General features: G+C 38.7%; 1 protein-coding gene across 3 annotated transcripts; it reads right to left on the bottom strand.

Annotated features, from left to right (window-relative positions):
* Positions 1 to 31,735: 31,735 nt before the first annotated feature.
* On the bottom strand, positions 31,736 to 40,172 carry LOC132634468 (probable glucuronoxylan glucuronosyltransferase F8H). 3 transcript variants are annotated; one of them, XM_060350669.1, is made up of 16 exons: positions 40,074 to 40,172; positions 39,935 to 39,979; positions 38,791 to 39,273; positions 38,454 to 38,547; positions 37,213 to 37,399; positions 36,870 to 37,125; positions 36,226 to 36,441; positions 36,061 to 36,147; positions 35,843 to 35,977; positions 35,156 to 35,275; positions 34,756 to 35,003; positions 34,484 to 34,564; positions 34,042 to 34,273; positions 33,100 to 33,198; positions 32,823 to 33,008; positions 31,736 to 32,276 (listed from the first exon to the last, which is right to left on the bottom strand). In XM_060350669.1, the coding sequence occupies exons 3-16, from the start codon at positions 39,166 to 39,168 to the stop codon at positions 32,175 to 32,177; spliced, it is 2,421 nt and encodes an 806-aa protein (XP_060206652.1). In that variant the 5' UTR covers positions 39,169 to 39,273; positions 39,935 to 39,979; positions 40,074 to 40,172; the 3' UTR covers positions 31,736 to 32,174. The 3 variants fall into 3 exon arrangements, with proteins under 3 accessions (XP_060206652.1, XP_060206650.1, XP_060206653.1); XM_060350667.1 differs by having other exon boundaries at positions 39,935 to 40,133; XM_060350670.1 differs by lacking the exons at positions 39,935 to 39,979; positions 40,074 to 40,172 and having other exon boundaries at positions 38,450 to 38,547; positions 38,791 to 38,931.
* Positions 40,173 to 72,089: the final 31,917 nt, after the last annotated feature.

Here is a 72,089-nt window from a genome sequence, read left to right as displayed (position 1 = left end):
AGGGCAAGGCTCAAATTTGATCGTTTATAGCTCCAGCTCGACAGCGAGGTAAGTTACAGCTTACCTTTCGGTTAGAATTCAGTTAGCGAAGAATCTGTAGAAGTTAGTCATTGTCGGAGAAAGCATGTTAAGCCTTCAGGTATGAAGTTGGGATGGACATTCTTAGGATTGGTATTGTTGAATGATTTGTGGGCTTGTTGCCTCTTGTAGTTTATGGACTTGATGCCATGTGTGTGGTATTGGACTTGTACTTAGTTGCCATATTGTGATTATAATACGGTTGTCTCTCACTAATCTTGACATTATCATGGATAGAGAAAAGGACTTGACTTGATATTGATATTGTGATATGTGTCTATGTGTGGCATGATTGGGATTGATATGACCCACTTGATATTGTAATTTGCATTGCATTCATCCTCATTTCCAGGACACATTAATATTACCTGTGATTGGTGCTGATAATGATAAGTGAGAATGAAACATCCGTGATTATTGGACATACTTGATATGGTAGCCATCTCTGGGCTGTGTGCGGAATGGCTAGTGGTAAAATCCAATTAGGTTGGTTCCATAAGGTGTTATGTGGGCCTGTCACCATATTTTCTATGTTTGTGACTTGTATTTATATTCATCTCTCTCTTGATATCTCACTTATCACTGGAAATGGAAGGTTATTTTAATTGGCTTGCAATTGTGAAGTGTACTTTATGACTGGAAAGGATGGGATCCTTGATATGATTTACTATTGATGTTGATATCATGCACGACATACATTTTTATTCCATATGATGATTTGTTATGAACTGTGATTGGAAATGATGATAAGTGAGAATGTGTAGCCTCCAAGGTCTTTGTCAGAGAGCGTAAAAGAGAGATGAGTGTCCAATGCCCGAGGTCTTTGCGAGGATCGTGAGAGTGCCTGATGCCCGAGGTCTTTGCCGGGATCGTAAGAGTGGTACATGGACTTTGCGGGTCCTCCATGAGCCATGACTATCTAGACATGGAGGTTTTCGTCCGTAGCATGTGTGTACGATATGAGACAATTGGCCAGTGCATTGCATTGCATCGCACTTGCATTCATATTACATCTATTCATATCTCTGAGTCTGGTTGTTGTATTACATGGTGCGTTTCAGCCTTGATTCCTTGGTAGTTGATTCATTTGAGATGTTGCATGTTGGTTAATCATTTACCTAGACACTTGATGGATTCGAGGACTAGAGGTTTCCGCCTAGATTATGACTGTAGACTACCGAGATCTAGTGTGGTTCATATTACTGCGAGTCTTACGTGGATGTACTTAGTGATTGCACATTTGACTGCTTATATGCCTATCTTTCAATTTCTTTCTTTTATACATGCTAGCTAATTATTGTCAACCTATGATGCCTATCAGTACGTGTTTTTAGTACTGATGCTACCTTGCTGCATTCTTTTCTGAGAGCAAAGTTTGCTACAGATTCCACTTCAGGCCCTCGTGGGTGAGTTGCCAAGGCAGTCAGTTGGAGTTTCTAGGGTGAGCCATGTTCCGATCCGCTGCCTGGAGACTCTTCTATCCTACTGTCTTTATTCACATCTTGAGACAGACTTATATTAGCAGCTCTTATACTATCCAGACTAGATTCCTTGGGTAGTTGTTATATTTCCCATTACTATCTATTTATGCTTTTAGACTTCTATTGCTCTTATTATTTATTTATGTTGTTGGATGAATCTTTAAGGGACGGGTTCGCCTACCAGGTGGGAAAAGGGTAGGTGCCCGCACGATCACTGATTTGGGTCGTGACAACTATTCTCCCAAGAACTCATCAATTCACAACTATAAATGATTAGGAAGTAGAAGCATTACCTTTTTTATGTTAAATCCTCTTAAATTCGAGTTCTAGGGTTTCTTAATGATGTTTCAATCACAACTCTATCGATTAGAAGGGTTTACTCAAGTAGAAAGGGATTAGAGACTTGAAATCAACCTAGAATCATTATAGAGCTTACCTTGGAGGGTTCTTGAGGCTTGGGACTGATCTTTCTAGCCTTAGGATGATTTCTCGTGAACAGGGGTGTTAGGGAATGAACCCCATGCTTAAATATAAGTTAAAACCCGAAATCTGACCCACACGCGTTGGGCCTGCGTCACACGCCCCATGCGGGGCCTCACTCAAACTTCGGTCAGAGAGAAGTTTGACCCGCTCTGGGCTCGTGATGCGTGGCCAACGCTCAGGCACCCTTTGTGCGTCGCATGGCCAACGCTAGTGGCATGCCACTCTGAGCGTTTTTGTGACGCTCATAACTTCTTGCTATGATCTTCGTTCGGTCTGGTCTTTATATGGATGGAAAAGTATTTCTACGTACTACAACTTTCATTAAGGAACCTTTTTCAAGTTCTCAACTAATCAAGGGGTTACGGGTGCCCGAAGTAGGCCTGTCGACCATTTTCGTAGAACTTCCAAACCTTCAAATTTTCTACTAAAACTTTAATGATACACGTCCAACCTTAGTTCTAAGTTACGGGGTGTAACATGTAGTCCTTGTTATACCCCATTTTAACCCGGGAGTTGAAGCGGGGTACAACATATTGGTGATTCCTATATTGCTTTGTTTTAAGGAGTCGCCACCTAATTGATTTTACGGTGAATTAGGACACCTAGATATTAACTAAGGTAAAGCTAAAGCTAAACCTTTGTTAATGGTTTGCTTAACCAGTGTGATTCTAGATAAGGGTTCTATATTATCCTAAAGGGAAGGGGTTAGGCATCCTTTAGAATCCGTTAACTTACGGTTATTCGACCAAACTTGGGTTAATTAATCAATGTTGGATATAGTATTTCAATTTTAAGAAAATAGCTTGTGCTGATAAGACTTGCAAAATATAGCCATTTATGCAAAAAAGGATTTTAAATGTCATTTTATAAAAAGGACTTCAAGTAATAAGGTTGTTAAAATGGGACTAGTAATTCCACATAAGAGGAGATTTTAGAATACTATTTGAAATAGAAGTTTATAAATGTCGCTAAGATTTAAAATAAAATACTAATAAAACTTATGGAAAAGAAGATAATAATTTGTATAAAAGAAGACTTCAAATGCCATAAAATTTAGAAATGTTGTTAAGATTAAAAAAGGTGCCGTTTAGAATGAAATTTGTAGAAAATATAATAATTCGCATAAAAGGAAACTGCAAATGCCATATAAAATAAACTTATAAATGTTGCAAAAATTTTAAATAATGATGCTAATTAAAATAAAAACTCGCATGAAATGTAAAAGCAAAAAGAAAACGCGGGTTTGCGTAATGCCTTAACAAATAATTAAAACAAACTAAACGATGATGTATTGATTGGCTTCGTATTTTAGAAGTACAAAATATTCTTTTTAGTTTCTATTTGCCTGTTAATGATGTTTCAAAATTCTCAAGATAATAATATGTGAATCCTTTAATATATGGTCACGTCACTTTTTTTTTTTGCAAAATTGATTATTTCAAACAAAAACATGAAAAGAAGAGGATAATTTATGAAATTGATTGCTGGTTCTTTCTTAAGTTGACTACCCATAACTAAAACTAGTCCACTAATTCATCTAAAGTTCATCTAAATTAAGAAAATAACACAAAAAAAAGTTAGTCATACGATACAAATTAAATACACAAATATAAACAGATGAATATATAATTTAAATGGGCTCGACCCATTTTGAGATTGTTGTTCGCTGTTGGCTACTGCTGGGCTTCGGCCCAGCAGATACTTTTATTACTGGGCTGCTGCTGCGGCTGTTTGAACTGGGCCTGGCCCAGAATAATGATTTTTATTTTTTTTTATTTTTTTTGCTGTAGGTAGGGAGCTGGACAGAGAAGGAATCCAGTTGGGTTTTTAGCCCGACATCGAAAGCGGAGAGAGAGAGACGAGTCTTTGGACTCGTATGCGAGGTTCATGCGAAAAAAGAATGAAAGAAAGATTAGTATACGATCAATGGGTTAAACATAGAATATGAATTCAAACAACGTCATAAATTATGTATATATCACGTATGCTTAAGGATAATCCATGCCTACACAGATTAACCACCACACATATACAAATAGGCAATCCTCATGACATAGACAGAAACTTCAAACAACTGCACATCATGTATTTTAATCAAACGTAAGGACAACTACCAGTTTATATTTCAATTTTTGTTACTTACATAGGCGAACAAACAGAACCCATAGCATTTTTTATGTCATAGAGAGGGGGACAGCGGGCAGTGACAGGTAGTCCAGCCCGAACACTCATGATATAATTCAAACGTAGAATCTAGCAAACATGTTATTTAGGCAGATATTTTAAGGAATTAGTCTATGACACATATACTTAAGATGGTCATTAATAGATTTGATAATTTCAAGTCACAAAGAGGCAATAATCTCAGCTGAATTGAGCAGAAACAGCCATGCTGTAAAATTAATAGCAAAAGCAGTAAATGGTCATGATGAGTTCAGGATCCCCTTTTGACATCTTTGCACATATTATATATAGGCAGTATTATGTTCAGGAATGGGATGAAAAAAAATGATAAATATGTTAGCTTATATGAGGGTCACAATAGGATTATATGAGTGGGTCTGGACTGGATCATGTTTCATACGACAAGATCAACAATTTGAATTTTCAGGCAAAGGCAGCAGCAATCACAGTATGGGGAAAACCGGCCAAACAAATGACCACAAGAACTAAACAAGGGGTGACTGCTGGATATACACCATGCTGGGATCCTATTTTTATAATTAATTCTGGATGAACAAATATAAATAGAAAGAGCCAGATGCAAAGGATCAAGGATGATAACACAAACAAAACAAACAAGAACCTCAGGTCACTCTTAGCCCAATTGAGACTTAATTATGCCCTAGCTGCTACAAACATACTCATGCATCACATCAGTTTATCAAGCAATGTTTTGGGAAGCAAGAGTTTACACATTTGAACAGGATTTAACCTCAACAAAAATAAGAACATGATTTTAACAGGTTTAGATTTTCAATGGTATCATACTCAAATCCTTTGTAGAGTCACTATCCTATTTGAACTAAACTAAGAATTACATCTAACACAGTAGAAATTAAATCACATGCCCAGATGACAAAGGAAAAAAGAGGCTGGACTAAAACAACAAGATTTGGGAATAACAATGTCTTGACCATGCCATTATTATCAACTCAACTATCTAAACTTTATGCTAAACAGGTTCAACTTAACAAGCCGAACTATCACATGAATATGCTTGACTGGACTGATCAACCCAACCCAGGAGCCAAACTGAATAAGCATCTATCTTGGCCAATCAAACTAAACTAACACTTAAGTGCACTCAATAAGCTAATTGTCATGCTTGAATAATTCAAATCTAACATGAACATGCTTGCAAAGACCAACATATAAGTAGTTTAAACCAAAAGCACCAAACTGGACCAAACATAATCAATTGACAGGCTGAATCTTCATGCTTAAAATAGGCAGATCAAACTAACACAAGCATGCTGCACAAACTTGAGCTAAGGTCGGTTATAAGTATAAAGTAAACTCAAACATTAACCAGGAGCATTCAAAACAGATCCTAAACTGAACTAACATATAATGCAGGCAAACTAATATTATTATCCGAAAGGTGGGTAGACAGCTAAACAACGGTTCGAATATCGGCTAGGCAATACTCGAACATTGTTGTGTTCATACCAACAAATCATCACTTCCAATCTGATATTCAAATAAACACATATCAACACACATTAAGGATAAAGTAACTGAGTAAATTTAAACCTATACGAACCTATACAAAAAAGAAAACTATATCCAAGTAAACACTGATACAGTTATTCATTACCCTTGACAAAAACCAGAGCAAACAGCACAGAACAAATAAAAAAAATAAAAAAAAAAATAAGAAAATGCGAAGGGGAAAGGGAGAATCACCTGTTTCGGGTGCAGCGAAATGGGTACGGGGGAGTCGATCTATCCGCGAACACTCCGAATCTCCTTCGACCCAAACTCGAATCAAACTTGGGTGTTCTCGAATTCGATGCAATACAAAAAGAAAGAAAGAAAAAAAACAGAAGATCAATTGCCTATTTTAAATCGATGAGGAACGTTGTAACGACTACGATCTTAATGCTTTCTGGGGAATTTCTTGTGATAGAGATGAGGGCTTAATGATTTCTTTTTGGGGGTTTTTCCGATTTTTGATTTTTTTTTTAGGATTTTGACCACTGAAAATTTGTTCCTTTTTTTGAGGGTTTTGGTTCGTTGCTGTGCCTCCCCCCTCCTCCTCGTTCTCCCTCTCCTTTATAGGTTTTTTTTTTTGTTTTTTTTTGTGCTGAAAAAGGGAAGGAGGAGCGGGAGAGAGATAAAAGTGGGGACAAGGGTGAGTGGGGAACAGGGCATGGTGGGGAGCGGAGAAGAAGGAGTGAAAGGGGGAAGTGGGAGCGTCGGCGGAGAGGCGGGAAAGGAGAAGAGGCGGCTAGGGTTTTTTGGGGGGTGAAGGGAAAGAGGAGAAAGGAAGAAGAAGAGGCGGAAGGTGGAAAAAAATGAGGGGAAACCCTTATTTTGATGAAAAATGTATCGGACCCGGTCCATCCGTGGACCGGGTCAATTTTAGATTGGGTTCTAAAAGGATGGACTAGTGAATTAAAACATGTACTGGTCTAAAAAAAATGGGATAAAAACGTGGTCTAGTTCAACAAATATTAGGAGTTAATCGGACTTTGATTTGGGGTCCGGTAAGTCAAAATACGAACTGAGTGCAAGAAATAGTTTGGCCTCTAAATTTGAATAAAAGACCCATTTTGATTAACGATGTACCAAGGGTACCAGAATATCACCTAGTACGAAAAATGTGTAATTGTAAAAGACCCGGGTAAAAATTATATGATGTCGCAAATGACCGTGCAATAATATTTAATAACAAACGCTATCATTAAAATGTGCGAAGTAAATGCGATGCGTATGCGGAAGTTGGTAGAAACGTTGAGAAATGCAAGTTTGAATAATACTAAATAATAGCAGCAAATAAATAGCGGTAGTAATACTGCTAATAACAAATAATGATAATGGTAATAATGATAATATTGATGATAATGGTGATAAAAAATAATAATAGATATAATAATAATAGTAATAACAAATATTGATAATTAAAAATGATAATAATTATTAATAATAAAGATGATAATAATTAATAATAAAATAATAATAATAAATAACAATTATTGATAGTGGAAAAATGTTAATAAAATAATAATAACAATAATAGTGATAATAATAAGATAATAATGATAATAATAATAATAAATAACAATTATTGATAAAACAATGATAATAATTAATAATAAAATAACGATGATAATGATGATTAATAATTGATAACAAAATAACGCTGATAATAATGATTAGTAATTAATAATAATAATAATAATAATAATAATAATAATAATAATAATAATGGAAATAACAAGAAATAATAATTAATGACAATTAGTAATAAAATGATAATTTAAGAATAATAATAACAATAATAATAATAATAATAATAATAATAGTAATAATAATAATAATTATTATTATTATAATTATAATAATAATAATAACTGCAGCGGAATAATAAAACGTGGGTGTTAATAAAAGACTAATAATTATAGTAAAATTTAAATGCATATTTTTTAATTTCTCAAAACACTAGAAGTATTAATAGGTATTTCGGGGGAGAGGCGGGACAAAATTGGGTGTCAACAACTTGTCCCTCTTTGCCTGACAATGATGAAAGAATTTTCGGGCAAAGACGTTGACTTAGTAGCCTATTTTGTCCCGGCTAAAGGATTGTGGAGGACTAAGGGTAAAGAAAATTACGGCCGAACTCTGGTCTCTGAATCGCCTACATATCCCGGGTTGCACGAGAATCAGGCCGTGTGTAGTTCTGGGAAGACTACGACGCCTATGACTGGTAACTCACGATTTGATGCGAATCTTCGCAAAAAAAAAAAAAAAAAAAATATTGTCCCAGTGTCGAATTATGATGACACTGGGTATTGTGATAGAAACCTGAAAATTGATTGTGCTGGAATGTGAACGGGAGATTTGGATTTGGAGCCGAGTGTTCGAGGTAGATCTCTGACCCTTGTCGAGAAGTCTGCTTGTCCTTCCCGACGTATTGCCCCAGTTCGCTGCCGAAGAAATAGTTCCACGTTGCGCTAAAGCTCCTGCGAAACTAAAAACTAGATGAAAATAGTCAGTAAGAGTAAATATTGAAATACAGCGATGCAAGTGCGGTGCAATGCGGCTGCGAGCATATGCAGGGCATTAATAAAATAATAACAAGACAGGGCAGGTGCGGTGCGGTGCGATGTCTTATGCAAAAATTTAAAAAGGGCGGTGCATGGCCCATGTGATATATGAAAGTCGGTGTTCAGCCTTATGCAGAAATTTTAAAAGGGTGGTGCATGGCCCAGGCAATATATGAAAGCGATGCGAAGGGCGGTGCGCAGCCCATGCATCATATGAAAGGCGGTGCATGGCCTTATGCTGAAATTTAAAAGGGTGGTGCATGGCCCAGGCAATATATGAAAGCAATGCGAAGGGCGGTGCGCAGCCCATGCATCATATGAAAGGCGGTGCATGGCCTTATGCTGAAATTTAAAAGGGCGGTGCGTGGCCCAGGCAATATAAAAGCGATGCGAAGAGCGGTGCGCAGCTCATGCATCATATGAAAGGCGGTGCATGGCCCAGTAAATATGAAAGCGATGCAAAGGGCGGTGCGCAGCCCATGCATCATATGAAAAGCGGTGCATGGCCTTATGCAGAAATTTAAAAGGGCGGTGCATGGCCCAGTAAATATGAAAGCGATGCGAAGAGCGGTGCGCAGCTCATGCATCATATGAAAGGCGGTGCATGGCCTTATGCAGAAATTTAAAAGGGCGGTGCATGGCCCAGTAAATTTATGAAAGCGATGCAAAGACCGGTGCGCAGCTCATGCATCATATGAAAGGCGGTGCATGGCCTTATGCAGAAATTTAAAAGGGCGGTGCATGGCCCAGTAATTATGAAAGCGATGCGAAGAGCGGTGCGCAGCTCATGCATCATATGAAAGGCGGTGCATGGCCTTATGCAGAAATTTAAAAGGGCGGTGCATGGCCCAGTAAATATATGAAAGCGATGCAAAGAGCGGTGCGCAGCTCATGCATCATATGAAAGGCGGTGCATGGCCTTATGCAGAAATTTAAAAGGGCGGTGCATGGCCCAGTAAATATATGAAAGCGATGCAAAGGGCGATGCGCAGCCCATGCATCATATGAAAGGCGGTGCATGGCCTTATGCAGAAATTTAAAAGGGCGGTGCATGGCCCAGTAAATATGAAAACGTGCGAAGGGCGGTGCGCAGCCCATGCATCATATGAAAGGCGGTGCATGGCCTTATGCAGAAATTTAAAAGGGCGGTGCATGGCCCAGTAAATATGAAAGCGATGCGAAGAGCGGTGCGCAGCTCATGCATCATATGAAAGGCGGTGCATGGCCTTATGCAGAAATTTAAAAGGGCGGTGCATGGCCCAGTAAATATATGAAAGCGATGCAAAGAGCGGTGCGCAGCTCATGCATCATATGAAAGGCGGTGCATGGCCTTATGCAGAAATTTAAAAGGGCGGTGCATGGCCCAGTAAATATGAAAACGTGCGAAGGGCGGTGCGCAGCCCATGCATCATATGAAAGGCGGTGCATGGCCTTATGCAGAAATTTAAAAGGGCGGTGCATTGCCCAGTAAATATATGAAAGCGATGCAAAGGGCGGTGCGCAGCCCATGCATCATACGAAAAACGGTGATTAATGCAGGTGCAGTGCAATGCGGCTGCAAGCACACGCAGTGGCAAAAATAAAAGCAATGTATTCGAAGGCAATACAAAATATTTGTGCGTTGATATATATTTGAAGAAAATAATTTGCAAGATTAGCTTATTGTGATCGCCGAAAGTTATTTATATTTGAAGACATAATTGATAGAAGAATGCTCAAACCGTTTGACGCGCCATCATTTCAAGGTCGTGCCTATTTCGCTCCTGCAACTTGGCAACCTGCATCCAAAGAAAATTTTGTAAGTTTGGGGAGGGGGTTGATTCGCATTGACTTGGGGATCTGGCCCTTGGCGCTTTATGCCTTCAACTCCGTCTGAACTTGTAATCCCCGCTCATTCTGGGTCTTGGCCGACTAGTAAACAGTCTGATTAGAATCGCATTATTTCGAAACTAGACATAGTAAAACGTACGTATGGTGATAAATAATTTCTGCTGAACTCGGAACTGTGACACATTGTGAAACAAAGCGAATGCCCTTTTTCCGAAGTTTTCTTCTGCCCGACGACTCTGTTGAACAATATTCTCCCGAGTCTAGTCGATGTTATCTTGCGGCGATCCCTTTTTAAAAAAAATTGTCCTAGTTTCTGGTGCAAGGGATGTTTATCTTTTCAAAATGGCGAGACCGAGCCTACATAGGCTGCCTACGTATCCCACTAGGGGAATCAGGTCGAGCGTAGTTCAAAATTACAAGCAGAAATAAAATTGGGAGAATAAAATGATGTGACCGAGGCCTATGCGGGGCCGCCTACGTATCCCCCATGGGAATCAGGTCAAGCGTAGTTCATAATTACAAAAAGGATATTGAGGTTTTGTGAGAATGTGACCGAGGCCTATGCTACCCCCCATGGGAATCAGGTCAGGCGTAGTTCATAATTACAAAAAGGATATTGAGGTTTTGTGAGAATGTGACCGAGGCCTATGCGGGCCGCCTACGTATCCCCCGTGGGAATCAGGTCAGGCGTAGTTCATAATTACAAGAAAAAATAAAATTTGAGAGAAATTCTATCTTAAAGACCTAACCCGATATAGGTTTGTCATGCGTCCCGCTACGGGAGAGTAGTGCTATTACATGGAAAAGTGTTGAAGAATATTTCATGCAAATAAAAGAAGGTTTCTAAATATAATATCTCTTGACGGCATCTGCGTTGATAGCTTTCGGCCAAATTTCGCCATCCATTTCTGCTAGGATTAATGCTCCTCCAGTCAATACCCGATGAACCATATAAGGTCCCTGCCAGTTAGGTGCAAATTTTCCTTTGGCTTCATCTTGACATGGGAATATGCGTTTCAGTACCAATTGCCCTGTTTTGAATTGCCTCGGTCTTACCTTTTTGTTGAAAGCTTTGGCCATTCTGTTCTGATAAAGCTGTCCATGACAAACGGCATTCAATCTCTTTCCGTCAATGAGCATCAATTGTTCGTATCGATTCTGCATCCACTTAGCGTCACTTAACTCAGCTTCTTGGATGATTCTCAAAGATGGTATTTCTACCTCAGCAGGTAACACCGCCTCTGTCCCATAGACCAAAAGATAAGGTGCTGCCCCCGTTGAAGTTCTCACAGTAGTGCGATAACCGAGGAGAGCTAACGGCAGTTTTTCGTGCCAATGCCTGTAATTATCGATCATCTTCCTCAGTATTCTTTTGATGTTTTTGTTGGCTGCTTCGACTGCCCCATTCATCTGAGGGCGATAAGGAGTGGAATTCCGATGAGTAATCTTAAATGTCTCGCAAATCTCCCGCATTAGATCACTGTTAAGATTAGCTCCATTATCTGTTATAATTGACTCTGGGATTCCGAATCGGCAAATAACGTTGCTCCGAACGAAATCTGCTACCACTTTCTTTGTTACCGACTTGTGCGAAGATGCTTCCACCCACTTTGTGAAATAATCAATGGCTACCAAAATGAACCTGTGTCCATTCGACGCGGCTGGCTCGATAGGACCAATGACATCCATACCCCAAGCTGCGAAAGGCCACGGAGAACTTGTCACATTTAATTCATTTGGCGGAACCCGAATCAAATCACCATGAATCTGACATCGATGACATTTCTGCACAAAACGGATACAATCTGATTCCATAGTCATCCAGAAATAGCCTGCGCGAAGGATTTTCTTGGCCAGATTAAAGCCATTCATATGAGGCCCACATGTACCGCCATGCACTTCTTCAATCAATCGAGCCCCTTCTTTAGCATCAACACATCTTAATAATCCTAAATCCGGAGTCCTCCTATACAGGATTTCTCCACTTAGGAAGAAATGGTTTGCTAATCTCCGAAGCGTTTTCTTCTGAACACTGGTTATGCCTTCCGGATAGTCTCCTGTCTTAAGATATTTGTTAATGTCATAGTACCAAGGTTCTCCATCAGGCTCTTCGTCCACATAGAAGCAATATGCCTGTTGGTCGTGCACATTTATCTTGATAGGATCTATGCGATTCTTGTCCGGGTGCTGAATCATAGAGGACAGAGTGTCCAAAGCATCAGCGAACTCGTTCTGTGTCCTTGGAACGTGTTTGAATTCCACCCTGATGAATCTCTTACATAGATCTTTCACGCAATGCAAGTATGGCAGTATTTTCCCGTTCTTAGTGGTCCATTCGCCTCGCACTTGATGAACCAGTAAGTCTGAATCGCCTATAACCAAAAGTTCCTGTATATGCATATCAGCGGCCATTCTGAGGCTAAGAATACAAGCCTCATATTCTGCCATATTATTGGTACACGGGAACTTGATTTTGGCTGAAATGGGATAGTGCTGGCCTGACTCTGAAATCAAAACTGCTCCAATGCCGACCCCTTTAGCATTTGCCGCCCCATCGAAAAATAGTCTCCACCCTGGGTACTCTTCTGTGATATCTTCCCCGATGAACAACACTTCTTCATCCGGGAAATAGGTTTTAAGGGGTATGTATTCCTCGCCCACAGGATTTTCTGCAAGATGATCAGCTATCGCCTGCCCTTTGACAGCCTTTTGAGTAACATACACAATATCAAACTCGCTCAACAACATTTGCCACTTAGCTAGCTTCCCCGTAGGCATAGGCTTCTGGAAGATGTACTTGAGTGGGTCCATCCTTGAGATGAGGTAAGTAGTATATGCAGACAAATAATGTCTCAACTTCTGTGCAACCCAAGTCAAAGCACAACAGGTGCGTTCCAATAACGTATACCGTGCCTCGTAAGGTGTGAACTTTTTGCTCAAGTAATATATTGCTCGCTCTTTCCTTCCTGTTTCGTCATGTTGACCTAATACACATCCAAACGCGTTCTCCGATACGGACAAATACAATAGCAAAGGTCTTCCAGCTTCTGGAGGCACCAAAACAGGCGGGCTAGACAAATATTCTTTGATTTTGTCAAAGGCTCTTTGGCAATCTTCAGTCCATTTGGTAGGAGCGTCCTTCCTCAATAACTTAATTATTGGTTCGCATATCACCGTTGATTGCGCTATAAATCGATTGATGTAGTTGAGACGCTCGAGGAAACTCATCACATCTTTCCGACTCTTTGGGGCAGGCAACTCCTGAATGGCCTTTATCTTCGAGGGGTCTAACTCTATGCCCCTTCTGCTCACAATAAAACCCAACAACTTCCCTGCAGGAACACCGAATGCACATTTTGCGGGGTTCAACTTCAGATTGTATCGCCTCAACCTGTCGAAGAACTTTCTCAAATCCGTCAGATGGTCTGAGCTCTTTCGCGACTTGATGATGATATCATCCACATAGACTTCAATCTCTTTATGGATCATATCATGGAAGATGGTGGTCATGGCTCTCATGTACGTGGCCCCTGCGTTTTTGAGCCCGAAAGGCATCACCCGATAATAATACACCCCCCAAGTTGTGATGAATGCTGTTTTCTCTGCATCTTCCTCGTCCATCAGGATTTGGTGATATCCCGCGTAGCAGTCAACGAAAGACTGCAACTCATGCTTTGCACAATTATCAATGAGCATATGGATATTTGGAAGGGGAAAGTCATCTTTCGGACTGGCTCTGTTGAGATCCCGATAATCTACGCATACCCTAACCTTGCCATCCTTCTTTGGCACGGGAACGATATTGGCTAGCCAAGTGGGGTACATCGTAGTTCGAATGACCTTGGCATCAAACTGCTTGGAGATCTCTTCCTTGATTTTTAAGCTCAAGTCTGATTTAATGTTTCTTTTCTTTTGCTTTATCGGAGGACATGATGGATCAAGAGACAACTTATGCGAAACAATGTCAGTGCTCAATCCGGGCATATCATCGTAAGACCAAGCGAACACATCTATATATTCCTTCAGGAGTTTGATCAATTCTTCTCTCTGCGACGGGGTCAAATGGACACTGATTCTCACTTCCATCATGATTTTTGAATTACTCAAATTTATAATTTCCGTTTCATCCAAATTTGGTTTCGGCTTATTTTCAAAATACTCAAAATCCTTAGTTAATCCCTCGGGTTGCATATCTCCTTCATATTCTTCAAAATCTTGCTCGGCATTTCCTACGGGCTTGCTTGTTTCATTATGTGTCACATTCACAGTATCGGCAGATTTGTTAATTTGATTGCTGAAAAAAAAAGAAAATTAATTAAGCAAAGACGGAAAAAATATAAATAAAAGCATGGCTTGAAAACTGCATTTGAACTTCAAAGTTTAGAGGCAAAAATAGCAAAAGCATAGACACGATTCAGGCCTCAATTTCAAATCGTGTCTGTTTCATCAAATGCTGAATACAATTAGTCTACCAAGACTCCCGGAGGAACGGGGGCGGGTTACAAATCCAATTGTTCAAACGACATCCTGGCTCTGCATCCCGGATAGTCGGGTCTTCAGAATACCCATCCGAAACCATACTGCATTCAGTTTCTTCTTCGGTGATGAATAAGTGTTTAAAACTTTCCAGGAGGTTGTCTTCAAGCGTTTCCTCTGGTGCTTGGGCAGCGGAAGCCTTAAGAAATGACTGATTCAGGCAAGGAACAGGCTTTGGCAAGGGAATGTCACTTCTTCTTTTGAGACTAGCCGAAGCAATCTCTTCGGGGGTGGGCTCATATCCGAGACCGAAAGTATGCTTGTGCCCGGGCAGTTGAATTGGTTCCACAATTCCATTCAAGTTCGGACCAAGGCCTTGACCGGGTCGGAAGCCATTCTTCAGCATCTCCCACGCCACCATCATAAGTACTTGTGGCAATTCCATTCTCTTCGCTTGAGCAGCGCACACATTCTCCTTAATATGAAAAACCGATCCGTCTAGCCTTTCCACACTTTGAATAGGAGGAATTGAACATTCCGGGTATAAAGAATTGTTGCCTTCTCCGTGGATCACTATTTCTTGGCGATTCCACACAAACTTCAGGCTCTGATGCAAAGTGGAAGGAACCGCGCCAGCCATGTGGATCCATGGTCTCCCGATCAGCAGGTTGTAACAAGTAGATATGTCCATCACTTGGAACTTCACAATGAACTCCACAGGCCCAATCTCCAGAAACAAATCGATCTCTCCAACAACATCTCTTTGGGCTCCGTCAAATCCTTTGACACTGACTTGACTGTCACGGAGTTTCCCGACGTCTATCCCTAATGCTCGTAGAGTGGCAACAGGACATATATTCACAGCAGAGCCTCCGTCGACCAATACTTTGGAGATGAACTTATCCCTGCATTTGATGGTGATGTTCAATGCTTTGTTATGCCCCAAACCTTCAGGTGGCAACTCGTCGTTATGAAAAGAGACCCGGTGGGCCTCAAGGATCTCCCCTACCATAGCCGATAATTTCTCACTGGAAGTCTCGGCCGGAACGTAGGCTTCGTTCAGTATTTTCACTAGAGCGCTCCTATGAGCTTCAGAACTCATCAATAATGCGAATAAGGAAATCTGAGCTGGCGTTTTCTTCAATTGTTCTACAACAGAATATTCCTTTGTTGGCATTTTTCTCCAGAATTCTTCGACTTCAGCTTCTGTAACGGCCTTCTTCGGACCATTTTCCTTGCTTGACGCCCCTCGTGCTATCTCTTCGGGGGCATAGCACCGTCCAGACCTAGTCATTCCGGTGGCAACGGCTTCCACGACTACTCTTCCTTTCCCTTTGTCTCTTTCACCAGATTGATAATCCCAGGGGACTGATTTGGTGTTGCGCGAAGGTGTTGGGGCAACAAAAGCTGTGATCCTGGGCCTTGGGGTGAGCACTTCGAATGGGGCCCTCTTTTGAACCGTGATTATTGGAGCAACACAAGCCGACGATTCAACCTCCTCCCTTTCTTTAATTGGCACGATAGTCCCCTCCAGATTGCAATCTTCATCAAGGGTGATCATGTGTACATTTGCATCGCCGTGATTCGGCAGCGGATTGTTGTTTATGTTCGGGGGAGCTTCCTTAAGCTGTATGACCCCTTCCTTGATCAACGTCTCAACTCTATCCTTGAGAGCAAAGCAGCTTCCGGTATCATGCCCTGCAATTCCTGAATGATATGCACAATGTTTAGTCCCGTCATACCATCCCGGGATGGGATCAGGAGTTCTTCCTTGAATCGGTTGGAGTATCCCTGCCATTTTCAGCCTCTCGTACAGTTGGGCTAAAGGTTCGGCTAATGGTGTGTAAGTTTTGGTTGGTCTTCTTTCGACATTTGGGCGTGGTCTAGGGGTGTTTTGTGGGCGGTTTGGTGAATGGTACTGGGGTTGCGTTGCGTAGGTTGGACGGTGTTGTGGTGGGTTTAGGTAGGAAGGTGACCGGGGTGAGTAGTATGTTGGTTGAGTATGATAGACCGGAAGGGGGGTAGGTGGGGGTTGGTAATAAGGCTGAGGTATTTGGGTGTACTGGCTGTAGTGCGAGGGCTGGGGTGAAGAATATTGGCGGGTTGATTTTGGGGTGGGCCTTTGATCTTGGATGGCCATGACCGGGGATACTCCGTCTCTCTTCTTCTTAGCAGGGTCCGCCTGAATGGCCTTACTTGTGGCCTGCAAGGCCGCAAGATTTGTAACTCTTCCTGTTTTTATCCCTTCTTCTATGAAGTCCCCCATCCTGATGACTTCAGCAAACTTCTGCCCAATGACACTTAACATTCTCTCATAATATGTGGGGTCCTTTAGAGATTGTACGAAAAGCATCGTCATTTCACTCTCTGCCATTGGAGGCTGGACTTTTGCCGCTTCTGCTCTCCAGCGCATAGCGTATTCCCGGAAAGTTTCTGTTGATTTTCTCTCCAGCTTCATCAAATAAAACCGGTCCGGGATAGTCTCAGTGTTGAACCTGAATCTGTCCATGAATTCCTGGGCAATATCTCCCCAACTGTGCCACCTCTGCGGGTCTTGGTATGTGTACCAATCGAGTGCCTCTCCAGTTAAGCTCCTTATAAACAGTTTCATTCTGATAGCTTGATTTTTACCCACTCCGACAAGCTTATCGCAATATGATCTCAAATGAGCCCGAGGGTTTCCCTTCCCGTCGAACATGTCAAACTTCGGCACCTTATATCCAGCAGGTAACTCAATGTCCGGGTGAATGCACAGATCTTCATATTCAAGTCCTTCACATCCCCTGTTGGTTTGGATGTTCCTGACTGCTTCCCTCAGACTGCGAAGCTCTTTTACCACATCTTCGTCCGCTCTTGCCCTAGCTTCCCTTTCCAACTCTTCATAGGGGTCAACTTCTGGATGTTGCAAGACCTGTGCCTGGGTAGTGAAAGGATGAGCTTCTGCCGCATACTGTGTGTTATGGCTGGCAATATGCGCCAATGGTGTATGGTGAACTGCTTGGTAGTTTTGGGTATGTGGGTTAATTTGGGTAACTGCAGGTTGAGGAATGTAAGGAGTAGCGAAAGGTTGTGAATTGGTTTGTTGGAAGTTAATTTGCTGGAGGTTGGCTTGTTGCTGGTCATTTGGTTGTGAAGTAGTTTGTTGTATGTTTGCTTGTTGCGGGATGGTTTGTTGTTGGATAGTTTGTTGCGGGATGGTTGGTTGCGGGTGGATCTGGTGTGGAATGGTTTGTTGTGGATTTGAGGGAGAAGGTTGTGGAGCGGGTGGATCGACAGGCGAAAAGGATGGTGGAATTGTTGTGTTTGTTCTTTGTTCAGGGTGGGGAGCGTTCAGGGTGATGGACAGGTTGGTGAGATTACGCAGTCGCTCAATTTCGGTTTGCATGTTGGCCATTTGCTGTAACAATTGAGCAATGAGCTCATCATTTCCCCCTCCTGAAGCCTCAGGTTCCTCTCTTGGAAGAGTGACGAGTCCCAAGCCGGTTTGTTCGGATGCCCCTGAATCATTCATATTGCCGGATGTTCGTGCTTTTGATCTCGTGAAGTATGGGTGGTCTGCCAGTTCGCAGTCAACGCGAATCAACCTCTGGGGGATAATAAGAAATAAAATAAACCTTCAAAAATGAAGAAAACTGTGTTAGTACAGGGCAAATGCTTGCTGCGAAATTAATGTGAAAATTTAGTAAACAACGTTTGAAAGAAACACATATTGCATGTCAAAACAACATATATTGTGTAGCGAACGAAACGCATATAGCAGACAAACATATATTGAATAGCAAAACATATCAACGCGTGCTATCATGCAAGGGACCTCTTTTTTGCGCCAGAGGTAAGCCTAACGCCACATATTCGGGATTATGATAGAGTGATCCAAGCCATTTAATTGTAACCATTCGAGTTTGGAGGTAAAAGGCCAAATGCCATTAGATAAAATAATGGCGAGTATTTCCAAAGTAAACAAAATACAAAGACAATCCATAAACTAGGCTTAAATTTGATTATGCTAACGGCTGAGCTGAAGATGATGCTCCATCACCGTTAGGCTGTGCTCCCATATTTCCGAAATATTGCATGATGTTCGTCATTTGATCCCACATCTCAGGAGTGACAACCATGGTCCCTAAGCGAGCATGTTTTATCCATATCGTTTTTACTCTATCTTCAAAACCCGATTCGCCTGCTGGGCTAGGCTCTATGCTACCATAATCTTCTTGAAGCCATGCGCGATATTCTGGACTACTTTCTACCGGTCCAGCCCCAATGTCTGTGGGATTAATGTTAACCCATTCATCGAGGATTAAGCTAGCTTTAGGGACTCTAAAATCCTGCCCAAAGGATATTTCAGAGCTGCTCATGTCAGCTTGGAGAGGGATTACTTGATCTATACCAAACTGTCGAAGTACGCGCACCGGGGCGTATGGCTGGAGGCCCCTCAGTCCAATAAGCTTAATGTAATAATTTTTCTTTCCTCTTATGTAAGCCGTGGCACGGGATAACAAGGGATATTTCCATTGAATTTGACTGCCAGTGCGGGAAGCTAAGAACCCATACCAATCGTGAGTGCCAACTGGAGATACGAACGCTTTCATCCTTTCATAAAAACTAGTAATCATGTTTGACTCACCTAAGCATATATCTGCCATATTCGGACGCTGATAAAAGTGTTCCATTGCCCACATCTGAAGGAGAATATTGCAACCCTCAAAGAAACTCGATTTCCCTCGTCTACATTTCCCTAAAGCCCGAAATATTTCTGCCAAAATCATTGGAAGTAAAGCGAGTTGCGCGCCATCAACCCCTTCAAAAAGTGCTCGAGCCACAGAGCAAATGCAGGTGTTGATCTGGCCGTATTCACGCGGGAATACCAAAATCCCAAGTAAGGCTACAACGAATACGACGGGTCGTCTAGCTTGCCAATGAGCGGGAGTGCATGAAAATTCTTTTTTGAACAATTTATACCCATCCTGGCGCCCATACCTCTCGTACAAATAATCCAGAGATACCCAATTATTTTCGAAACACCGAAGTTCCTTTGTGTGGTTCAAACCCAAATAGCGGAGAAATTTCTTCCCTGATTGACTGTGCGGGATAATCTGACCCCTCCCTTGGTATTTCAATTTTGTAAAGTAGCTTATCTCCTCTAGTGTGGGCGTTAGCTCGAAGTCTTTAAATTTGAACACTACTCGGTCAGGGTCCCAAAATTGGAGTAAAGCCCTTATTATATGCTTGTCCGGAGTGATCTGAAACAACAAAGGGAGGAACTTTATCATCCTTGTGACCGCCAGTCTGCTACCCAAATCTAAATCTTCCCACCATACGCTCAACTTGCTTGGGACACCACTAACCATCTTGATTTTAGGGATCTGCGGGGTGAAATCCATCCTACAAAGAAAAGGAAAAACTAAAGATTTTCTCCAAACTCGAAAAGTCATGTTTAGGCTTCGACCCTTCTATCATTATCACGTTACATACAATATGCTTATGGTTGTTGGGTTATGAAACCCGTCAACATTTTGGTAGGTTTCCTAACTGCGGAGTCGATACCAAGGACCGATCCACCTAAGGCTTATGCATGCAGGGCTTAAGTAGATCGGTGGCAAAGCTCTATCTTAAGGTTTTCTGAGATTTGGCTTACTAGACACAAGGTTCCCGAGCGGACTACTCGAGTGAGAAGGCTACGCGGTCCCCGTTACTCGGGCACCCCGCGCATACGCCAACTCTCCTAAAATTTGGATTCTACGAAAAAAATTTGCGGGTGCGCAAAACACACCTCGCGTGTACGTGTGATAGTGTGAGTTTTCCAAAAGTGGAGGAAATATGAACGGAATGCCAATTTAAAGAAAGCGGTAACATATTATTACACAGAAAATTTCTCATAATAAAGTAAATACTTAAAAGAACATAAAAGAAACAAACAAGGCAACAATAAAAGCAAGCACAAAGAAAACAACTAAACATCCAACAATTTAATTATTAACCTAAGTTTGTTATGGTTAGAACCTAGAAGATTCCCAGCGGAGTCGCCAAGCTGTTATACCCCATTTTAACCCGGGAGTTGAAGTGGGGTACAACATATTAGTGATTCCTATATTGCTTTGTTTTAAGGAGTCTCCACCTAATTGATTTTACGGTGAATTAGGACACCTAGATATTAACTAAGGTAAAGCTAAAGCTAAACCTCTGTCAATGGTCTGCTTAACCAGTGTGATTCTAGATAAGGGTTCTATATTATCCTAAAGGGAAGGGGTTAGGCATCCTTTAGAATCCGTTAACTTACGGTTATCCGACCAAACTTGGGTTAATTAATCAATGTTGGATATAGTATTTCAATTTTAAGAAAATAGCTTGTGCTGATAAGACTTGCAAAATATAGCCATTTATGCAAAAAAGGATTTTAAATGTCATTTTATAAAAAGGACTTCAAGTAATAAGGTTGTTAAAATGGGACTAGTAATTCCACATAAGAGGAGATTTTAGAATACTATTTGAAATAGAAGTTTATAAATGTCGCTAAGATTTAAAATAAAATACTAATAAAACTTATGGAAAAGAAGATAATAATTTGTATAAAAGAAGACTTCAAATGCCATAAAATTTAGAAATGTTGTTAAGATTAAAAAAGGTGCCGTTTAGAATGAAATTTGTAGAAAATATAATAATTCGCATAAAAGGAAACTGCAAATGCCATATAAAATAAACTTATAAATGTTGCAAAAATTTTAAATAATGATGCTAATTAAAATAAAAACTCGCATGAAATGTAAAAGCAAAAAGAAAACGCGGGTTTGCGTAATGCCTTAACAAATATTTAAAACAAACTAAACGATGATGTATTGATTGGCTTCGTATTTTAGAAGTACAAAATATTCTTTTTAGTTTCTATTTGCCTGTTAATGATGTTTCAAATTCTCAAGATAATAATATGTGAATCCTTTAATATATGGTCACGTCACTTTTTTTTTTGCAAAATTGATTATTTCAAACAAAAACATGAAAAGAAGAGGATAATTTATGAAATTGATTGCTGGTTCTTTCTTAAGTTGACTACCCATAACTAAAACTAGTCCACTAATTCATCTAAAGTTCATCTAAATTAAGAAAATAACACAAAAAAAAGTTAGTCATACGATACAAATTAAATACACAAATATAAACAGATGAATATATAATTTAAATGGGCTCGACCCATTTTGAGATTGTTGTTCGCTGTTGGCTACTGCTGGGCTTCGGCCCAGCAGATACTTTTATTACTGGGCTGCTGCTGCGGCTGTTTGAACTGGGCCTGGCCCAGAATAATGATTTTTATTTTTTTTTATTTTTTTTGCTGTAGGTAGGGAGCTGGACAGAGAAGGGATCCAGTTGGGTTTTTAGCCCGACATCGAAAGCGGAGAGAGAGAGACGAGTCTTTGGACTCGTATGCGAGGTTCATGCGAAAAAAGAATGAAAGAAAGATTAGTATACGATCAATGGGTTAAACATAGAATATGAATTCAAACAACGTCATAAATTATGTATATATCACGTATGCTTAAGGATAATCCATGCCTACACAGATTAACCACCACACATATACAAATAGGCAATCCTCATGACATAGACAGAAACTTCAAACAACTGCACATCATGTATTTTAATCAAACGTAAGGACAACTACCAGTTTATATTTCAATTTTTGTTACTTACATAGGCGAACAAACAGAACCCATAGCATTTTTTATGTCATAGAGAGGGGGACAGCGGGCAGTGACAGGTAGTCCAGCCCGAACACTCATGATATAATTCAAACGTAGAATCTAGCAAACATGTTATTTAGGCAGATATTTTAAGGAATTAGTCTATGACACATATACTTAAGATGGTCATTAATAGATTTGATAATTTCAAGTCACAAAGAGGAAATAATCTCAGCTGAATTGAGCAGAAACAGCCATGCTGTAAAATTAATAGCAAAAGCAGTAAATGGTCATGATGAGTTCAGGATCCCCTTTTGACATCTTTGCACATATTATATATAGGCAGTATTATGTTCAGGAATGGGATGAAAAAAAATGATAAATATGTTAGCTTATATGAGGGTCACAATAGGATTATATGAGTGGGTCTGGACTGGATCATGTTTCATACGACAAGATCAACAATTTGAATTTTCAGGCAAAGGCAGCAATCACAGTATGGGGAAAACCGGCCAAACAAATGACCACAAGAACTAAACAAGGGGTGACTGCTGGATATACACCATGCTGGGATCCTATTTTTATAATTAATTCTGGATGAACAAATATAAATAGAAAGAGCCAGATGCAAAGGATCAAGGATGATAACACAAACAAAACAAACAAGAACCTCAGGTCACTCTTAGCCCAATTGAGACTTAATTATGCCCTAGCTGCTACAAACATACTCATGCATCACATCAGTTTATCAAGCAATGTTTTGGGAAGCAAGAGTTTACACATTTGAACAGGATTTAACCTCAACAAAAATAAGAACATGATTTTAACAGGTTTAGATTTTCAATGGTATCATACTCAAATCCTTTGTAGAGTCACTATCCTATTTGAACTAAACTAAGAATTACATCTAACACAGTAGAAATTAAATCACATGCCCAGATGACAAAGGAAAAAAGAGGCTGGACTAAAACAACAAGATTTGGGAATAACAATGTCTTGACCATGCCATTATTATCAACTCAACTATCTAAACTTTATGCTAAACAGGTTCAACTTAACAAGCCGAACTATCACATGAATATGCTTGACTGGACTGATCAACCCAACCCAGGAGCCAAACTGAATAAGCATCTATCTTGGCCAATCAAACTAAACTAACACTTAAGTGCACTCAATAAGCTAATTGTCATGCTTGAATAATTCAAATCTAACATGAACATGCTTGCAAAGACCAACATATAAGTAGTTTAAACCAAAAGCACCAAACTGGACCAAACATAATCAATTGACAGGCTGAATCTTCATGCTTAAAATAGGCAGATCAAACTAACACAAGCATGCTGCACAAACTTGAGCTAAGGTCGGTTATAAGTATAAAGTAAACTCAAACATTAACCAGGAGCATTCAAAACAGATCCTAAACTGAACTAACATATAATGCAGGCAAACTAATATTATTATCCGAAAGGTGGGTAGACAGCTAAACAACGGTTCGAATATCGGCTAGGCAATACTCGAACATTGTTGTGTTCATACCAACAAATCATCACTTCCAATCTGATATTCAAATAAACACATATCAACACACATTAAGGATAAAGTAACTGAGTAAATTTAAACCTATACGAACCTATACAAAAAAGAAAACTATATCCAAGTAAACACTGATACAGTTATTCATTACCCTTGACAAAAACCAGAGCAAACAGCACAGAACAAATAAAAAAAAAATAAAAAAATAAGAAAATGCGAAGGGGAAAGGGAGAATCACCTGTTTCGGGTGCAGCGAAATGGGTACGGGGGAGTCGATCTATCCGCGAACACTCCGAATCTCCTTCGACCCAAACTCGAATCAAACTTGGGTGTTCTCGAATTCGATGCAATACAAAAAGAAAGAAAGAAAAAAAAAACAGAAGATCAATTGCCTATTTTAAATCGATGAGGAACGTTGTAACGACTACGATCTTAATGCTTTCTGGGGAATTTCTTGTGATAGAGATGAGGGTTTAATGATTTCTTTTTGGGGGTTTTTCCGATTTTTGATTTTTTTTTGAGGATTTTGACCACTGAAAATTTGTTCCTTTTTTTGAGGGTTTTGGTTCGTTGCTGTGCCTCCCCCCTCCTCCTCGTTCTCCCTCTCCTTTATAGGTTTTTTTTTTTTTTGTTTTTTTTTTTGTGCTGAAAAAGGGAAGGAGGAGCGGGAGAGAGATAAAAGTGGGGACAAGGGTGAGTGGGGAACAGGGCATGGTGGGGAGCGGAGAAGAAGGAGTGAAAGGGGGAAGTGGGAGCGTCGGCGGAGAGGCGGGAAAGGAGAAGAGGCGGCTAGGGTTTTTTGGGGGGTGAAGGGAAAGAGGAGAAAGGAAGAAGAAGAGGCGGAAGGCGGAAAAAAATGAGGGGAAACCCTTATTTTGATGAAAAATGTATCGGACCCGGTCCATCCGTGGACCGGGTCAATTTTAGACTGGGTTCTAAAAGGATGGACTAGTGAATTAAAACATGTACTGGTCTAAAAAAAATGGGATAAAAACGTGGTCTAGTTCAACAAATATTAGGAGTTAATCGGACTTTGATTTGGGGTCCGGTAAGTCAAAATACGAACTGAGTGCAAGAAATAGTTTGGCCTCTAAATTTGAATAAAAGACCCATTTTGATTAACGATGTACCAAGGGTACCAGAATATCACCTAGTACGAAAAATGTGTAATTGTAAAAGACCCGGGTAAAAATTATATGATGTCGCAAATGACCGTGCAATAATATTTAATAACAAACGCTATCATTAAAATGTGTGAAGTAAATGCGATGCGTATGCGGAAGTTGGTAGAAACGTTGAGAAATGCAAGTTTGAATAATACTAAATAATAGCAGCAAATAAATAGCGGTAGTAATACTGCTAATAACAAATAATGATAATGGTAATAATGATAATATTGATGATAATGGTGATAAAAAATAATAATAGATATAATAATAATAGTAATAACAAATATTGATAATTAAAAATGATAATAATTATTAATAATAAAGATGATAATAATTAATAATAAAATAATAATAATAAATAACAATTATTGATAGTGGCAAAATGTTAATAAAATAATAATAACAATAATAGTGATAATAATAAGATAATAATGATAATAATAATAATAAATAACAATTATTGATAAAACAATGATAATAATTAATAATAAAATAATGATGATAATGATGATTAATAATTGATAACAAAATAACGCTGATAATAATGATTAGTAATTAATAATAATAATAATAATAATAATGGAAATAACAAGAAATAATAATTAATGACAATTAGTAATAAAATGATAATTTAAGAATACTAATAACAATAATAATAATAATAATAATAATAATAGTAATAATAATAATAATAATAATAATAATAATTATAATAATAATAATAACTGCAGCGGAATAATAAAACGTGGGTGTTAATAAAAGACTAATAATTATAGTAAAATTTAAATGCATATTTTTTAATTTCTCAAAACACTAGAAGTATTAATAGGTATTTCGGGGGAGAGGCGGGACAAAATTGGGTGTCAACAGTCCTTAAATTCACCATCATACCGGCAACAGACCAGTGTGTCACATGTACCATTGTTCCATATGTGCTCGCTGCGATGATCAACTTGCCCTACAAGGACATACGGATCAAATAGACCCGGATGCACCGTAGGTGACGCCATAAGACCTAAAAAGTCAAGGTAAATGATAATATCAAGATGATTTTCTTTTCATTTTTTCAAATATTATTTTCTCCTTCATAATAATTTATTAATTATTGGTAGATAATTTCTTAAATCAGTATGTTAAAAATCTAACTGCGTACTTTTAACACGTTGTTAATAGATGAGGAGAAGATGTCTATTTAGCAGTTAAGCCCACGTAATAACAAAGTATTAAATGAAGATTAAATAAGATAACTTCTTAGTATACGCATCCAAAGGTAGAGGTGTTCACGGTTCGGTCGGTTTTTACGTAGAAAAAAACCAAATCAATTAAGTCGGTTATTCAAATCGTTAAACCAAACAAAACCAATTAAATCGGTCTTTTATCTCTTCGGTTTCCATCGGATTTTTTTTTCAGTTATTTCAATTTTTTAAAATTAAGATTCAATTTTTAGTAGCCTACAAAAATTACGATTCATACTAGCCTTCCATTATTCTACTCTGCAGCACTATCTTGTGTTGAATGAAAAAAAATATACTACTACATGTTTTGAGACTTGTAAAATTGACAAACTAGCAGCAAAAAATTAAGAAAATGCCGATGAGTTCGAGTTCATTTATGAGGAAACTGAGTGGGAAAGAAAGGTGGAAATCAATATCGAAGAGATGAAATGGTGCAAATTGAAAGCAAATGGAGGGGTAACAAATGGGTATAATGATTAATAATATTAAAATTCTATAAGATAAAATCAACAATATTAATATAAATAAACACAACAATGATTAAATAAATGTGGTAAAAATTTAATACATAAATTAGAAAAGTAATAAAGTAAAATAAAATCAAAAAGTTACCTCTTGAAGATGCACTTTCTGATTTGAACGGCTGATTAATGCACAAATTTTTCAGATAAAAATAATCCCCACCTTCGAAATAATGTTTTGAAAGTTTTTTGTTTTTATTTTAGTGTATCAAACAAATTTATGTAGAAGCTCTTGACATCAATGGTGAAGAGGGGACCGCAGAGAAAGTGGTGGGAAAGAAAGAGAAGACATTTCACCATTTATGGAGAAGACTCTCTTGGGTAAGGACGTTTTTGTAAGTTCACTGAAGGTGCCTTGGGGTATATGAGCCTTTAGGTCTGGAAAGGTTGTTCCACTTGTTATATCACTGCAGAAAATTTTACTTTTTCAGATTCTCTGATTTTTCAAATTCACACTGAAGGTTCTTTAAAGTAGGTGAGCGCCTCTCTCCAAAGTTTGAATATCCACTGAAGGCTCATAGATAGCAGAGCACCTTCAGTGTAAATAAATTTAACGGGTCGTCTGTTTTTAAACATGAAAAACGCACATTGAAGATGCTCCATGAGAGGTTTGTTTTCACCATTTTGCTTAACAAAATTCTGACAAACCCATTTGTTGGATTTGTCCCTCAAAAGACACCATTTTTGTCAAAGATTCTAGATAACAAGTCTTATTCCATCAATTATATAATATAGATTTCACCCCTTTAATTGAAGAGATTGTATATATGATTTGCTATGTCTTATTCGTTGTTAAGACAGAATCATGTTATGAACCATGCTAATGTGGAAGTCGAAGACAGTGCATATTAATAAAATGAAACAAGTAGGGAACGGGAAAAAAGATCTAGAGGAGCAGGTTGGTCATTGGCCCCTAAAAGATATTTTCTTATCGGTTAAACCGATAACCGACCAGTTAAGGATGACTATGAAAGTGCAAGAGGGGGCAAGGGTGATTTGTAACTTTTTAGAAATTCCAGTCGATTGACAGTGAGTTATAGTCCACTACTTATTAGAACAGTAAAGAAAACTAAATAACTTGAAGGAATTAAAATGCTGAATAATAAAGTGACACCGAATTTTTTTATACTGGTTGAAATCCAATGTGGATCTTAGTTCAGTCTATTGGGTTGTAAGGGCATTCTCTATAAGCTCTTTGAAGTTGTCTTGTGCAGTGATGTTGTGTTTCCTACTTTCAAACTCAGTATTTTTCTTACTTCGTAACTCTCGATACAATACCTCACCAAATAATTTTTTCTCTCCTCTCTTTTGTTTACATAGCACATCACTATTGAAACACAATGCTTACTAAGAGTAGAATAAGGAAGTTGAGATGTTTTTCTCGTCTTTCGCTAGAGAGCTTTATAATCTTCCTGTGAGGCTTGTTTGATTTTTATTTGATGCCTTGATAAGATCTCATATAGAGAAATCAATCCAAGAAATTTGATCCTTAGGAAGATATGAATTTACTTTACAAGAACAAGGTTTGAGTGTCCTTACTCGTTTTCTAGTCTTTAATGCTTGAGTCGCTTTCCTTTGCTTCTTCCTTTGATGCGTCCTTGATTGATCTTATTTCCGTACCTGATTTGTAATTGATAAACAAATTAGATTTTCTTCCTTGATTTACTGTGATTAGTTCCTTTTAATTCACATTGAATTGATTGTGAGAACTAGTTGGTACTTGGTCATAAATATATCTTTTTTATTCTGGGAATGCTATATTTCCTTCCCTTAATGGTGCGTCTAGAGGTATTCTTGTTTGAAGTTGGACCTTATGCGAGGTCACTTGAAATACTTAGCTCGAGCCATAGCTTCCAACCTGACATTGTGCTATAGCTCTTCTTAGGCCGTAATATTTTCAACACACCTCCTATTCCATTACCATGAGCATGTGGTATGGTACCAGTCCATACCTTCCCTTGGCTCTCCTAAGGCCCCACAATGCCAGACTGGATTGACTTAAAAAGGTTTCTTACGCCGGATTTTGGTCGAATCTTGTGGTACGAATTTACGGGATCTTACACAAACCTAAACGTAAGTTGTTCATACTTTTCTAATGACAGAAAATCTGAAAAGAAACCGTACGTCTGATTTGGGGACCATAAACTTATATTTATAATAGCACAAGTTTTGTATTTCTAGTTTAGCCCATCATTAAGCTAGAAACTATAACTGGGTATTTACACATAAATATTCATGCTCTATGAGGTATCCAATTGGGCCCATTTAACTTTAAACCTTAGTAGATCCCTTTAATTAGGGCCGACTTTAACGTTAGCGAACAACATACAATTATTCTTGATACAATGTATGCCCAAGTCCATAAACTCTAATAGTTTCTAATACATAGACAAGGTATGAGAAGAACTCACTGGATTCCGGGAACCCGAACCTAAAGTTTTGGATCTGCTTCTGGTTATAACTGTTACTTGTATCTTAATCTAATAACTAGCTTGTGTCACTTATTCGAATACTTTCTTTCTAATATATTTTATTATTTGTTAGAAGGGGAGCCTTAAGCAACGATAACGTTGTCTTCATGTGACCTATACGTCACGGGTTCGAGCTGTGCAAATAGCCACTAATGCATGTCATAGGCTAGACTGTCTACATCACACCCTTTGGAATGTGGTCCTTCCTTGACCCTACTAACGCGGATACTTTGTCCACCGAACTGCCCCTTTATGTTATATTCTTTGTCAAATCAGCATGCTAAAATAGTTTGTAAATCATCTGCTTATTCCGCCAATAATAATGAAAAGTATGTCAGTAAAAGTATATAAAAAAATTGCACATTTATTTCGTGAAAGTAGAAGGGCAATTTGCAGGATTGCCCTTCGCTGGGGGTGGTCTTTAATTTTTACCCCTCAAAATGGTGGTCTTTAAATTCTGCCCTTCAAGCAGTTCGGCCTGCACATGCAGAATTTCTGCCCGTGCAAATTCTGCCTTAAGGCAGAAATTCTCCCTTTAGGTAGAATTTGCATGGGCAGAAATTTTGCCTTAAGGCAGAATTTTGCTGGGCAGATTTGAAAAATTCGGCCTTGCGATTTTTTTTTTAACTGAGCTGGGGTTCGAACCCACAACCTTGGGGTGTTAGGCGGGGGGTAAAATTTAAAGACCACCAATTTGAAGGGCAAAAATTAAAGACCACCCAAATAAAGGGCAATCCACGCAAAAAAAAAAAAAAAAAAAAAAAAAAAGGTAGAAGCATGTGCTATTTTTTATAAGTGTTAGTTTCTACACAAAATTGACATGTTCCAAGAAAAACGTAGTACTATATATGAATCTTTTAACTTTTCGGAGAAAAGTTTGCACATCATAAAATGACAATTATAAATTTTTTGAAGGTGAGATTATTTCGTAATTATTTGAATGAAAAAGTTGTTTAAATGATTGAACACCAATTATTTATCTTAGTACACTTTTTGGGACACAACAATTGTGTCATCATTTTGTTTGTTCTTGAAGGGCCCTCTTGTTTGGCCCTATCGTCATGTATGGGCCTTACACGTCCAAAAGGCACGTTAATATTAAGAATTAAAAAATGAAACATTAAATAAACCTTCTACAGTAATACATTCTCCAACAACATACCGAGCGTAATTTCACGAAGTGAGGTTTAGGGGGAGAGTAAGAATATACACAAACCTTACTCCTATCATGGAGATAGAAAGACTATTTCAGAAAGACCTCCGGCTCAAAGAAAAGAAATACATTCTCCAGAAAGAAAAAATATATACAAATGAAGCAATTTAAGTAGCTCTTATAACCACATAAACTAAGATACTTGGCATTAAGTCGAACAGTTTAAGTTGTATTATTGACACTAAAAAGAAAAGAAAAGTTACACAATCAAGTTACGTATGCAATAATTATTGATGCCTCTTTATAACGAACATTAATTGATAACCTGATATAAAATGATGAGAAATCTGTTGTCAGCATATTAAATTATACTGTCAATGTCAAATGTTTTTGCATTGTTCAGCATATATAAGTTGAACTGTTATTTGTAATATATTTATTTATATTGTCACTCTATGTAGTAAAAGTTCATTTGTCGTCTTAAAGAACCCATTTAGTTCTTTAAATTAAAAGTTAAATTTGTCATTTAAAGAATCAGTACAGACATCTAAGAGATTTTCAAACGTCAGATTCACAGATTTGAAATTTATTTATAGATAGGGTAACCAATGAAAAGTTGACGTGTGAAACTTATTCCTCAAGGAACAATAGAGTAGAAATCAAGATAAAGTAGGATCACCTAAAAGTATCTCATTTCCACCCACTCAATAGTGTTTAACAAGAGTTTATGACATACCATTAACATTTTTACTGAATCTATGACTTCATATACAAGAATGGAAGTGGCTTTTCAAAAGAAGTTGATACCCATGGATGTTGAAGTTGATTCACTCGAGGTTACAAGTATGATCTAGAATGGAAATTTCCACTACTCTCAACATTGTTAATGAATGATTGCAGGTCCATGTGTTTGGGAAGGGAATAAAGTGGCCAACTATCTAGCCAAGTTTAGTACTAGTAATACTTCTTTTGAAAATTTAATGTTATATGATTCTGTATCTTCTTTTGTCAATGACTATTACTGTGTCATGTACCCTGGACAACTCAAAAGTGTGTACTAATACAATCCCTAATTTCCAAAAAATAGTTTTTTTCCTCTATTTTAATTTTTAAGTTTCGAAAAATCAAATAGTGTTCTCCACATGAATTGGCAAAGTTGTTCCTTGAGTCCAAGTGACCGAGATAAACCACAAGGAAGGGTACAATAGTGAACAGTAGCCAAAATTGTGGAACTTTTTAATGCAACACCTTGAGATGTGAGTATTTGACTAACATCAGCTCTTTGTTGAATCTAAATAACTCAAAAACAGAATTGAAGACAGGATAATATTTGAAGATGTACAAGGCACAAGGTTCATTTACACAAACAGCACTTGAAATTTATTTGATATAGAATAAATCTTATACTTCTTTGACAACAGAATGGCCTGAAATTTTCAGGCATGAATTTCACTATACAACTTTCATCTACTTACTATTTTCCTCTTTGGGAATCAAATATATGACTTCTCTATAAACATGAAATAAAGGGTAAGAGTAGTACCCTAAGTGGCTAATTTTCATCTTGTACAAAATATAGCTCCTAGAGAAGCTAACTCATTTACATGTATAAAATATGGCCTGAATAAGGACAATAGAAGACATGTTTTTGGCTTAAGCTAACTAAAAAAATTGGTATACTGACCAAAATTTTTGCCTTAGTGAAGCTGTATACTATCTGTTTACAATGCATTTGATCCAAAGCAAAACCCTCCATGTGTTGAATTCTGTTTCAGGTCTAAGTATAAAGTAGTGTCTCACTCTGTTCGAAGCAAGCATTCTTTAGGTAATCCAAATTCCTTTTTCTGCAGAAGAAGTTGTCGTCTCCAAGGATCATTATGCAACTTGTAATGCAACACCTAAGGAAATAAAGGAAAAACCATTTAATAGCATTTACACCAGCTGTAAGGAGAAACCAAAATAACATACTATTAATTTTTCGAAAAGGTAGAATCATTGTCGGTCATCTACTAGTTAATTTTTTCTACAGGTTTTTCTCCTCCATCTCTTAAAAAGAACCAGAAAAACTTTAGACTTTACAGGGATATAAAAAGATGCTAGCGCTTTGAGGGGAGGAGAATGATGGTGACTCGAGTAGATTAAGTAAACTTAAGATAGTATGCTCACTCAGCCTCAATATTCATTTTTTTGGCAGTACTCTTAACTTCATTACTTTTAGATCATATGCTGTAGTACTGGTTCATATCCAACTGTGAAAAGAACTCAATATTTATGCCCCTTGTAAAATTACAAATGGAGCTGTATGATCTCTCAGAATGATTTGCAGAAGAACAAACTCAGATCTAGGTATGCAATTAATCAGATATTAGGACATTAAGATTCAATTTTTTTTTTTTATAACGCATCAACAGACATCAAAGCATTAGAGAAAAAATGACACATACCTGTATGAGTGTGGCAAAGACATCATCTTCCTCTAGCTGCAAAAACTGTAGACCCCAGTCCTCGACACTCCCACGTACTGCCTTTTGCCTCTCAGCTTCAAGCACAACTGAATCGCGATACAAAAATCTCGGCCAGATTTTCTTCACATTCGCCAATTTAAATTCAATTTCTGTTTCGTTAAAACTCTACAAGAAGTAAATTTTACTATTAGCAATCCTAGCTAACCATGAATGAAGCAAAGACTTCTACATTGAACTGAAGACAGCATAGAGTTACCCGTAGAATGTTTAACAGATTGGGTATTTCATCTTCACGTATCCTTACTGCAAAACTTTCATAGTTGAGAAAATTCTCATATGGCAGGTATATCCCATCCTGAACATAGGGAAATGGAAGTCAGAGACACAAGCCATAAGAGTAAGAATCCAAAAACATAGATTGAAAAAGATTCTAATGAAGAAATATGTTCAACAAGCATTGCAAATTTTGGTTGATAAGAAAAATAAATCTTAAAGGGCACAGCAAGTTTGCAAGAGCTTCAAAAGGCCATAAATAAAAAGCAGCCCATGGCATCCAAAAACTTCATATGAAAGCACTAAGGTTAATAGCACTTTTGGCCCCTCAGTTATTGGTAAATTCTTATGTTAGTCCCTATAATATATGACTAAGCACAATAAACCTTCAATTAGTTGTATTGTGTACTTTTGATCCCTTTGCTTGTGAATATTCACAAATCTATCATAAGTATTAACCGTTCTAGCACTTAATATCTTTTTTTTTTTTTTGGGATAACTATGGTGTTCGGGCCAGCTTGCGCGCACCTCGACTAATTCCACGAGATACCTACCAACTCCCACGAGCAAAAGGCACTAGGTTACTCTATCCACCAAAGCTAGACAGATGGGAAGAAATCGCCACTTAATTACTCATGTACTATGTTAAATCTGTAGTGTTACTTTACATTTGATGGTAACATAGTTCTATAAATAGTCAAATATAATATATTTTCTACATAAAGGGACCAAAAACACACATTTCAATTAATTGAAGGTTAAATATGTTGAATAGTATATCACAAGGACCAAAAGCATTAATAAAAACTTTTTAAAAAGGGACCACAAGCAGAATATACTAATAACTTAGGGACCAAAAATGCTATTATCCCAAAGCGCTAATCTGTCACAATCCACTGGAATAAAGCATTCCATAATAAAGTACCTGAATCACCACAGGAATGCATCCTTGCAAAATACTATCTTCCATTCGTCCACTCCAACCATCCCCAGGCATAACCCCACAAAAGACGGAACTTCCCAATTCCTCGTGGTAGTTCCCAGCACGTAGTGGTGTCACTATCACATCTTCTGCATGCTGCTTGCCAAGCTTACCTTCCTTGTTAGGGGTTGATCCAAATTCTTCAGCCACTTTTTGCCTTATGCCCATACTATACCTGCAGATTTCACCAGCAGCCTAATTAATATTATCTTAGTTACATAAGCTGCGCGCTAAGGATGATTTGTAAACCGTAAATCCAAATGGCCAACGTGCTTTCTTCCACCAATAATGGTTAATGAGTGAGCTGTCAGAGGTTAGTGTCTCGAACATAATGTGCTTCACGTCTGCAGTAGAAATCCAAATCTTATTAGCCTCAATCACTTACGTAGCTTCTGGTCTTCCATTTTCATAAGCTGGTCCAAGATTGCCATTAAAATAGAAGAATGTTTTCCGCTCCTCACGAGGTCTGCACACAACACATTTGGTCTTGGTCAATATAAAATAAAATCTGAACTAGTGCTGCATTTCAAAACAACTATATCTTGATAGAGACCTGTCAATATAAAATAAAATCTGAACTAGTGCTGCATTTCAAAACAACTATATCTTGATAGAGACCTATATGTTTCATGGATGACAATTGAACGGAAAAACTACCTGGACCAATGCTTAGCATTTAGGGAACCTTCATCAGGTCGTTTCCAAGCTGGAAGTACGAGATCTTTATCTGGGTCAAAGCAGGAGTGGTTTCCTCTTCTATCCGAGGAAATTGGATCCCAATTATCACCCCAATATGCTGTTGTTGAATGGTTATGCTTTGAGTTTGTATTACCCCAATGGACCAACATAATGCTGTTCCATATCTCTTTAGGAGCATAGCAAGCACCTTCATCCCATGCGAAGAACTGCCTTAACAGAAAAAAAGTGACATCAATACCATAAAAGTTCTACAGCTTCTTTTCATGTTCTCTGTTTTTTGTCTCTCCATGGAAGTTTAAGCATCTCTAATTACTGTTATCTACACAATTATATGTGGACATCTTTATAGAGATCATACCCAGATGTGATCCTTGCCAGATGAGTGGTTCCAATACGGATACTGTGTGATAATATGATCATAAGCCTTTTTATAGAATTCAAGCGTCAGAGAACTTCTCAACCCCTCGTGGAGGTGTTCCTGAAATTGATCATAGGAAAGGTGTAACCTAAATACATGTTCAAGCCATTATACATGCATTTCTATTGTGATAACAAACACAGACGTAGTTTCATGAATTGTATAGTATTAGGAGCCAGACACCACAACATTTTAAGATTGTATAAACTTATATATAGATATATATAAGTTAAAGATAAGACCTTGCAATTAATAGAAAAGTATCCAAGATTGAGAGCTGGATCTATTCTCTAAAGTAGAGGTAGACTATATTGGTATATGTCAGTAGTATTGTAGTCAGAAAGCACCCAACTTGAAGCAGGAAAAAGTTGTCAAAAGATTCAAAATGGTAGAACAGATAGTCATACTGAGGTTTTTCTTGGTAAAAAAGGCACTTTGGCAGGACATGAAATGGAGATCATGGTTTAGCTAAGATGTCTGCACAGAATGTAAACTTGCTAACAGCAAGACAACTCTACTTATTGCATGGGTTCTCAAATGTTGAATTACTCCAATGAAAACAAGATTTATATCCTAGAGGTGATTTGTTTTGACCAAACAATACAGAAGAATAAAATGCATCAATACCTGCATGCTCAAGTGTGGAGCATCATCAGCACGAGTTATAATACATGAATCAAGAACTGGAACAAAGAAAAAGTCTGCTTCCTCTCCATTCAATGTCCGATGAGGGCTAGCTAACATACTTTCATAGAGTGCCATCTAAAAAAAATATAAGCATAGTTTATCAATGTCTGCCCAAACATTCAATTTCTTAGTTGGAGACACTTACAATTGGATGATACCTGTGCACCATACAGCTGGTCAGTCCATACTGTAGCATTTCTCTGATCATAGATTCTGTTCACACATTCTAGTTTAAAATGTCGTCCCTACAATACCCAGGAAGCAAATAGGTATTAGAATCTCCAATGAACAAATAAGATGTGGCAAGAAGAAATTGTTCTAACCTCCAGAAGAAGACTGTTGAAGTCTGGGGGCAAGTCATAAACATATATAAGGGGCCTTTTCTTCTCCGAGATAGCATTCAGATTGACAAGATTTTCTCCACTGTTCACATTCTCAGGAACGTTAACCTGCGCTGGTCGTAGCCAGAGAGGCCACTCTCTAATGGATGACAAATGGGAGGGTACACTGCAATCTGCTCCGAACCAACCGCTGTCACACTGCAGTATGTAAATAAAAAGAACTTGTGTTAGAATATACCATGTTAAAGCTCTGTTTTTATACTCTCAAATTACTTTTTCAGAGAAGATAGAGTTATCCGAAGGTAACTAGATACGTATAAAGAACGGATGTGCTTCATAGTTTGCCGCGGAAATTATGACAAGATGATCTATAGGGGAAGCGTCTACTAGACAACTTTCAGAAAAATTAACAAAACAAAAGCTAGGCAATGCTAGAACATTATTTACGGAGAATAGTTTTTGTGTTTGCTACTGAATTATTCCAGTGCTTCTGTACTTTGTGAATGTTTTAGCCTTGCTGCACATGAGAAGAAGAACGATTAAGGCTAAATTCTGCAATCAACGTCTAAGTCTTAATCAAATGCTTTGAAACTTTCCTCACACAAGACAATGAGGACTGATTTTACCTGACAAAATCCACCTCGACACAACCCATGGCCCGAACATTGATTTATACAAGTGCTTAGCACAGACACCTCACAGAAACGACCCCAAAGACCGTCATACTTGCAATCACACTCCTCCTTGAAAAGCACCTTGGAAGCATAAGCTTCTGCAGGATCCACATTACACCATCCTCGTTTGCTACCATTTGTAGTGAAGACATCGAGGTCAGCTTTTGTGAAGTCAGTCACAGGAGCACCACCAGGTTTGGATGGAGGACTGAATCACATACACAAGCAATTACTGCCAGATTCTTGTGATGGAAGAGATGCAAATAAAGGTTTAATGAGAAATATATTGGCTTACTTGATTGTAAAGCCACACGTCTCAGCAAGAGGACGATTTGGGTATTTTGTGCCTTCCCCACAAAAGCACATTGCTCTTGTAGTGTCACAATAAGCAGGACAAATTGAGACAACCCAATGCCCAAAAGGTTGCTCCTTTGATCCAGGGTAGTTGCAGCTCAACTCCTGCCTCTCTGAACATCCTTCACCTGAAAAGATATGGGGCATGTTAGTAATGTAGAAAATCAGATGAGAGATCTCAATTTGCCTGATTTGACATAAGTTTGTTTGTGTTTCACCTATAAAAAGGTCCTTGACAGGTCAAAAAGGATATATGAATTTACAATAGCCCAGAATTTGTATCTGTGCGCATACATTATGACAATCCACAACCTAGTAGGTGCTTAACTACAGGTGCAACCATGTCAGACTCCTATAGTGGTCTTGGTCACTACCCAGTGTAATCCCACAATAGTGGGGTCTGGGGAGGGTAAGATGTACGCAGCCTTACCCCTACCTGGGTAGGGAGGCTGTTTCCGATTGACCCTCGGCAACCCTCCTCCTTTATCCGGGCTTGGGACCGGCAATGTGAGCGAGCTCACACAGGCGGAGTTAGTCAGACTCCTATAGTATGAAAGCAAAATATTTAAGAAATATGCCACAAAGTAAATACAGAAAGCCTTTAATTTGTATATTTCTTTGTATGAAAGATATCAGTATTTGTCACATGCCAAAAGTGCTTCCATGTTTCGTTTTAGGAAATAACATTGTATCATTCCCCTTGCAAGAATGGAAAGGAGATTGAACCATTGAATCATCAACATGAATCAAAATGACCAAGTATTTTAAAGTTAGTTGTTGGCTATTCAATGCACAAAATAAATACCAATTTGTATTCAATCTCTTGAGGATATAAAACAAAGTTATGCCAAAGATGCAACTCGCTAGAAATGTTGGAGAGATCTCTAAATCTTGTAATGCCATGTTCAAATCAAAGCCACAACAGTCGAGTCCTAACATTTCACAGCACTAATATCTTACAATTGACACCTGGTAATGCGCCTTGACAAGGTGTCTTAGGGGAAGGGGGTGGGTTGGGGAGGGGGGGGGGGGTGTAGGGGAGAGTATTCTGCTTGTTTCTATCCACTGCATGCCATGTGCAACACTCTTTAACAAAGTTAAAACATCCATTTCATGGATACACTAATCAGAACTGCGTTTCCAAGATAAGTGTTGATATAAGGTGCATGAAGGTTTACCTACCAGTGAAACCATGAAAGCAGCGGCATTGACCCAATTCGCGATTGCAGATGCCTTGACCACTGCAATCATTCCTGCAGCTCTTGCCACTGATTTGCTGATACAGGTACACTTATAATGAGCTAAATTATCTCAGGATTAACAGAAACTAAGAGCAACATAACTTGCAGATTTTGTTGGATTAGGTATTAAATGCAACTTCTACCCATTGACGAATAGGTTAGAAAAAAAGGGTAACTTACCAAAAACAGCAACAGGCAAGAAGCTTCACATAAGTAATTGAAAGAAAGCAGTTCACAGTTTCCTACTTTCCTATGTATATTTTTCTTTGTGCACATACCTCAACGACTTTAACTGCAGAAGTATTTGAGTCGCAACCAGCTAACCACCGGCCAACCTCACCCTTCCACGGAGCACCTCGATATACCACAGCATTGTGTAAATCAACAGGAAATTGAACATTCAGATCAATCATTGGCGTCGCCCTTGTATCAACATTCCTTTCACTTCCTTCAGTTGACTTATCATCCTTTAGAATAATTTTTTCTCCTTCATTGGATCTATTTATATTGACACAAGAGTTCTGAAATGTCCTAAAGTAATCCAAGGAGGGCACAACCGGGTACAGGAATAAATGAACAACTGAAACCAATGTCACAATTGAAGCAACTGCAGCCACTGTGGACCATGAACACTTCCATTTCTGGATAGATAACATGATTCCCTAGACAACCTTCTCTTCCTATTAGAGTCCAAATTCAAATCTTGATTTGATTTAACCAATCAAATTCAGCAGAGTCAATGACCTTCCAATAATCAAAACCTGCTATGACAAAGAAAGTATGAAAAACTACAAAAAAACAACTTTGACTGGAAAAGACACCAGTAAAAGAGCACAGCAAACAAAGCAATCACTCCCTCATTAGATTCTTGATACAACAGAATAAGCACAAGATGCTCACTTGGGTAAGCCAATAACACAAATTTTCAGTTGAAAAGAACAGATTTCTAATCAAGAAATGGCAGAAACATGTCCAAGTAGCACTAAAGTATTTCAATACTCAGAAAATACAACTTCAAAGTGAGCCAATAACAATAATTCTCAGTTGAAAAGAACAGATTCTTAATCAAGAAACGGCAGAAACATGTACAAATAACACTAAAGTATTTCAACACTCAGAAAATACAACTTCAAAGTGAGTCAATAACACCATTTTTCAGTGGAAAAGAACAGATTTTTAATCAAGAAACGGCAGAAACATGTCCAAGTAGCACTAAAGTATTTCAATACTCAGAAAATACAACTTCAAAGTGAGCCAATAACACAAATTTTCAGTAGAAAAAGTAGAGATTTTTAATCAAGAAATGGCAGAAACATGTCCAAATATCACTAAATCATCTCAATACTCAGACAATAGAACTTGCGTTAGTACTCCAAATACAAGAAAACCAAGTGAATGCAAGAGAAATAGTGAACAACTAACCACTTTCTTGATCTGGGATAGTAGCTTCTATGCAGGATCAAGAACCTACCACATGAATAAACAAGAACCCAAATTATTATATCAATAAACTAAAGTAAACTCTGACATATTTATACTGCTTTAAGTCAACCATATATACCCAGAAAGAAAATAGAAGTGGGGTGAAAGAGGGCTATGATTATGCAGCTTAACATATAAGTATATATATTTATGTACTTGTGAATAAGCTGTTAAACACAAAAGTTTACTTATAACAGAAAAAGTTTTTTTGGCAGCAAGAATTTGAATACTCTAAAGGGTGAAAAAATGAACTATATTTGTAGTCGAAATGACAATAATTTACAAAGTTACTTTGACAGTAAGTTGCCGTAATTAAGATAATACTAACAAGTAAGTACTTAACAACGTTTAACTTTGCAAATTCCTTTCCCACCCATCTGCCAGTTTGTTTTATTTTAATTGCGAAATAAAAAAAATGCCAGTTTTAAACAGGCTGTGAATAAAAATTTGCTGGTTTTATTTTTGATGTGAGTATGACTTGCATAATGGTGTAAAAGAATATTTGCACAACCATATCATCTAAAATATAATACTCTAATGAACAACTGTCCACAATAAACGATATAGAATAGTTTGCTACGATATATTAAAATACAATAATAATAACAAAAAATTGCATTGTGAATTATATATATAAGTTAAACCCTTTTTAATATAAAATAAAAGTACTGTAGACTTTTAATATAATAATAATTATGCCTCGATCGCATTTGTCTTTCAAGATATATTGGAATTTCTTTTAAATCTCAACACCTATCGATTTATAAATATAGAATTTCTAACTAGACTTAGCAATTCCAACTTATTTAGTGTAAATTAAACCACTAAATGGAAAGGTAAGGAATGTGATATTCTCTCATAGGAATATCCACGTTTCGTTGTTACTTCCATCATTTTGAAATGATTTTTGGAGTTGGCTTTAATCACTTTTGCAAAATGTTTGTGTTGAATGATTTAAATGTGAAATTATGTCTACATAGCTAATTCTCTAGTTCAGCTACGAAAATTAATCAATTGGAATCTCACTAATAAAGGAAATACGACTCAATTGAAACATAGTTAATATTATAATTCAAATATAGAAAACAGTTTTTTCCCCCTTAACTTGGCATATAATAAATATCATATTAGTGGTACATCTCACTAGAGATGTATCGAATTGGAAAAGGCAATTATAATTGCTTTTCACATTTTGTACCTTTTACTTTCAGATTTCTTTTTCTTTTCCTAAATTCAATAGAAAGAATATCAAGTTGTTGTCCTAAAGAGTTTTACTTTTTATTTGAGACCTCTTTATTTTTCGCCCCATTTATTTATATCTCTTTGGTACTTGTATAGGCTTTTCTTTTTTACAGTATATTTCCCCTGGAAAGTTACTACTATTAGCATATATAATAAATATAATTCTTTTACCTAGTCGAAGAATTGCTTTCTTTCTCCCTCCTAGTGTCACTTTATTTTCTCTTTTCCTTTCATCTAATGCATTTGATTAACAATTGATATAAACTAATTGCATGGACTAAAGATTTTAGACATTTGAATTCGTTGGTGTAACTTATAGTTTTTATTTTCCAGAAGTCATTGAATAGAAAAGATAAATAAAAGATGTCGCACGCAAGTCAATTACAATTTGTATTTCGCATATTGTAATGATGTTGACAAGCCTATGTTAGCATTGAGCTCTTCAAACCATCTTTGACATACTTGATGATGGAAGTATTTGGTTCAGTTTACTTATACTACAAACTATTTTTCGATTGCCTGTTATCTCCTTCTACTACTAGCATGAACATTTAATAAACTTTTTTCAACTAAAAATTTGATAGAAAACCTTTGCAGTAATTCTAGACAAGAGAGGATCAAACACTCAACTTGAGTTCGGGCTTAGGTATAGCAGTGGCAGTTAGAGTTGCCCAGGACAAGGGGGAATAGGGGGTGTTATCAGAGACATTGGGGGGATTGGGTTACAGACTATATGAAAGGTCTTTCCCATACTACTAACAATCTTGCTGAATTGACAACCATTGTGTAGGGATTAAAAATTGCTTTGGAGAACAGACTCATACCTCTTGTGGCCACTGACTCAACAGAGGTAATAAAAATAATTAAGGAAGGACACCTACCTTATAACTCTATCATTTATGAATGCAGGTGCTTGATGGCAGAGCTGGGGCATTCAGTTCTCATGCATAGCTATCGTGAACAAAACAAAGTCGCAGACCTTTTGGCGAAAGAAAGTGGGAAGCAACAACTTTTTGGAATGGCGCAAATTCTACCGGTTCCCCCTAGTTTTGTTAATAGCATGTTTTTGGCAGATATGTTGGGCACTACTTATGAAAGGAACATTTTGCTATGTAATGCCCAAATGGGTGGCAATCATGAACAACTGAATGGCGCTAATGCCACCAAACTCAAATGTAGTCTTGTGAATATTTAATATATTAGTAATATCTGGTTCACAAAAAAAAAAAATTAGAGTTGCCCACCCTAAAATGGTCCATTTACATTTAATTAAATTACAGTACAACCATTTAATTTTAACTATTTATTTCCTTAATTATATTGTCAATTTGAATGTTATGTTTGTCCATACTTTAACTGAAATGAGGTGTATATCAATTATAGTTCTAAAAGAATTATAAAAAATAACATAGGAATTAATATGTGATACCAATTCAAATGGAGTTATATTCATTTCAAATAACTACAAGCATTTGAAATTATTTAATGAAAACCTAATATCGTCAACCTAGGAGGAAGCCATATAATTATTGGGAATTGCTGTTGTAAATTACACTGACTAATTACCATCTCCACCACTAAGAAATGAATAGTTTGATTTTTGACCAAAAAAATTCATCTTCATTTCACCCTATTCTTGGCTTAGGAAAAACTTTACCGCACACTCGAGATATCAATAAACATATGATATATGTCTTTATTTTTAATATTATATTTAAGTATTGTAATATAATACACATTCTTACCTCAAAATTTACGTATAATTAATGATAATAAATCAATGTGTTTGTGTAACTAGTATTTTTAAAAAGTTGTTTTTCTTGGATCTGATCTCAAGATCGAAGCCGAGAATGATACTGTCGCTTGTCAGAAATTTCTATGACTCATCCTATAAGATTCAGACACAAGAAAGATGCCACCAATTTACAACTTGGAAGCTAGATAGGCCAAATGATGAAATATACTATATCCTAAATAACCTCAATAAAAGTCAAACTATAGCCTTCACATAATGGTGAGGAAGTGCTCGGCTGCTCTACGACTAGTTTATTTCTACATCTTGACCAAGTTTATAAGAGTTGAGCTGGTTTTAAAATATTTTTTAATTTGTAAGACTATGTTTAACGGCAAATATATATACTAGTGGCAGCACGGGCCCGATGTTGTAACTGTAAAAGGGCAATTCTTCTTTTGGGGTGGTCTTTAACTTTTGCCCCTCAAATTGGTGATTTTTAATTTTTGTCTTTCGCCTAAAATTCATGAGTTCCGGGTTCAAACCTTCGCTCAGTCAAAAATTTTAAAAAAAAATCACAAGGCAGAGTTTGAATTTTACTCTGCCCCCTCCGGAAGACTTTTAGTTATGCTTAATTAAAAGTCTACCGGAGGGAGCAGACTTTGCCTTGAGGCATATATTTTTATTTTTTTTACTTTTCAAGGCAAACTTTTAGTTATGCCTTAAGGAAAAGTTCTGCCTTATGGGGCATACTTTTAGTTATGCCTTAACTAAAAGTGTGCCCCATAAGACATAACTAAAAGTATGCCCCACAAGGCGGAACTTTTCCTTAAGGCATAACTAAAAGTTTGTCTTATAAGGCAAAGTCTATGCCTTAAGGAAAAATTCTGTCTTATGGGACATACTTTTGGTTATGCCTTAACTAAAAGTCTACCCCATAAAGCATAACTAAACTATGCCTTGAGAAAAAGTTCTGCCTTATGGGGCAGACTTTTAGTTATGCCGGATCCGGCATAACTTTAGTTTTTCCTTAAGGTGTGTATGCCGAATCCGGCATACACGCCCACCAGCCCTGCCTTGCGAAATTATTTTTTTATTTTATGCCTGAGCGGGGGTTCTAACCCAGAACCTCAGGTATTCGCCTACCTTTCCAAGCGAAAGACGAAACTTAAAGACCACAAATATGAGGGACAAAATTTAAAGACCACAAATATGAGGGACAAAATTTAAAGACCACCCCAAAAGAAGGGTAATCCGCACAAAAAAATGACGGTAAAACAATATGGAGCTTATATTTTCTCAATTTTTAGGGCCTATTTGGCCATGAAAATTTTTCATTTTTTTTCCGGAAAACGTTTTCACTTTATTTGGAAATCAGCGTTTGGCCATGGAAATGCCAAATACAACAGTTGTATTTGGAATTTGAAAAACACTAAAAAACTTGTTTTGCACTTTCAATGCATTCATACAACCAAATATTTTTTGCAAAAACTATAACAAAACATAACTCCATCTTCAACTCCAACTCCAAATATCAAATAAAGTGAAAAATATTTGGTTTTCTTGGCCAAATGCCTACTTAATTTATGCAATCTATTTTGTCAAATTTTTTTAAAAAACAATTAACTTAAACTTTTCATCTTGCCTATAATGAGAAGTTTTTATAGCCATACAAGTTACAAGCAGAAGTTTCAAAAGTTTTACGACTACACAAATGTTACGACATGTTTAAGATGACAATTTAAAAAAATCATTTCTTTCTTAAACATCGCACGTCCATGTCACGACCCGACTAGGGGGGCATGACGGGTACCCGGAGCTGACTACTGAGCACCGCTCATCAAGCTAACCATCATACTCAACCTGTGCACACACAATCTCCAAGGTAACATTTACTATAAACTGATCGTAAATTAAACCCAAAACATGCATATGTACATAAGCCCTCACGGCTACCAAAAATGATATACAAAGTGTACATTGAGAAGTCGCATAACATCCACTACCCACACATATGTATCTACGAGCCTCTAACTGGAGTACTGAACATAAGGACGGAACAGGACCTTGTCATACCCGAATATGTACACAAAAGAATATATCAAAAACTGCACCCCCGAAGAAGGGAAATGCTCCTGTGCAGGATGATCTGGCTCCTAAGAATCTGGGTCGTCACCCTGTCTACCTGTGGCATGAACACAACGTCCATAAAGAAAGGACGTCAGTACGAACAATGTACTGAGTATGTAAGGCATATACAATAACATGATAAAGAAAAACGAGAACGTAAGGTAGAGGTATGACCTGTACTGATCGCCTCTCAAGGCGGAGTCATGCATGCTAACTTATATAATAAACAACATCATATCATATCATATATTGCTGCGGAACACGCAGCCCGATCCATTTACCCATACATTCGTCACATATCTATATATAAATATTGCCGCGGAACGAATGGCCCGATCCATTTATCCATATATATATCCCGCGTCCGGGACAATATCAGAATATGCCAGTTGATCAGGTGGTACTGCGTATATAGCGCCTGACCCTTCTTCCCATATCCCGTGTATTCACATACATATATCCATGTACCTCATATAATATAAATAGCATGCATGAGAGTTCAATTAGAAGTTATAAGTCTATCGGAGTAACGTAAGGTCGGTAACCTCCTATTATGTTATGGAATAGCCATGATCGTCATGTCTCACCCTGAAGGAACTAGTAACATGAGGTGAGACTAGCAACAAGAAGAAACATCAATGAAATCATAAGATAAGAATATCGAGCTCATCATAGCATCGTTATCATCATCATTATCATGGAATATATCTCATCTCTATCTCGTAAGAAGCCCTTAAGAACCTCTAACCTTCATCTTTTAGGATGTAAGATGACCATGGGAATATAGAAAGGGAATCACAAAACAAGAATCATGCCTTTGAAAGAAAGGGACTAGCCTTACATACCTTTACGTCTCTCTAACTTTGCCGACTAAACGCTTCCCTCCAAGTTCACGATTCTACATTCAAGAGAATTCGTACTAAGATTAGATAACCGGAAACATATTTAAAGCTAAGCAAAGGCGACTAAGGGCTAACGAAAATTGGGCAGCACTTTATTTGTTTCTACCATTTTCTCCATATAATATAACAACTCTCAAACATCAATAACAACATCCATAATATCATAATCAATAAACTTTGTTAGGCTAGACATTATTCAATTCTCAAAATTCCCTCTCAAACTCATCCATAACCATAGTTACCACCCAACGTCGTATTCATTCACCTATAATGCTTCGTTAACATCCTTAATATCATTCATAACAAGATTATACCCATGACATGTCAAGAACTATCATTCAAGTCAAGTCACTATTCAAAAATACCATTATTTTCACATTTAAGCTCCATATTCTACTTTCCTCCTCAATCCAAGTCTTTCAACCACTCAATATTCTTAATAACATGAAATGAGCATAAAACTCACCTTTGATTGTGTAGGAACGATCTTTGAATGAAGATACTTCACTTGGAGAAAACCCTAACTTTAATTTCAAAGGAATTCTTGATTTCCACCAGCCCTAGAGAACATCCTTGCATTTGATTCTACTAATTTTTGGTGTTTAATCTTTTATTTATCATGGGTTTATGTTGATATAGTGTGGGGAAGGTTCTAGAGGTGTGGAGAGGGTTGGAGAAGATGATAGATGAAGAAAAAAATGAGCTTGGGTCGTCCATATAAAAAAGAAATCTGACCCGTCGGGCAATTATACGATACGAACGACGAAGCGTCGATCAGATCGATGGAGCGTCGATCTGACTGTCGAAGTCGTGAAATTTCCAGTGAGCAACTTTCGTTTCCTTTCATTCTACGGTGAGAAGGACGTTCCCTCGAACTAATCGACGGAGCGTCGATCTTCTCCGTCGAATGGTCTTTGCGCTAAATCAATTCTACGGCACAATCGACGAAGCGTCGACCCGTCCGGCGGTACAAAGAACGACCGTCGAACCCCCCCCCCCCCCCTGTCGGAGAACTGGAGTGAAGTTTCATTTTGACGGACTTTCCTCCCTTACCTCAAATGTCTTCGGAATCTTAATTAGAATTTTTAAATATCTCCTCATCTTTGTAGGGATCTCGTGTACACCTTAACTTGCGTTAGTCTAATCACCGCACAACAACGTGAAATGTCCAAGGCGTAACATGCTCCCTCCCAGAGTTTCCCCTGTAACATAGCACTACCATCTTGTCACAGCAACTCAAAATAACATTGCCACACAGGGCTACAATATCATAGCAAGAAACATGGCCTCACACGACCCGAAAATGAATAAAGAAAGCATCTCATACCTGGGGACAATGGCGGCTCATCTTGAGCCTCTTCCGGGGGTGGAAACAAATGCGGATATTTGGAATTCATATCTTCTTCCGCTTTCCAAGTCATTTCTTCTTTATTATTGTTCCTCTATAGAACCTTTACTGAAGCTACATCTTTAGTTCTGAGTTTTTGTACCTGCCTGTCTAGTATGGCAATAGGTACTTCTTCATAAGCTAACTTCTCGGTGATTTGAACATCATCTACATGTACGATTCTGGAAGGATCTCCAACACATTTACGGAGCATCGATACATGGAAAACTAGATGAACTGACTCGAGTTCTGGAGGTAAGTCCAATTCATAAGCTACTTAGTCCACTTTGTGTATAATATTATAAGGCCCAATGTATTGGGGGCTGAGCTTGCCCTTCTTTCCAAACCTCATCACACCCTTCATTGGCGACACTTTAAGAAATACCCAGTCATTGACTTGGAATTCTAAGTTTCGTCGACGGTTGTCCGCATAAGACTTCTGGCGGCTCTGGGCTGTCAACAACCGATCTCGAATAAGCTTAATCTTTTCAACTGTTTGCTAGATTAATTCTGGGCCTATTAGTTACATTTCCCCCACTTCAAACCATCCGATTGGCGATCTACATTTCTGCCTATATAAAGCTTCATACGGAGCCATCTGAATGTTAGAATGATAACTGTTGTTATATGCAAATTCAATAAGTGGTAGATGTTCATCCCAATTGCCTCCAAAATCTAGTATACATGCCCGCAACATATCCTCCAAGGTTTGAATAGTGCGTTCGGCTTGCCCATCAGTTTGTGGATGAAATGTTGTGCTGAGTCTCACTTGAGTTCCCAAACTTTCTTGAAAAGACTTCCAGCATTTAACAGTAAATTGTGCTCCTCCATATGTGATAATAGATGCTGGGACACCATGAAGTCGCACTATCTCCTTAAGATATAGCCTTGCATAATCTTCTGCTGAATATGTGGTCCTGACTGGAAGAAAATGAGTTGATTTCGTGAGTCTGTCAACAATCACCCATATGGAGTCATACTTGCGCCGGGAATGAGGCAAACCTACAATGAAATCCATGTTGATCACTTCCCATTTCCAAATTGGAATTTCCATAGCTTTTAACAATCCTCCTGGCTTTTGATGCTCAATCTTGTTGGCAATTTGGGCATTGAGCTACAAATTCTACTATATCTTTCTTCATTCCATCCCACCAATATATTGACTTAAGATCATGGTACATCTTTGTCGCTCCTGGGTGAATAGAATAACGAGAGTAATGAGCTTCTTCCAGAATCTAATGATGCAGTCCTGCCACATCTGGCACGCATAGCCTGCCTCGATACCTGAGAACTCCATCTGCAGAAACCTCAAATGGTGACTTCACTTTCTCAGGAAATGTATCTCTATAGTGACTCAACTGGGGATCTTCATTTTGGCGCTCTCTCACCTCCATATCTAAGGATGAAACAGTTGGGTTATGAACAACAACTCCTGCATTGCCTGAATCAATTAATCGAACTCCCAGGCTAGCTAGCTGATAGAGCTCGTGGACTAATTCTTTCTTCCCCTCCTGAACTTCACATAGGCTGCCCATAGATTTACGGCTAAGAGCATCAGCCACCACATTTGCTTTTCCTGGATGATATAGTATACTCACATCATAATCTTTCAATAACTCTAACCATCGCCTCTGCCGAAGATTCAACTCCTTCTGTTTGAAGATATACTGGACACTCTTATGATCCATATAAATATCAACATGTACACCATACAAGTAATGTCTCCATATCTTCAGTGCATGAATAACTGCTACTAATTCAAGATCATGGGTCGGGTAATTCTTCTCATGTTTTCGCAGTTGCCTGGAAGAATAGGCTATAACCTTTCCATGTTGCATTAATACACAACCTAACCCAACATCGGAGGTATCACAATAAACGATATAGCCTTCTGACCCTTCTGGAAGTGTCAGGACTAGGGCCGAAGTCAATCTATCTTTCAATTCCGGGAAACCACGTTCACAGGCATCAGTCCATTGAAATTTTACTGATTTCTATGTTAACTTCGTCAATGGTGCTGAAATAGAAGAAAACCCTTCCATAAATCTTCTATAGTAACCTGCCAATCCCAGAAAACTACGGACTTCTGTAGGCGTTGTAGGCCTTAGCCAAGTCCTCACCGCCTCGATTTTTTGAGTATCTACGTGAATACCATCAGTTAAGATAATATGGCCCAGAAAAGTCACAAAATTCGGCAAAAACTCACATTTTGAAAATTTGGCATATAATTCACGAGCCCGAAGAATCCCAAGGACAGTATGCAAATGATCTGCATGCTCTGCTTCTGATTGAGAATACACAAGAATATCGTCGATAAACACGATTACAAATAGATCTAGGAAGGGCCTAAACACATTTTTCATCAAGTCCATAAAAACTGCTGGGGCGTTAGTCAAGCCAAACGCCATAACTCGAAATTCATAATGGCCATATCTAGTTCTGAAAGCCGTCTTTGGAATGGCTTCTTCTCTAACTCTCACTTGATGATATCCGGACCTTAGATCTATCTTAGAACACCACTTAGCACCCCGCAATTGATTAAATAAATCATCGATCCTCGGAAGTGGATATTTGTTCTTTATCGCCACCTTGTTCAGTTGCCGATAGTCAATGCACATTCGCAATGACCCATCTTTCTTTCTTACAAACAAGACAGGTGCTCCCCATGGCAATGAACTAGGCTTAATAAATCCCTTCTCAAGCAGATCCTTCAGTTGTGCCTTTAACTCTTTCAGTTCCGCTGGAGTTATTCTGTAAGGAGGAAAAGACATAGGTTTGGTATCCAACACATCAATAGTGAAATCAATTTCTCGTTTCGGTGGAAGACCTGGGAGCTCTTCTGGAAACACATCCGGAAACTCATTTACTACCGGGACAGATTGGAGAGTCGGCAGCTTTGCTTCGATGCCATAAACTCGAACTAAATGATAAATATAGCCTTTGGCGATCATCTTCCTTGCTTTGAGATAGGAAATAAATATGCCTCTTGGAGATGCTGTACTACCCTTCCATTCTAGGATTGGCTCCCCCAGGAAGTGGAATTAAATTATTTTTGTCCTACAATCAACATTAGCATAACAAGAAACCAATCAATCCATGCCCATAATAACATCAAAATCTAGCATTTCCAGCTCAATTAAATCAGCCATGATAGGTCAACCACACACCACAATCATACAATTTTTATATACATGCCTAGATATTACTGGATCGCCAACAGGAGTAGACACTTCAAAAGGCTTAATTAGCTCGGGTTTCACCCCAATACGACCGGCAACATAAGGAGTGATATACGATAGGGTAGAACCCGGATCAATCAATGCATAAACATCATGGGAAAATACAGTCAATAGACCTGTAACAATATCAGGGGAGAACTCAAGATCCTGTCATTCGGCCAAGGCATAAGTACGGGGCTGAGGGCCACTCGAACTGGATGCTCCCCCTCTGCCCCTTCCACGGCTTGCTGAGGTCTGAGGAGTCTGCCCTACAGGGCGCACGGACGAAGAGGAACCAATCGTTGATCCCGTGGGCTGGGCCTTGTCTTGGCCAGTTCTCAAGAGGCAATCACGCATCATATGGCCAACCCGATCGCAGGTATAACAAGCACCTGAACCCAAGCGGCACTGTCCGGAATGTGGTCTGCCATACTGAATACAACGTGGTAAGGGTAGTCTCATCTGGCTGGGATCACCTCGATACTGAGAACCTGGAACTCTCGAACTCTGCCCCGGACCAGAATAAATGGGGCGATCAAATCTGCTGCCCGCAAATCGAGGAGGTGCACTAGTCGCAGACTAGCCCGAATATCTAGAGAATGGCTGCCTCTGACTCCCTCTATACTCACTACTAGTACCAGCGGATCTAGCCGTCATACTATGCCCTCTATCAATATCATGCTCACCTTAGTGCAGTTTTTGTTGCTCCTCTAAGTTCTGGGCATGTGCCTGAATACGGGAAATATCCATCCCTTCCTGAAGTGAGGCTGTCAAACAATCTTTGAACAGATGTGGCCCTAAGCCACTCACAAATAGATGTACTCTATCTCCCATATCGGCTACCATATTCGGAGCATACCGGGCCAATGAATTGAAATGAAGACTATATTCCCGAGCACTCATATTCCCTTGCTTTAGATTTAGAAACTTATCAGCTTGAGCCTAACGGACCTCCGGTAGCAAATAATGGCGGATGAAAGCGTCTACGAATTCCTGCCAAACTAGGGGAGGTGCATTTTCCTTCCTCGAAGATATCCAATTATTATACCATAGGATGGCGACATCCCGCATTCTATAGGACGCTAACTCCACTAACTCAGTATCAGAAGCATGTATGAGGGTGCTCAACATCTCGTCTATAAAACCTTGCGGGTCTTCATCTGGTTTTGATCCGAAAAATTCGAGCGGGTTCAAACTCATAGAATCACGGGCTCTGGCACTAATGGCTCTATCTCCCGGACCCGCACTCTACCGTTGAGCTTGGGCGGCAACTAGCTGTGTCAACAACTGGATAGCCTCGTTCATCTAATGACCCGAAGCACCCGGTGGGGGAACTGGAGGCACTGGAGCTGGAGCTGGAGCCCCTTCATGATCCTCCGAAACAGGCGGAGTGTGAGAGGTATGAGATGGAGCCTCATTGTGGGACTCGCCCTCTTCTACATTTATCGGTGGCTCCTGTTCAACCTGTCTCCCTATCGCAGTCTTTCCGTTCTGGGAGACTGCTGCTTTCCTCTTTACCGGCATCGCTGAAATCATAACGCACAATTAGGGAAAAAGGAAATCTTACATCATAGCTTGATCTATGAAGAAGAAGAAGAAAGACGATCATTATTCCTAAATGCCACGCAGCCTCTTGTTTATAGGTGTGGTGCGCTTCACACCCATAAACAAGACTCTACTGGACACGGCTCATAGACACACCCTAGGACGGAACAGCTTTGATACCAATTTTGTCACGACCCGACTATGGGGCCATGACGGGTACCCGGAGCTGACTACCGAGCACTGCTCATCAAGCTAACCATCATGCTCAACCCGTACACACACAATATCCAAGGTAATATTTACTATAAATTGATCGTAAATTAACCCCCAAAACAAGCATATGTACATAAGCCCTCAGGGCTACCAAATATTATATACAAAGTGTATACTGAGAGGTCGCATAACATCTACTACCCACACATATGTATCTACAAGCCTCTAACTGGAGTACTGAACGTAAGGACGGGACAGGACCCCGTCATGCCCGAATATGTACACAAAAGAATATATCAAAAACTGCACCTCCAGAGAAGGGAAGTGGTCATATGCAAGCTGATATGGCTCCTAAGAATTTGGGTCGTCTCCCTGTCTACCTGTGTCATGAACACAGCGTCCATAAAGAAAGGATGTCAGTACAAACAATGTACTGAGTATGTAAGGCATATACAATTACATGATAAAGAAAAATGAGAACGTAAAGTAGAGGTATGACCTGTACTGATCGCCTCTCAAGGCGGAGTCATGCATGCGAACTTATATAATAATCAACACCATATCATATCATATATTGCTGCGGAACGCGTAGTCCGATCCATTTACCCATACATTCGTCACATATCTATATATAAATATTGCCGCGGAACGAACGGCCCGATCCATTTATCCATATATATATCCCGCGTCCGGGATGATATCAGAATATGCCAGCTGATCAGGTGGTACTGCTTATATAGTGCCTGACCCTTCTTCCCATATCCCATGTATTCATATACATATATCCATGTACCTCATATAATATAAATAGCATGCATGAGAGCTCAATTAAAAGTTATAAGTCTATCGGAGTGAAGTAAGGTCGGTAACCTCCGATTATGTTATGGAATAGCCATGATCGTCATGTCTCACCCTTAAGGAACTATTAACATGAGGTGAGACTAGCAACAAGAAGCAACATCAATGAAATCATAAGATAAGAATATCGAGCTCATCATAGCATCGTTATCATCATCATTATCATGGAATATATCTCATCTCTATCTCAGAAGAATCCCTTAAGAACCTCTAACCTTCATCTTTTAGGATGTAAGATGACCATGGGAATATAGAAAGGGAATCACAAAATAAGAATCATGCCTTTGAAAGAAAGGGACTAGCCTTACATACCTTTACATCTCTCTAACTTTGCCGACTAAACACTTCCCTCCAAGTTCACGATTATACATTCAAGAGAATTCGTACTAAGATTAGATAACCGGAAACATATTTGAAGCTAAGCTAAGGCGACTAAGGGCTAACGAAAATTGGGCAGCACTTCCTTTGTTTCTACCATTTTCTCCATATAATATAACAATTCCCAAACATTAATAACAACATCCATAATATCATAATCAATAAACTTTGTTAGGCTAGACATTATTCAATTCTCAAAATTCCCTCTCAAACTCATCCATAACCATAGTTACCACCCAACGTCGTATTCATTCACATATAATGCTTCGTTAACATCCTTAATATCATTCATAACAAGATTATACCCATGACATGTCAAGAACTATCATTCAAGTCAAGTCACTATTCAAAAATACCATTATTTTCACATTTGCGCTAAATCAATTCTACGGCACAATCGATGAAGCGTTGACCCATCCGACGGTACAAAGAACGACCGTCGAACCCCCCCCCCCCCCCTTCCTTTTCGCAGAACTGCAGTGAAGTTTCATTTTGACGAACTTTCCTGCCTTGCCTCAAATGTCTTCGAAATCTTAATTAGAATTATTAAATATCTCCTCATCTTTGTAGGGATCTCGTGTACACCTTACCTTGCGTTAGTCTAATCACCGCACAACAGCGTGAAACGTCCAAGGCGTAACAGTCCACACCTGCCCTTTAGAGGGGTATATAGAGCATAATCCTTGAAAAGCTTCTTGAAGCTCAATTTTACCTTCTCCGTGTGCATGAATCCTGATGCATACCACCATTTTGAAACTAAATTTCAGTGTTTGGTTAATATAGGGGTGTCAAATATGGCCTAAATGATGATAGCCCGCCCAACCCACTCAAAATTTATGGGTTGGGCTCAAGATAATTCCATATTGGGATGATTTTAGCTCAACCCAACATAACTAATCTTAAAGTGATTTCCAACTTAGCCCAATTGTAGCCCGTTTTTAAGATTTACTTAAATTTGGATTTGTTGCTTGAAATTTACTTTTTTTTTTTTTTTTTTATGTATACACTTTTTTTGTATCATGTATCTTTTAAGTTTGTGGTGTATTTGATATGAAGTAAAGATTTTTGTGGTGTGTATGATATGAAGTAAAGATTTTTCATGAAAAATCCGCGAAAATATTTTGTTTGGGAAAAATATTTTTCGCAAAAAATATAATTCTAGAAAAATAAATTCACGAAAAATATTTTCTAGAAAATAGACCCTTTAAAAAAACTGGGTCAATTTGGGCGAGACGTGACCCAACCCATTTTTAGCCTATTTCAGCCCAAGTAACTTTTGGGCCAATGTCAGCCCAACCCATTTATTACCTCAGTTCATTTTGATTGGGCCACAGCCCAACCCGCCCATTTGACACCCCTAGTTAATCTATTATTTGGAAAATGCACTATGAAACCGACGGAGTTAAAAATAGATAAAATTGTATCATGATACTGCAATACGATGTTTGCAATTGTTGTTCCAAATTAAATCATACAAAATATATTTATAATAAAGTTAATAGATAAATAAACATAACATAACATTTAAAATAAGAAAGTTTAAACTTTTGATATTCCAAAGATGTGTTTGCAGATGTCCCAAAAGTAATAGCATTCGAAATCGAAGAAACAATTTCTCCGTACCTGGAAAATGCATATTATCGAATGATGCCCCCCCCCCCCCCCTCCCTTTTCTTAGTCAAGCTGAAACAATTAGTAGTGAATTGTCTTAGTATTACCTGATAAAATTCTCAAGTTGTATAATTAGTTCATGAAGCATGCTACTAGGATTTTGGACACATAAGGAAGAGGTGGCATTTTGTAAACAAGTTTCACCTTCCTTTTCAAGATACTCCTTTCCAGCAAGTAGATTACCATCCCATAAGGGAGGATCTTTATCATAGGGAAGGGCAACATCATCCCATAATGGGTTCCCATAGGCTTTGTAACCCCCAAATGTGGCTACATCTACCACTCCATAAGACATGTACCCATACAGATCTCAACAATCATGTTATTATCAAACAAAACATTATCCATAAGGAAATAATAATCAACTAAAGGGTGTGAGTGAAGGCATGTAATGTCACTCTCCAAATGATCAATGTCATGACTCTCTACATGGCACACAACGCTATCATAACTTTTAGTCTCATCAAATGTCAATAAGGTAAGATCATGGGACTCATCTTCATAAGTATCAAATAGGGGTGGTGTGTCATACTCATTCAAGTGACCAACTTTATCAATATCATCACAAATCAGAGGTTCATTAAACACCTCACAAAATTCCTCGAATATTAGATTAACATTATAATCAAGTCGATCAACACAAATATGAACACTAGTTGGTAGCATTTCAAGCTCATAAGAATTGGCAACAAGATTACCACAATTAAAGTCAACTAGTGTATGAGCAACTCTATTACATGACATTGTACTATCATTAGAACCACAAGTTGTCCCGACCCAAATTGTAGATCGTGCGGGCACCTACCTGATTACCTCCTAGTAGACGAACCCTCATCAACCAACCCACTATAAAAACTCATTTTCCCATCCATTGGCTAATAATCATAAACATTAAGTGAGAAAACACAACTGACACTCTTTGCAAAATTAGAGCTTACAATTTCTTGGGACCTAGTCTAGATGTGTACAAGAGCTTCTACAATAAAGAGGAATAAACTTAAAATAAAATGAAACAACTTCTGCCTTGGAACGAAATGCACAGAAGCTATAAGAAGACCTCAGCCACTGCAACTAAGTGAAACCTTTAAGCAACAACCTGAAACACATCTACACCCTGAAAGGAATCTAGCAAGAGTAGTATCAGTACACCACACGTACTGGTAAGCATCATAGGCCGACTAGGATTAGTTCACGCAATACGATATAAAATAAATCAGAATAGACAGATAAGTACAGTCGCAACACCTTTTTAAGTCCTATCCATGCTCAAACAGTCCCAACATAAACATGCTCACGTCCCTTACCATTACCCCGTCAATGTAACCAGGAAGTAAGGACTAACAGACATAAACAGTTACATTCAAGACAGACTCCTAGACCAACTAACCCACAATAATTAATAAAGACCAGACATCAAACCTCTATACAACCAATACTAAATGGAACCACTAATCCTTACCTTTTTCTTCCATGCGCTGGCAACTCGTAAATTGACAAATAGACACACAGGTCAACAGCCCACATCAGACATTAGCCTATAATCACATATCAATTACAAGCAAAACTAAGTAAAAGCAATACAACCCACACCTGTATCTCAATCGTACTTTCAAATCTAGACCATGCTCAATGAAATCACTCCAACCTCACCTTTCTCATTAGTCAATGGATCCTTAGAGTTACCCGTATACACAACCGCCCGTAACCAAAATAACATCATCAACAGGATTAGCCACATCCTCACCCCTTGTCAAATGTGCCTTTTCGTGTGTGTGTGTGTATATATATATATATATATATATATATATATTCTGTTTCTCATCATAATGTGTATCTTACGTGTTTTCAGTTCATCAGTAAATATGAAATATGAAATATGATCAGTTAATAGTATTAATATCAAGATTACAAGGCATCATGCCACAAGTCATAACAAGACCCAAATAACTCCGCTCGTTAATCACACAACTATGAATTCCGCTAAATCACGACATGAATACTTCTAATGAAGATACATGCAATTCCGGCACAAGTCACCCCCTCCAATATTACAACAAGCTCTATAGTTATCAACTCAGTACGTATGTGAATCCCTACCTTCTAACTTAATCACTCTAAGAACACGAACAACACCATATTCCCTCAAGCATAACGCCTATTCACCTTGGTTCGACTACTCACTCAATGGCTACACGCCCACGTAATTCGACAATGAATAACAATATATCAAGGTCCAACCGAATTCTGTCTGAAGACCAAATCATGCTTTCTCCCGTCAATTCTATAACATATATACGACTTACTAATCAAAGTATAACTCAAGTAAACCATAACCTAGCTCAAGGCCGAGCAGGTGCCACGAACAATCATGGAGTCTTCATTCCTTCCTTCCAAATATGGAGACCACGACAGAGAAGTCTAGGAATCGCACGAATTTCAATAACGAGAGTAAAATAAATAATGCGCAGAAATATAGATGCTATAGTTGACTATCCCTGCCTTTTTATTTCTAATTCAAGAGCTCCCTGTTTATTATCATCATGAGGTCAAACCTAACGGTGAGGAATTTACTATAGAAAAAGGAAGAAATTCTCCCAAGTGACGGCTTAGAGAAGGTTTGGTGGAAAAGTGGGATTTAATCCCGAAATAAGGTTTTTAAATGAGGTCTGGTTCGCGTCGACCACTGCAGCGGTCCATTTGTTCGCTATGGCGGACTCGCTATGGCGGACTCGTTATGGCGGTTCCTCGAACGCTGTAGCGAAGGGGTCCTATCCGGGGCCACAACACTTTAACTCGTACCAATTTGATCACGATTAAAATTACACGAAAATCATACTTGTGGACTAATTTTATAACAAGAAACTGGATTTTTATACACGAGCTGCAGAAGGTCCAATAACGATCAGGCAGGTCGTTACACAAGTGTGCACACTAGGTGGACATAAATTGATCTTGCAAGAAGAATCAATCCGGTCATCAAAAGGATCAACTAGTGTGTGAACACTTTTGTCACGACCCGACCTGGGGCCGCGACGGGTACCCGGGGCTAACCACCGAGCACCGCTCGTTCTATTACTCGTCATACTCATTTACGCTCCTTTATCAAATTATATTCAAATCATAGGAAAATCATCTTTCATTTGAAACATACACACTTTCGTATACATTGGCCTTTCGGCTATCAAAACAATATATATACATATACCCATAATAGCAACTTCGTGAGACCATATAACCCACACTGCGTATCTACGAGCCTCTACTAGAGTACTAGACATATGGTCGGGACAAGACCCCGTCGTGCCCAAAATACATATACATATATATACACAAAAGTATAAACCCGATTAGCACCTCCGGAATAATGGAGTGCTCCTGAAAAATTGCTGATAGCTCCTATAGGTCTGCGCCGTCTCCCTGTCTACCTGTGGGCATGAACACAGCGTCCAAAGAAAACGGACGTCAGTACGAATATTGTACTTAGTATGTAAGGCATGAATGAAATAAACATGATAGAGAATCATAAGTCATGAGGTGAAGGCAAAACCTGCGCGATCTTTAAGGATGAATGCATTTCATACATATACAACATATACATAATCATCGTACATGAATCATCATAGTGCATACATCATCACGTCATATAATTCATCATCGTAATACCGTATCTGCTCATACACATATAACATTATCCGTATTCAGCCACGTAGGGCTCGACAATATCCGTATTCGGCCATGTAGTGGCTCGACTGTATCACATACACAATATCCGTATTAGGCCACGTAGTGTCTCGACAGTATCCATATTCGGCCACGTAGTGGCTCGACAGTATCCGTATTCGGCCACGTAGTGGCTCGACCATATTACATACATCATAACATGGATCTGTATATCTCATCATTATCATTGTCATCACATACATCTCATAAGCGTATCGTAACCTTTCATTAATGCACACATTTAAATTTAAAGACAATCTATGAGAATCACATCATATTCGTAGCACGAATTTCGTATAAGTATCGTATGATAGTCTTTATAATCTCTTCGGCTTAAGCTCATCATTACCATTATCGTTTCTATAGCATATCCCTCACCTTTATCTCATATGAAATCTTTTATGAACATAGACTCATAATTTTCGGAACATTGGTCATAGGACGCGCATTAAGGCTTATGGACAATCTATAACAATGTCGGGGTGACATGAGGTCGAGAACCCCCGAGTCCATTATGGAGCATTCATAAGCATTATGCCTCACCTTGAAGGAATTAGCATATAAGGTGAGTGTAGTCAATGAACAGTCCAATGGATCGTAATATGGATCATTAACCTTGTAGAACCATGATATTACATGCCATAGTATCTTTAGGCTTAGACTCATCATCATCATCATCGCATTCGTAACATGCCTCTTATCTACCCCATATGGCTATTCATGAACATAGGCTCTTAGTTTTCCGGAAAGTAGGAGAGTCATGGAGAGGTAAGGAAAATACTATCATCGGAATCATATAAGGATCATTAACTTCGTAGGAATATCATATCCTAAGCTTTATGACCTCTAGACTTAGATTCGTCATCGGTATAGTCATGTTCGTAACGTATCTCTTTTCTTTTCCTCGTATGAAGTTCTTTATACTCGTAGATTCATAGTTCGCAATATGTAGGAAAATCATGGAGAGATAGGAGGATTCATACCATAAGATTCATGCCTTAGAAAGAAAGGACTAGCCTTACATACCTTATACGTTTAACTACTCTATCGCTTGCTTGCTCTTCTTCAATATCCACGATTTTACCTTCAAGAGAGAATTCACATTGTCGTTAGTTAATCGACTATAAGAATGCGTTGCTATTTCTAGGGAAAATTGGACAGCACTTCCTTCGTTTATACAACTTTTTCCATATTCTATATCAACTCCCAAACGTTCATAACAACATTCATCATATCGTACCAACAATCGTCATTTGTCTACATTTACCACATTCCACCATTTTTCTCCAATTTCTCAACATTTATGGGTTTTAGCTCATCATCACATTTTCTCATACATCACACCCATTTCATGGTCTACATGTCATTTATAACATATTTATACTCCCAATTCCTCAACATTCATAATTTAATCCAACTATCATGTAACTATGGCACTATTCACATTTTATGACCCATTTACTACACTCTTCTATAATCCAAGTGTTTCAACGTATAAATACTTCAATCATCATGAGAAAGTCATAAAACTTACCTTAGATGTGGTAGGAACGAGCCTTGAGTAGCAATACTCTTTTATACCAAAAACCCTACTTCACTTCCTTTGCAATTTCTTGGTGTAGATGAACTTTGATGAGTTTCACACTCTTGATTTCATGGATTTGGGTGTTGTTGATCTTGATTTTCACTTGGATTCTTGTATTGGAAGAGTTTGGAAGGTTCTAGAGAGATATTGGGTCATGGAGAGAGGAGGTGGAATAAATTAAATGAACTTGGATCATTAATTTATAAATGCAAAAGCTGTCCCGACGCCATTATACGGTCCATTATATGGTCCGTGTAAATTTATACGGTCCGTATAATTGACCGTAAAACTGCTCCAGTGACTACCCTTTTCTGTGTCAACTTGACGGTACATTATACGGGCCGTCAAACTGGCCCGTAAAAATGCCCAGTAAAATATGGGTTTCTGTAACCATTTTACGCTGGTCTGTGTCAATTTGACGGACCGTATAATTTTCTACGGGGCGTCAAAATTTCCTACGGACCGTCAAATGGTCCGTAGAAATTCTCTGCTCAGACAGTCTGTCGTAGAATGGCCATAAACTTTGATCCCGATATGCTGTGAGGGCCCACGACCTATGGTTGGAAAGCTCTTTCAATTATCTACAACTTTCATTCTTAGAGTCTGTCTAAATTCCAAACTTATAATGGCGTTTTTGCCCCTCCAAGTCAGATCATCCGAAAATGTTTCCTTAAATCGCCCTTTTAGATGGCTTATGCCCATATTTGGCTTATGGGTCCTTCTTGAAACTTACTTAACACTTCATTACCAATATAAGGGTCATTATAACTCTTCTCCAAAATGTCATTCAGCCATCATTAATTTGATACTCGTAATTCTTGCCCGACACACAACGTGTACCTTGCTTTCCTTAACAACTTTCGTCTCCTACCTCAAATGTCTTTGAAATCTCATTTAGAATCATTAAATATTATTCCTTACTTATAAAAACATCGTATGCATCATGCCCTTCATCATTCAATTCACTGTGCATGAACGGAAAATTTTTCGAGGTGTAACATTCTTCCCCCCTTGGGAACATTCGTCCTCAAATGTTAAACTATCTGGGAATTCTACGAAAATTTCGCCAGAGTTTCCACTGTAATATGGCACTACCATCCTATCACAGCAACCCATAATAACAATGCCTCATAGGGCCATAAAACAATAACAATATATTTATGGCCACACCCGACCAAAAGCATGAAAAGTAAGCATACATACCTCATAATGTTAGTGTTTCATCTTAAATCTCTTCAGGGGGTTGGAATAAGTGCAGATACTTGAGCTTCGTACTCTTATCTTCATAAAACATATTAACAATATAGTTTATATGATAAGGGAGCTTTCATTCATAACTAACTTACTCGGTAGCGTCTGTCACTTTTTTTTTTTCTAACTAACTCTATCTTTTCTCTATCCTTCAGCAACTACTATCTTGGAAATTCTACTCCCCATATCTTACTTCTTTAAAACTTAAGTACCATCGCCCCTACAATCCCCTTTAAGTTCCATCGGTAGTACTTTTAAAAAGGTATTTCATAAAGATTACAGGTGATGGATCAATAATGTCCTCAAGGAGACATATAAACATTGTTAATACCACATATCGTACTTTATCGATTACCGTCGCCACATAGCATAAAACCTCTCAATTCATACTTGCTTAATATTACAAATATTCATTTCTCCTTTCACACATTATCAAAGGTGCAGATGTACGTGTGACGACATCGGGGTATGACTCTGGATCCTGTCGCTCAGCTAAAGCATGTATACGGGGTGGAGTGGCACCTGAAGTAGATGCTCCCCCTCTGCCTCTACCTCGACCTGTTTGAATCGGGGGAGTCTGCCCTCCCTGGCGAACCGAAGAAGAACCAGCCGCTGATCCTGCGGGCTGAACCGCATACCTACCGCCTCGAAATGGGCACTCTCTCATAATATGACCTGACTGGACGCAAACATAACAAACATCCGAACCCAATCGGCACGGTCCCCAATGTAGCTTACCGCACTGGGTACATTGTGGTATAGATGATCTCCTCTGGCCTAAATCACTCCTATACCGAGAGCCCGACTCTATAAAACTCTGATCCGGTCCGAGATGACTAGAGAAATCGGACCCCTGGCTTGCAACTCGTGGAGGTACACTAGTCACCGACTGACCTGAGTGTCTAGAACATGACTGCCTCGATCCCCCTATATAGTCGCTATCAACACCTATGGATCTGGCCCTCTTACTTTGCCCCTGACCCACATCACGCTCGTCCTTTTGCGGATGTCGTTGCTCTTCCATATTTTGAGCATGGGCTTGAATGCGGGAAATATCCATCCCATCTTGCAATGAAGCCGTTAAGCAATCTTTGAACAAATGTGACCCTAGGCCACTCACAAACCTATGCACTCTATCTCCCATATCGACCACCATAGCCGGGGCATATCTAGCCAATGAATTAAATTGCATGCTATACTCCCGAGCACTCATATTTCCTTGCCTCAAATTTAGAAATCTATTCGCTCTAGCTCGGTGGACCTCGGGTGGCAGATAGTGACGGATAAAAGCATTTACAAATTATTGCCACACGGGTGGAGGCGCATTCTCTTGCCTCGATGCTATCCAATTATTATACCACAATACCACCACATCTCGGAGTCTATACGATGTCAACTCCACGGATTCGGTCTCAGAGGCATGAATAATTTTCAATGTCCTCAACATCTCATCTATGAAGCCTTGCGGGTCTTCATCCGGCTTCGACCCGAAAAACTCTAGAGGATTTAAAGTCATAAAGTCACGGGCTAGGGTACTAGCTGACCGGTCACTAGGACCCGCATTCTGCCGCTGTGCCTGAGCGGCAACCAGCTGTGTCAATAGATGTATGGCCTCGGTCACTTGTTGACCCGAAGCAACCGGTGGAGGAATTGGAGTTGAAGCTCCTCCTTGTTATTCTACATTGGGCGGGGTAGAGGAGGTATTAGATAAAGCCTCATTATATGACTTGCCCTCTTCTACATTTGTGTGCGGATCTCTTTCTACCCGCCTCTTTGTTGTAGTCTTGCCCTCCTGGGCGACTGTAGCTTTTCCCTTTGGCGGCATTCTGAAATCACAACACACTATTAGGGAGGATAAAATCTTATACACGGCTCTATCGCACAATCTCATAAGAAGAAAGATGGTCATCTTTCCTAAATGCCCTATAGCTTCTTGTTTATTAGCGTGGCGCGCAACACACCATAAACAAGACTCTACTAGACACGGCTCGTTGACACTTCCTAGGACTGAACTGCTCTGATACCACTTTTGTCACGACCCGACTAGGGGCCGCGACGGGTACCCGGGGCTAACCACCGAGCACCGCTCGTTCTATTACTCGTCATACTCATTTACGCTCCTTTATCAAATTATATTCAAATCATAGGAAAATCATCTTTCATTTGAAACATACACACTTTCGTATACATTGGCCTTTCGGCTATCAAAACAATATATATACATATACCCATAATAGCAACTTCGTGAGACCATATAACCCACACTGCGTATCTACGAGCCTCTACTAGAGTACTAGACATATGGTCGGGACAAGACCCCGTCGTGCCCAAAATACATATACATATATATACACAAAAGTATAAACCCGATTAGCACCTCCGGAATAATGGAGTGCTCCTGAAAATCTGCTGATAGCTCCTATAGGTCTGCGTCGTCTCCCTGTCTACCTGTGGGCGTGAACACAGCGTCCAAAGAAAACGGACGTCAGTACGAATATTGTACTGAGTATGTAAGGCATGAATGAAATAAACATGATAGAGAATCATAAGTCATGAGGTGAAGGCAAAACCTGCGCGATCTTTAAGGATGAATGCATTTCATACATATACATAATCATCGTACATGAATCATCATAGTGCATACATCATCTCGTCATATAATTCATCATCGTAATACCGTATCTGCTCATACACATATATCATTATCCGTATTCGGCCACGTAGGGCTCGACAATATCCGTATTCGGCCACGTAGTGGATCGACTGTATCACATACACAATATCCGTATTAGGCCACGTAGTGGCTCGACAGTATCCGTATTCGGCCACGTAATGGCTCGACAGTATCTGTATTCGGCCACATAGTGGCTCGACCATATTACATACATCATAACATGGATCGGTATATCTCATCATTATCATTTTCATCACATACATCTCATAAGCGTATCGTAACCTTTCATTAATGCACACATTTAAATTTAAAGACAATCTATGAGAATCACATCATATTCGTAGCACGAATTTCGTATAAGTATCGTATGATAGTCTTTATAATCTCTTCGGCTTAAGCTCATCATTACCATTATCGTTTCTATAGCATATCCCTCACCTTTATCTCATATGAAATCGTTTATGAACATAGACTCATAATTTTCGGAACATTGGTCATAGGACGCGCATTAAGGCTTATGGACAATCTATAACAATGTCGGGGTGACATGAGGTCGAGAACCCCCGAGTCCATTATGGAGCATTCATAAGCATTATGCCTCACCTTGAAGGAATTAGCATATAAGGTGAGTGTAGTCAATGAACAGTCCAATGGATCGTAATATGGATCATTAACCTTGTAGAACCATGATATTACAGGCCATAGTATCTTTAGGCTTAGACTCATCATCATCATCATCGCATTCGTAACATGCCTCTTATCTATCCCATATGGCTATTCATGAACATAGGCTCTTAGTTTTCCGGAAAGTAGGAGAGTCATGGAGAGGTAAGGAAAATACTATCATCGGAATCATATAAGGATCATTAACTTCGTAGGAATATCATATCCTAAGCTTTATGACCTCTAGACTTAGATTCGTCATCGGTATAGTCATGTTCGTAACGTATCTCTTTTATTTTTCTCGTATGAAGTTCTTTATACTCGTAGATTCATAGTTCGCAATATGTAGGAAAATCATGGAGAGATAGGAGGATTCATACCATAAGATTCATGCCTTAGAAATAAAGGACTAGCCTTACATACCTTTTACGTTTAACTACTCTATCGCTTGCTTGCTCTTCTTCAATATCCATGCTTTTCTTCAAGAGAGAATTCGCATTGTCGTTAGTTAATCGACTATAAGAATGCGTTGCTATTTCTTGGGAAAATTGGACAGTACTTCCTTCGTTTATACAACTTTTTCCATAATCTATATCAACTCCCAAACGTTCATAACAACATTCATCATATCGTACCAACAATCGTCATTTGTCTACATTTACCACATTCCACCATTTTTCTCCAATTTCTCCACATTTATGGGTTTTAGCTCATCATCACATTTTCTCATACATCACACCTATTTCATGGTCTACACGTCATTTATAACATATTTATACTCCCAATTCCTCAACATTCATAATTTAATCCAACTATCATTTAACTATGGCATTATTCACATTTTATGACCCATTTACTACACTCTTCTATAATCCAAGTGTTTCAACGTATAAATACTTCAATCATCATGAGAAAGTCATAAAACTTACCTTAGATGTGGTAGGAACGAGCCTTGAATAGCAATACTCTTTTATACCAAAAACCCTACTTCACTTCCTTTGCAATTTCTTGGTGTAGATGAACTTTGATGAGTTTCACACTCTTGATTTCATGGATTTGGGTGTTGTTGATCTTGATTTTCACTTGGATTCTTGTATTGGAAGAGTTTGGAAGGTTCTAGAGAGATATTGGGTCGTGGAAAGAGAAAATGGAATAAAGTAAATTGAACTTGGATCATTAATTTATAAATGCAAAAGCTGTCCCGACGCCATTATACGGTCCATTATACGGTCCGTATAAATTTATACGGTCTGTATAATTGGCCGTAAAACTGCTCCAGTGACTACCCTTTTCTGTGTCAACTTGACGGTATATTATACGGGCCGTCAAAATTTCCTACGGACCGTCAAATGGTCCGTAGAAATTCTCTGCTCAGACAGTCTGTCGTAGAATGGCCATAACGTTTGATCCCGATATGCTGTGAGGTCCCACGACCTATGATTGGAAATCTCTTTCAATTATCTACAACTTTCGTTCTTAGCGTTTGTCCAAATTCGAAACTTATAATGGCGTTTTGGCCCCTCCAAGTCAGATCATCCGAAAATGTTTCCTTAAATCGCCCTTTTAGATGGCTTATGCCCATATTTGGCTTATGTGTCCTTCTTGAAACTTACTTAACACTTCATTACCAATATAAGGGTTGTTATAACTCTTCTCCAAAATGTCATTAAGCCATCATTAATTTGATACTCGTAATTCTTGCCCGACACACAACGTGTACCTTGCTTTCCTTAACAACTTTCGTCTCCTACCTCAAATGTCTTTGAAATCTCATTTAGAATCATTAAATACTATTCCTTACTTATAAAAACATCATGTGCATCGTGCCCTTCATCAGTCCATTCACTGTGCATGAACAAAATTTTTTTTGAGGTGTAACAACTTCCTACAATAATATCATCATTACTTAACAAAGAGTCATTATGCTCCACACGAGACAAAACGTCACCCCTACTCAATTAGCCATTAGCCACAAGTTGTTCCTCCAAGTTAAATAGAGTGTAAGGATTAACTTTGTTACCTTTTAGCTCATGCACATAACTTTCGTTACCACGATCGAGTGTCTTACCTTGGAGTTTCGCTTTTGAAGAGGTTTGGGTTACGTCTCTTCCCAAAGAGACTTAGGATTCTTTTGAGTGTTCATCCCCATGAGTACCTGCAAAAGGACCAAGACAACTAGAAGAAGTAAAAAGGTTAGAAAAGGGATGGGCTCCCAAAATGCCTTTCGAAGGGTTAGGATGACCCTTCACTTCAATTTTCCATTTGGCTCCTTGGACGTTAGCGACTAACTTCTCCTTGATCACCTCATTTGCCTTCCTTGCTAATTCTAGCATACGTGAGTAATCGCCTTCCACTTGCAAAGGTGTCAATGGTCGAAGAACATGTCTTTGGCCTCTCAATGTGATGGTATACTCGTTAGTCGTTCTATCATATATAGCTCTTCTTCCAATTCCCCAATGGCGCCCATGCAACAAATGAAAAGCTCTCATAGGTTCCTCATCACAAAGTACTTCATCGTAGCACTTGCCACGTCAAAACTTTACCTAAGCTTTCTTTGAAACCTTAAATTCAACACACTTTTGCATCCTTCGAAGTCTATAGGGTTGGTAATGGTCTTGATTTGGCAACTTCAAATACTCCACCAAGGTAGAACTTACCACATCAATGACAATATCCTCATCAATGACCATAGACGCAACACTACCTTCAACTTTGCACTTTGCAATGAATATGTGCTTTCTTTCTTGAACAAGTTGATCCATACACACCTCATCACATTCATGACGCTCAACAAGACGATCACCCGTAATCATGACACTCAATCTACCATCACACCAAGGTACTTCATTGTTAACATAGACTTCACGACTAGGCACCCTTTGTTTAACATTCCTGTTTCTCCAACCAAGATATTGAGAGTAAGTCGTATTTGCATGAGGGTAATAAGTACTATACACCTTCCTACTACAAGTAGGCAGTGTAAAGCCTCCTCTTTTCATATGACTACCTCCATTCCCCCCAACAAACGCATACATACCACCTTGATCAGGATACGATTTAGGATAAGTCGATGAACATGAATAATTGCTATAAGATCTCTCATATTCAACTTTTACAATATCACTATCTTCATGGTCATGCCCCTCACAAGGCATATAATCACAAGAACTATCAAGATCATCACAACTTTCACCCTCATAAAATTCAACACCAATTGATTCACAAGGAAAGTGAATAAAAGTGTTATACCTCACGTTGTCCTCATATTCATGGTGTGTAGTATAGGAACCCTCGTCTTCACCGTAGTCGTCCTCATACGGTTCTCCTACTCCTTCTTCTTCATCATAAGATCCATGGGAACCATTGGCCTCATAGTCATTACCAGAGTAGTAGTACTCTTCACCATATAGTTCATAACCACTTTGACCATTATCGACTTTATAAGATCCATCGTCACCATAGTCATAACCTCCATCACTATCATAGCTTACCATGTCATCATCACAAGGATCCAAGGCTATCGACGACATGATTCCTTATACCTCCTCTTCTTGTACCTACAAAACGAGCAAAAAAAAGTTAGTAATAAGAGTTCCTCACCAACGCTCGTATTTGCACTCGTTTGTGCTTGGCTAGCACCACTCTATTGTTCTCACCACTCTTGTTTGATAAACCCTTTTAACTCTGTTTTTCTAATTTCCCTTAAAAATTAGGTGGCGACTCTAAAAATATAAATCCATATAGAGTCCACAACCTCGAATTAGCTTTTATGCCTCACGTAAAAGTGAACCGTAACACATGGTAGATCCCAAAAAGATTGAGGCAGTTAGAGATTGGGCTAGGCCTACTTCAGTTACTGAGGTTTGGATTTTTTTTGGTGTCACGACCCAAACAGCTGTGAGTGGCACCCACCTAAATCCCCTAGTGGGCGAACCGCCTGCTTAACCAACCATCCAAACCATTATCAAATTACTTAGCCAATTTTAAAGCATTCAAGGATATAACAAGTATAAATATCTCCAAAAGTCTAGTCATGCCATAATTAAATAAAACCTGCGGAAGTCTAAACTATTACAACCCCAAAATCTGAAAGTCATCATACAAGGACTCTAACATAACTGTCTAAAAACGAACCACTGTCTAAAAATAACATAAATGTCTGACATGAAATAGACATCTAAAATAGGAAGGATCTTCATGCAGCCTGTCATGGATACTAGCTCACCCTCGAATCTATTGGAAACCGGGCTCAATACTAAATATGAGGTCTCGTAGAAGTCTTTGAATCACAATTTGCACTCAAAAGAATGCAACAAGGTAGTATCAGTACAAACACTATGTATCGGTATATATCATAGGCCGACGAAGATTAGTATCATGCATATAACCACAAAATCAATAAAATAGACAGATAGGCACAACAGCACAAAACCACACGAAATCATCAATAAGAATCATCCCATACCGAAATCAATAAGAGTAACTCAACCCACGTAATCACCAAACACAATCGTAAAACAGAAATCATCTCAACTCTGTCACATATCCATACACACATGCTAAATGGTAGTGTTTGACCCATTAGCCATGACCTGCAGGGGACCCATGGTGTCCATGAATCCTCGCTCTGAAATCTTACCTCGGATCACGAGCCTTTAACTTAGGCCACATCCTTACCCCATGCTAAATGTGCCTTTTCATATTTATAATATCCTCATCATCATAATGTATATTTCCGTTCCACAAACAAACAAGTAATGGAACCAATCAATAAATCAATATCAGGGAACACTAGTAACCATGTCACAAGTCATATCAAGACTCACAATCAATAACATGAATAAGGGAATTCTCCAATTCAACAAGAAGAGTATTTATGAACTCCTTCTGTCTCATTTCAAATCGGTTCATCACAATTAATCAATCAATATCAAACTGTAGGAATTACCAACCACACTTTTATGTCTGAAGCCCTAATCATGCTTCTTCTATCAATTTCGTAATACATACAATCAACTAATCAAAGTTTAAATCAAATAGACCGTAACCTACCTCAAAGCAGAACTAGAACAATGTAATCACTCTGCGATAGCTTTCCCATTTCGCAAAGCTTTCGAACGTTCAGAGTCTAGAAATATAGAACTGTATGCGTATTCAAATCATCTACTCAACAATACAACACTTTCTTCTACCCTTTTCAGGTAGTTTTTATGCCAAAGTTATCATCTTTATGAAACCTCAGGTCTCAATCAACAAGTCCCATCATTAGTAGACAAGTTCTCATCCTAGGAAGTGGAAATCTGTGCTTCTAGATGATTAAACAGCGATAAATTCAACCACCCATTCATTAATCAAGGGTTTCTTAAGTTCTGGGTTTTTAGCCCTTTCATTTACCATTAATGGACCTTTAACTACTCATGGAATCTATCATGATGATGGAATTAACAAAGTCAAAGGTTAAGACTTACCTTTCAAGCACACTTTAGCCCTAACCTTAAATTTTCGCCAGAGCAGTTCTTGGAAACTGGTTTGGTGTTATGTGAGGAATGGGTTTGGAATAAAGAATATAAAGCACCGATTCTGCCTCCCGTCGACTGCTGCAGCGGTCTCGCTGTAGCGGAAAAGCTCCCGCTACGGCGGACCTCGTTAAAGTCCCGCCGCCCGCGGCGACGACCCATAACCAGCTACGACGGACCGGCTGTAGCGGTCCATCACCCGCTGCAGCGGTCCATTTTGACCAGCAGCTTAGGTATTTACACTAGTTTTCACCCAAAAATCCCAACACTAATCCAGGTCCTACAGATGCAAACAAAGCATGTACAGACATATAAAAATCACGTTACGGGCTCACCCGCGGCCTCGAAATTTTCAACGGAGGTCTAGTTTTCTAAGTCACCCCTCATAACGACCTAGCCGGTCGTTACATCAGATACCAATTAAACAACCATTCGTCCTCGAACGGACAAAAGAGGGAACAAGGGGAAGGTACTTGACTCAGTGAAAAGCTGGGGATAATTCTTTCGCATATCAAATTCTGTCTCCCAAGTAGTTCCCTCAACGGGACGGTTCTTCCACTGAACCTTCACGGACGCCATTTCTTCCTACCTCAACTTACGAACCTCTCTATATAAAATAGCAATAGGCTCCTCCTCATAGGACGGATTCTCATCCAACAAGACAGAATCCAACGGATGATAAACAAGCCATCACCATGATATCTCTTCAACATAGAGACATGGAACACTGGATGGACACCTGACAAGCCTGGGGAAAATCCAACTCATAGGCTACATCCCCCACACGATTGATAATCTCAAACAGGCCAATGAGTCTGGGACTAAGCTTGCCTTTCTTCCCAAATTTCATCAAACCATTCATGGGTGAAACCTTCAATAATACTTGTTCTCTAACCATGAACTCAAGATCTCGAACCTTTCGATCCGCGTACTCCTTCTGCCTACTCTGAGCTGCCAAGAGCTTTTCCTGAATCACCTTGAATTTATCTTGTGACTCCCTCAAAAGATTTGTACCCTATGGCCTTACCTAAAAAGCAACAAACCATCCAATAGGAGACCTACATCTCCTCCCATAAATAGCCTCAAACGGGGCTACATCAATGCTCGAGTGATAACTGTTGTTATAAGAAAAGTCCGCCAATGGTAAGAACTGATCCCAATAGCCACCAAAGTCAATCAGACAATCTCGGAGCATATCCTCTAGGACCTCAATAGTCCGCTCAGACTGACCATCTATCTGAGGGTGGAAAGTTGTACTAAGGTCCAATCTAGTACCCAATTCCAAATGCAAATTCTTCCAAAATTGAGATGTAAACGTTGTGCCTCTATCGGATATGATGGAAATAGGAACCCCATGCAGACAAACAATCTCACAAATATAAATCTAGGCCAACTTCTGGGCGGTATAGG

Source organism: Lycium barbarum, chromosome 1, assembly GCF_019175385.1.
Source record: "Lycium barbarum isolate Lr01 chromosome 1, ASM1917538v2, whole genome shotgun sequence".
Taxonomy (NCBI): domain Eukaryota; kingdom Viridiplantae; phylum Streptophyta; class Magnoliopsida; order Solanales; family Solanaceae; genus Lycium; species Lycium barbarum.
The sequence above is the reverse complement of the archived record's forward strand: the minus strand, read 5'-3'. Positions and strand labels throughout refer to the sequence as shown.

Coding starts and splice junctions, on each gene's coding strand:
- LOC132634468 (XM_060350669.1), bottom strand. CDS start 39,168: ATGTTATCTATCCAGAAATGGAAGTGTTCATGGTCCACAGTGGCTGCA. Junction 37,126..37,212: donor ACGTGTGGCTTTACAATCAA/GTAAGCCAATAT, acceptor TATGTGATTCAG/TCCTCCATCCAAACCTGGTG. Junction 35,276..35,842: donor CTCCACACTTGAGCATGCAG/GTATTGATGCAT, acceptor GATCAATTTCAG/GAACACCTCCACGAGGGGTT.